This window comes from Rhopalosiphum padi, chromosome 2, assembly GCF_020882245.1.
Source record: "Rhopalosiphum padi isolate XX-2018 chromosome 2, ASM2088224v1, whole genome shotgun sequence".
In the NCBI taxonomy this organism is placed as follows: Eukaryota; Metazoa; Arthropoda; class Insecta; order Hemiptera; family Aphididae; genus Rhopalosiphum; species Rhopalosiphum padi.
Window position 1 is genome coordinate 19,141,528 of NC_083598.1, and position 60,947 is coordinate 19,202,474.

At 29.3% G+C, this 60,947-nt stretch overlaps 1 protein-coding gene across 1 annotated transcript; it reads left to right on the top strand.

Annotated features, from left to right (window-relative positions):
- The first annotated feature begins 3,170 nt into the window (after window positions 1–3,170).
- On the top strand, window positions 3,171–59,044 carry LOC132921876 (titin). The gene is given in 38 exon segments (XM_060985116.1): window positions 3,171–3,188; window positions 8,089–8,194; window positions 9,875–10,009; window positions 32,703–32,825; window positions 34,176–34,354; window positions 34,465–34,709; window positions 37,896–38,344; window positions 38,408–38,557; window positions 38,619–38,747; window positions 39,164–39,286; window positions 39,677–40,033; window positions 43,116–43,292; window positions 44,709–44,892; window positions 45,000–45,130; window positions 45,221–45,397; window positions 46,178–46,450; window positions 46,522–46,713; window positions 46,826–47,209; window positions 47,283–47,422; window positions 47,507–47,709; window positions 47,821–48,126; window positions 48,196–48,362; window positions 48,513–48,794; window positions 48,863–49,052; window positions 49,139–49,311; window positions 49,377–49,676; window positions 49,790–49,967; window positions 50,387–50,613; window positions 50,704–51,190; window positions 51,362–51,565; window positions 51,626–51,786; window positions 52,952–55,057; window positions 55,390–55,984; window positions 56,183–56,410; window positions 57,105–57,193; window positions 58,050–58,133; window positions 58,135–58,231; window positions 58,488–59,044. Coding segments are annotated over 37 exon segments (9,834 nt in total). The 5' UTR covers window positions 3,171–3,188; window positions 8,089–8,092; the 3' UTR covers window positions 58,595–59,044.
- Window positions 59,045–60,947: the final 1,903 nt, after the last annotated feature.

A 60,947-nucleotide genomic window follows, 5' to 3' on the forward strand; every position in this document is an offset into this window, starting at 1 on the left:
AAAATATAATATTTTTATTGTTAAACTTTTTAAAGCTTAAAAATTGTTTTTACATTTTCGAATATCATGTCTGTAATGTTGGGTACTATTGATGAACATTCGATCACCGAGTCTTACAAATTTAGTAGTGCTTTTTATCCATCTAAAGTGGGTGGAAAACCAGCTTGGTTAGATTTGTTTAGTATTCCAGAAGCAAGTGAGCTTGAATGTGGACCTCTTTGTGAGACTCGGATATTGGATTTCTGAGTCCGTAAGCTCCCCCACCACGACAAGGTAGGTCCCGTCGAGGGAGAACTGATATATAAAATAAAAACTGGGAAAGTCAACCAGTGTAATTTATTTTTTTTTTTTATTAATATGCGGTATTTTGAATTATCTATTTATTGTAAAAAAACAAACCATGTATTATTTAATAACTAAAGCTATTATTAAATCAAGTCAATACCGATATACCTACGTATCGTAGACCGGTGCGAATAGGTTCATGGTATAATTAATTAATCTAAATATATTAGAAATATCATTGTGTATACACAAAAATAAAAAATAAATAATACTATGCATAGTAACAAAAAGTTTTAATTTGCAACGAAAATTATTTTTTGTAACAACGATTAATTATAATGATTATTTTTATTAAAATATAAAATTTTGGAAAAATTAGAATTCAAAATATTTAAGTTAATAAAAAAAATAATGACATATTGTAACTGTAATATATATTTTGATTCTTCTAAATAAAAAAAAAATAACATTGTATGAACAACATATAAGAACCTTGTAGGTACCTATTAGTTGTATTTCAATAGGATTTTTTACTTACAAATAAAATACTATCAATTATTATTTGTTATCAATACATAAATGTGAAAAAAAACTAAAATAAGTCAAAATAATAAGCCACATTTAAAATGTTTATAAAGAGCTAAAAAAAAAAACCAAAATATTTTGAATTAACTATTATAAAAATTAAACATTATTTGATGAAAATTCAAATTTCTATAACTATAAATTTTTGAATTTTTTTGATATAAAAACTAAAAATGTATTAAAAAACCTAACATCGTCGTAAAACTAATATACATTTTATACTATTCAACGCTCCATTTAAAATATAATGTATTGCTTTTTAAAAATATTAGATATTAACAGTTACTAGCAAGTAGCACTGATTGTAAGTCTGCCGAATTCAAATGTTTATGATAATATCTTTTGTTATTTCAGATTTAATAATGCAATTTATAGTTCTAGTTACTTTCAAACTAAAATTAATTTGAACTGTTTTAAAATTACGTTTTTAGAAAAGAAATATTTTATATGAACGATTCGACAATTTATTGTTATACTGAAGCACTAAAATAATTATTTATGTATTTATGTTTACAAGAGAATGATTAATTTATTATTATTAATCTAAACTATACTGACGATAAAAATTTAGTGTTTTATTCGTGACCTGACGATCATATAAACATTCAGCAACTATCTCCTGGACAACCAACAGAATGCAATAGGATTTTTTTAGCCAGTCTATTTTATTTTTCCTAAAATAAATAATACACAATTTGTACACTTTAATTTTAATAATATGATTGAAGGGTCTTAATGTGTAGAGAGTAAGAACTCTATTTTTTATTTTTATTGTTTTAATCTTCACTTGCATTTTGCTATTTAATATTCAAGTCGTATTATTTGTGATTTTTTATTATTATTTAATGATATAGTTATAGGTACAAAAATAATTTACTTCATGACTATGAATACATCCCTATATACATGATACATCCCTAACTATAAACCTTAGTACCTATACTAGTAGGTACCAGTACCTATCAATTTTATCTCAAAACTACGTGTTGTGCAATTAAAAAATATGTCATTTTATTATTGGCGATGACTGCTGACTGCCCGGCTGGTATAATAATAGGTAGGTTAATCGTCTGCAAACATATACAAATTTAGTTCATAAATTAGAGATCATTTACTAACATTTGCCTCACTGAATTTTTTCTCAAATAATTATTTCATGTTGAATTTTTTTTCTATTCAGCTACGGATCCTATTGGCAATCTTTACACTTTGTATAATGTATATATCTACTTATTTAGTCTTAATAAAATAACATAAAACTGTTACAAAAGTTATATTGTTATCAATTATCATGGATTAAACTGATTAAAGTCTACAGTTGGTATATTAATTGAATCAATTGCTTATATTAAGAGAACGTCAAATACTGTATATGTTAGGTTAATAAACAAAACCAAATATAACATAACGTATAATAAACCTACAACATAGCAAATTTACATTCAGCAAATACAATTTTTTGTTGTCACTTGTTAGATTTAATATTAAAGTAAAATAAATATGAAGTGCATTGACCTATTATCAAATTTAAAGGTAATAATACATTTTTTTTGTCATTCATATGTGTAATTGAATCTAAAAATTTGCTTAGCGATTATATAACAATGTAACAACAGAGATATTATCATGATATTTATGATACGTATGTAAGCCATTTGGGTGGGAAGAGTTTAAAATAAACAATTTTGGCACTGTTTCGTCGGGCAATGGGCGACTCTCGCTATAAAGTGTATACATTTTTATAAAATGACAATATTTAAGAGAAAAAAAACGTTTCATAGAGGTGTCTCTCAGTTATGCCGACCATCAGTGTGTAGTGTGTATCGTGGCCGTTTGAACGTTTTTTATAGTCGTAGTTTCTATAATTTCCCGTTCTTTACTTATTTTATTTTAATAAAAATTACATCTCATCACGTAATATTTATAATATATAAATATATACACATTTATGTCATGCACAAATTTACTTTGTATGTGTGTAGAATATTCGTTTCGTCGAAAACGGTGTAAACTCGGGTATGCTGTTATATTAACGGTCCATCGTGTTGAAATATAATTAGTTTTTGAGACGGTATAATATGATTTAATATAAAAACGCTGCAGTGTCCGGGATTGCCGAATAAAATAAAATAAAGGTCGTGTTTTACTTTACAACGGTTTATCGGCAATAGTGCGGCTGTAATAAGACTATAGGTATCTATTTATTGTTAATGTACTTTATTATAATAATAGAAATAATAACAGTGTTTCTGTGTTATTATTATTGTTAAATCTCACACTTGAAAACTGATGATCATTTTAAGTATAATAATATAACTGTAAGTACTAATCACACCAACATTCGTATACCAATAATACTACTTGTATTTATAGTATGTACCTATAGTTAGTAATTAAATCGGTTTACGGAGGCTTGATTTTTATTTTCACTTAAATAGCCATATGCACATATAATAAATTATAGTAATTATTTAGTGTATTTATAATTTATATGTTGTTATTGACATATTATATTAAAAGCGCAACTACGTCATTTCGGTTGCAACAGGGTTAATAGAATTTATCTAATCTTATCAGCTCGTATGCTAAGGATTTCCATGAAAAATAATATATTAAAACGGTAATTATTTTGTGTGAAGGTGGGCTTAAAATTAATTTTTTTCTTCTTTAAACCATTCAACATTATTTCTTAGCATTTATTTTAATTCTACAAAATAAGATAATTATTATTATTATTTTAAAATCTATTTTTTAACTTTAAAAATATGTGTTTTAGTTAATTAGATAATAAGATAGGTATAAATACTGACAAGGTCGGTAATTTTAAATCTGGAAAATTATCTTATATTTTTGAAGCATATTTACTCAATTTTAGTGTTTACACGTGTCATTAAAAAACGGTTATTTGTAGAAGTTATATGAATATAATATGAACTGGTTGTTGTTCTAACTACCACCAATTATGATTAAAGATTTATATAATATGCGTGTAAAAACTAAAGTGATTTCTAGAACACTGGAAAACAATAATTTTTTTATTGGATAATTAAAAAAATTATTATTTGCAGAGCATTGAATTAGAGTAAGAAAATTGTATTATTAATTATTTTTATCATATTTTATGTTATATGCTATGTTTATGTTCACATATAGTTCAATACAAGGTTACAATATATACATATTACCGACTGCCCACACAGTGGCGTGCCTACCTATCTGACTATAAATATTTTATAATTTCCAAAGGTTAGAACAGAAAAAAGTGATAAATTATAGTATTATAAAAGTCTACTACTATAATAATAATAACACTGATCATTCTCGATGTCTGTAGCTCATTACCATTATTATTACGTCATACTGACTCAGATGGCTGATAATATGTGTATAAGAATGCCTTCTACGAGCTACCTTTATTGATCGGTTTGAGGTCGCATGTAAAAACACACCGATATTGACTTTTATGTTTTGAAATTATGTCTTTCGAGTCTCGAAAAGTGTATATAGCGAGTATACACGTTATATGAGTGAAGGTATCTATAGTTCGAATTGTATAATGTAAAACATTACAGCAAGGCAAAAGTAATTTAATTGTTTTTTCAAATTTATAAGGTATATTTAAATATTTTTCTACTAAAGAATTTTTTAAACCTTGTATACATTTATAATAATATATTAAATAATGGCTAGTAATAGATATTTGTAGGTGCCAATATTGTAATCGCATAATTGTATATTTTTGTATTTTGATAAGCGCGCGTAGCATAAATTTAAATTTTTTTCGGTATTTATTTATGTAATATATATATAATATATTTATTATATTAAATTCAAAGTATTTGGAGATTTTGTACGTTCGTTATTACGACGAGAATGTGTAACCTCGTGTTATTAAAAAATACTTTTTATAATAACACGATTCTATCCGGATGACACTTCAAAAACAAGTATGCATTCCTACCCCTTGAGTAAACATATACTGGTTCCATTAATTTAGGGTTCTCTATTGAATCATCTTAACATCCATAGTGGTCTTACTTTTATCTCTTCAGTTAATCTAACCAGAGTACCAGACATTATATTAATATTATTTGTCGTTCACACGAGACATTTTATAATAAAAATAAAATCAAACCACATAATCCGGAACACAATTGAATTCAAAAAATAAACATTATAAAATAGTATGATTTATGAGTACCTATATTAAAAATAAAAATATACAGTCAACGTATAAAATTATTATTATATTAGGTATATTTATTTTAATTTAATTATTAAAATATTACTTTTAAAAAGAAATATTTAACGTTTTACCAAAATATAGTTATTATAGTTGTATAATACTCACAACTCGCACAATAAATAATAACAATTTATATTATACTGACGCGTTCATAAAATCTGAATTTATGCGTTAAACATCGTTGTGGATTTTTTGGTTATTGATCGATTAATTAATTTGCGAGTGATTAATATCGAATTAAAAAAATTAAGACACAACGGCTGTGGCGTGTTGAATAAAAGTCTACAGATTAACGTCTTGGTATCATAAATTGTTTATCCTGACGTGATAAGTCTGCTAGTCTGGCGCGGAAACAGCTGCCTCCCATTGACAAAGTCTTATAATATTATTTTTATTTTGTGTATATTATATATATTATATATATAGTAATAAATCTATAAAAAAAATGAGCTACTCGTATTTCTGTATTTCATAAATTGTGTTCTACGAATATTTTTTTTATTCTACCTTCTACGATAAGCGTTTTTAAAATTAACTTTAGAAAATAATAAATTAAATTATTTCGTAAAAACGTTATAAAAATAATTAAAAATACTCATAAATTGAAATCAATCGCCCCCTATCCCCCACGCATAAAATTGCGCCTGTTCAGCCGTAGTGTATATTCATATATATCTATATAAATATATTCGTGTACCGCATAACAATAATAATTATTATCATATGCTTTGTATACGCATATACGTATGATTGTTTATAGTGGGTATAGTGCATCATATAACGCGTATACCGGTGGTCTGGCCCAAGCATTGGATCCTGTTTTTAGGACTCGACATGTGTGTTCATGTGCGCGAATATCCGAGATATTGTACGCTATAAATACGAACCCCGAAGAAGCTTTCTCCGATCTCGCTTCGTGCCCCGGCAATCTGCCAAAAAAGATTGCCGCGACGACGGTTTTCCGAGATTGAAATGCCGATGCACAAAGCCGTGCTCCTGTGTTTTTGTTTTATAATATACTCATAATGATGCATAATTTACACGTTCGATCTTAACCCAAATGTCAAAATCCCGGAAAAATTGTGTACACCCGTACATATAAAATCATATATAAAAAAAAAACAAATAAATTATTACTATATATATGTATGTGCTTAGAGTTAGTATACATATTATACGTCCAACTCCTACACATTTTAACGCCTGCGTCTGTTTCGATGCGTGCATAACTAAATGTGTATATTATGTAGTATACTCGCCGGGTGTTTGCGAATTTCTAATATTAACGTTTTTGAAAACGTTTTCTAACTAAATTACTATTACATCTTAAGCTGCAGTCACGTTTATTTAAGTTTTAATTATTTTTTATGTGAATAATGGAAATTAAATTTGTTGTTTTTGTATTACTTAACGATTTGTGAGGCAAATGGCCAATTTATCGGGCTAATAATTTATGTAAGCATTTTAAAAGTAGAATTTTACATGTATTTGGCGTGCGGGTATGTTAAATTGTAATGTATACAAGGACAAACTTCATTGGTCAGACACTATAGAGACACCGTATTTATATATTTATAGCAAAATTGAAAACATTAAGTTATATTACGAATTATTATTATTGCGCATATTTATGTTTTCGTCATTTTGTCTTTTGAATAACTATAACATTTGTTTATTTTCTTGTCGTATAGTAGGTACCAAAGATAAATAGCCAATACAACAGTTAAACATTTATAATATAATAATTGTTTGAAAGGCTTAGGCTATAAGTAACAATAATATAGATTATAGGCCAAAGGCAATGCAGATTTCATGACTTCATGTAAAAACTATTTAAAATTGTAAACGATAAATCGTACATCATGCGAGCTATTTACACTTTAATGTCTATTTTATAAAACACAATTTTAAAAAACCGTAGTAGGTAGGCATTTATTTAATCAGTACTGAAAGGCGTGGTTCGAATATTTTTAAATGCATTTGGAATTTGAATACTTTTATCTAAAAATTTTTAAGCATTAAGATAATATGTTTATCAAATATTTGAGTATCTACAGTAGTGATAATATACACAAAAGAAACTGTTGTCATGGAAAATGTAAGCACAATAGTTATTTGATAATACACGATAACTATATATTAGCTTTGACACAAAACAAGACAATCTCTGGCAACGTTATATTATCGTGATGATTTTCCGATTGTTACTAATGATTACCGAGTAAAACCTGAAACAATATAATATTTTACAACTTTCATTAAATTCTCTTTGAAGTGTTTAAGTACGTTCCTAATAATTACCTACTTATTAAAAGTTAAAGCATATAATTATTTTAATGTTTTTGTATCGAAAACATATTTTTATTTATCAAGTTAAAGATGCATAAAATTGATAATTATATATTTATATATGGCATGGTTAATTGAATGTTTTATTTTTGGAATCTTATTAATTTCATGTAATTTTTATTCGTAAACTTAATACCTTTTCTGCATATTAACAAACAATAAAACGGCGAACAATATATTATGGTTTTATATTATGTCTTATATGTCATCAACAATTTAATTTGAGGCTTAAATTATGTAACGATTCGATTGCGTGTATGTTCCGTACATTTTCTTTTATTTTATGATTTATTGTGTCTTGTAAGCGCAACCGCATCCAAAGAGTAAAAATGTTTAATACTTTTTAAAACAATTAAATATTTTATTCACTGTAAAAAATATTTTTAAGTAAAAATTTAATTATATTTCAGTCTATAGGTACATGCTTTAGTTTCTAAAATTTAATTAAAACTAATAACATTAATACTTTCAGGAAAGCCACAGATTATTTCATTATTAAATTATACAAGTATTACGTGTGTTTTGGGAGTGGTTATATTATATATATCTTTTGGCTCTAATTTCTGCAGTACCGATCATTATTTTTTTTTTATTATAGTTATTATTGTAAAATTTTTTTACAGGAAAATGGAGAGCGATGATGATTACTATACCGTGTCGGAGTGTTTAAGCTCAAAAGTTTCTTCATATGGATCGTGTACACCTATCGCTTCTGATCAAGAAGAAGAAGTAAGCATTGTTTTATAAATATTTTGTATTATGAAACATTATACTTATAATTTTATATTTTTATAATATAAGAATTTAATGAAAATTCGTTTTTTCTAATGGGGATGGTCGCTAAGAAATACAGGGCTACAGGGAATCTTCTGTTACTTTTTTTTGTTTTGTTTTAGTAGTGCCCTACTGATATTTAATATTTTTTTATTGAGATAGGGACACGGGGTGACGGTACTTCCTTATCTTTATTGCAAATTAATTTTAATAAACACGTTAAATATTACCGTAAAATTATGTGTATACTAGCTATATATATATATGATAAAGTGGTTTAAATTATAAAATATCTTAAATAATAAAATATGTAAAAACATTAAAAACCATTTTATCAATACCGGATAGTTGGTTTTTCTTATTGTATAATCAAAAAATGTTTATATATTTAATTTAATTTAATGTTTTTTTTTTCATTTATTATAATTATAAAATGTTTCAGCACACCTAGTGCAGCTATTACAACTTTTTAGTTTTTACAATTTTGTTTGTTACAAATTTAAATGATTATAAATTTATTAATGACATAATTATTAATAGTGAGGGTGATATAATAATGTGTTAAAATATATGAATATAATAATAACAATAAGGTCTAGTATATTAATAATGATCTTCATTTTCTGATGATGAGTCTTCTGTGTCTGTTAAGAGAATGTCCTGGGGAAGTCGGGGCCGCAGACGTCTATTGGGTTTTTTTTCCTATATAGTAATGACGAGCACTGTCCAAGTTTTTTAGTTTGGCGTGGAAATTTTTTAATTGGGTTTTAATCCATGTATTTATCAGGGGTATTCCCGTGTCATTATGGATCTGACGATTTCTCATGAACCACGGTGCTCTGAGACCATATCCTTAAGAATTTATTTTGTAAGATTTGTATTTTATTTATTTTAGTTATATAGGCAGCAGCCCATTAATTTAATGTAATCGTAATGTTTTTAATTCGAGAACAGAATAAGTTCAAGAATTATTAAAAATACTTTGATATACAATGACAATAACACGTATTAACTAAATGATAATTATTATTATATTTTACATTAATATTTTTAAACAAATATGTTTTAATATTTTATTATTTACTGTAAATGCATACGATTTATATTTAAATGTAAACACTGACGTGACTATATTATATACATACATATAAAAAACATAGTTGTACCTAATTGACTTTCAAATGTTAAAAATTTAAAATACTTAGTATAATATAAACATTTATACTTATATATATTTACACGTATATAAATTAAATTCAACAAACCGTCAAAAAATACTATTTATGTTTTGTTATTAAATATGTTATACTCGTATAAATATTAATTATGTCTTTTGTTATACTAAATAATATTTAACATTTTTATAATATTATGTAAACTTTAATTAGAGTGCATCGACATTTAAAAATTAATATAATTTTTAGAGTAGAATTACTTACCAAATATCCCAAGCACGCAAAGATCATAAGGAGGTAATAACTGTATATTTTGATACAATTATAATGGTTTTATTTTATAAATGATTCTTAACTAATACTTAATTTTATATCAATATATGATAAAAAATAAATGTATAAACAATGTAATATTTTATGTTTCTATGAATACTTTGACTTTTGAGTTATGATTTTTTAGTACGATACGGATACCATCGTCCGAGAAGTGTTGCAGACACGAAAGTTAATGCTTTCGCCTGTTCGAGGATGTGTGGAAACTAGCGAATATATTTATAAAGATACGCCAATACTGCGAACTGAAAAACAACCTAAAGTAAGTACATAATTTATTTTTAAACTAGCATTCTGTAGTACATTTCAAAGCCTATATTTATTAGTTATTTTATTGCATTTGTGTGACGGATGCATCTAAGAAGAAGTCAAAGAATTAGTTATACTAGGGTTATAATAGTTATTTTATTGTTTTATTTTTTAATTACATCGTTAATATTTATGACTTTGATGGTGAGATTTTACAAGTGTACGTGTTGGTACAGTTCATTACATAAAAACTGCAATAGACCACAAACAGGCTGGTTCCAAATGAAATTATTATTTGTAATTGAAAAGTTTGAGGTATAATGTTGATTGTATAAAACTTGCAAATTTTTTTTAAATAAAAAGTAAAATGTATTACAATAAGCATGCATAAATTATGTTTAAACACATTTATTTATGTATACCAGTCTTTTAAAGTAAATCAAACTACACCAAAATATCAATAACACAAATTGTTTTTAATTTAAATCATTTCTATATAAAAGTGCATTTTATTACGTTAAAAATTAAAAACATTAAAAAATTTATGTAAATTATTATATATAACGAGCTATAATTTTAATAGTATTTAAACATTTTCTTAAAAATTGAATTATTTTAACTTTTATCTGTAGGTGTTTAGAGTTCTGTGTTAAAAAAGTCACGTTCTATGATAATTGTAATCAATATTCAACACAATATTTATGTTACAGTAAAATTTAACAATAAATTATTGAAAAAAGTAATACAAATAAATACAACAATATATGTTAACTATTTTAATTCACGATAAAATAACAGCGGTGCTAAATAGCTATGAATCCTATGATATTTCCTCATCTAACTACATATGACTTCACTCTATTACAAATAATATTAAAATTCAGGAAATTCAGAAATAAGTTTAAAAAAATAAAAATAGAAAAAATAATTTTTAATTTAAATAAAATATTAGCTACAACTCATTATTTTATCTGGGCAGTAACCAATATTATCATTGCGTACTGGGCATTTCCACTTTTCAGCCATTATAACATTTTGGGATTTTCACTTTACCGTCAACCGATTGGCAAAAGCCATCAATTGATTGTTGGACGAAGAAGTCATTTTCTAAAGATTCAACATGCATCGAAAATGAAACTTTCGGTGCAGGTGTAACAAAATACGTATTATACTTTTATTTTTATTGTGCAGAGCACGTGAAACAAGTTTTAATCATTTTCGGCACGACGTCAGAATGTTGTTATACTATCCGTTTCTCGAGGATTACGAGTAGGAGGCATAATGTCACATATATTAGCACAGATTCCTTGTAGTAATAGACAGTTAATAATATACACCTTCATAAGACCGTTATTTAAAAATTAGAGCTTAATGTGTTTTCATATTATTATCGTATTATAGTTAAATTTGGAAAATTCAAGGAAAACCTCCATTATGTTAAACGCTGTACCTATATCGATTGTTATTATAAAACTATAAAGCATATTATAGAAATATCATCAATTATTATCTTGCATTATCGTTCGTTTATAAGTTAGTGACACAAAATATAAACAGTTTTGTGTAATGTATCTAACTGTGAGGCGAAAGTGTAACCAATGAAATATTTAGCTAAATTATCTATAGGTATACATATTATGACACTTAATAATATACTATGCTATCTAAATAATTAAATGTTAAAATACATATATTTTTGTTACAAAAAATGAAATGTGAAAGTTGAGACTTAAATTAGTAATTACTCTGAACTATAGAAAAAAAAATATTAATATTAATTTAGTATCTGGTTGATTTTATTGTTGATTGTTTTTCAATCTTGTCAATTACACCCAAATAATACTATGTATGAGTTGGGACAGAAATGTTCGGTCTTATAAATTATTTCCTTTTCTATATAGGTATTATACGCGTCCACTTTATACATTAAATACGCATAAGTTCTGTTGCAGGTGTTGTAGTTCCGTATAAGTTCCATTTTAAGTTCCGTTAATTCCTGAAATCCTTTCTTGGTGTCATCATATCTGAAATGTTTATCTTGACAGGCGTCTGTTTCATCTTCGCTTCATCCATTAATCATGTAATAGTAAAGACCTAGGTACTGTAGTTTTATTAACTCTATAAATCTGTCGTCGAATAGGCTTGGCTTTTTAAAATTTGATTGGCTGCATATTATTTTTAACTTAAAAGTGGTGTAGACAAAACTATTCAATAATATTTTTTTAAATATTATAATTACCATTGCTGTTTTTATATTTTATAATATAGTTATATGTAATAAAAAAGTCTTGTATTTCAAAATATAAAATGTTTATAATAATTATCTATAGGTTATTAGTTTATACTCTATAATATATTATAGTATATATTTTTAGTTTTTGGACCATAACAATATACATATATATAACAAGCATCATTTCTTCTATATTTTAAGCTATCTTGTAGGTTTGTAAATTTTTAGTGCTGTAAATAGCTTTTTTCATTTTATTTATTTTTTATTGATAAATTAGCATTGTTATAATTATTACTCTATACTCAGTTTCAACATGAGTATATTTTAAATTTTATTATTTTATTTGGTTGCGTGCTATATTATACTACACAAGTTGGTTATTTTGGATAAGTTAGTAAGTTAGCATTATTTGTAATAAAAACATATAAAATATATGAAGACAATATTGTCAATTCAAACATTCTGATTTTTTATATGCATATTTATAAATTTAATATATCACACAAATAAATAATAATATTGCATATTATTTTATAATATAAAGTATTCATTAAGATTTACAAAAGAAAACGTCAAACAATAGTATAATTTTTCAAGTGTCAGTCAATGAGTAACATAAATGAGAAACAACGATCATGTATTCATAACAATAGGTACTCATAATAAATAAGGTACCTATACAAATAATATATTTTGAAATTTTATTTTATGGTAAATAAAAAATATAAATAATTATAGATGATAACATATCAAATTATTATAAAATAATAATCTACGGTTAAATTTTTTATTTGAATAAAAAATCTGAACAAAAATGCTCAATAATAGGTTAGGTAATAGGTACTAAGGTATAATCCTATAAGAGTAGGTATTGATACGAAAGAAGTTGATCAAGGAGTCATCCATTAGCGACACGCCGACACGTCTTTTAATAATTAATCAAAAATTGTATTATTATTAAATATACAAATTAAGCTAACTATTTTTCTATTATAATTTATTTATATTTGAAAAAAGTCAATGGTGAATCATACAATTATTATAAAATTAATTATTATCTTTTTGATCAAGATGATTTTTTTTTTTTAGTTAATTAGATTGATTTTTAGGTATGTTTGCGGAACATATTATACTGCATCATTTGGTTCATAGTGTAGATTCAATGAACGCTGTCGGTATTCTAACAAATATAAAAGGATGTTTAAGTATGATTTGTTGCGCAATACGTATAAGTGACCATCACAGCCATGTGACCCGAATAACCCATAGGCCACACTGCATATACTCCGTCAATTTAATATAACTGATAATTATTTATCAATAACTAATAATGGACAAATACGTATTTGTATAATATAAAATTAAATTATATATCTATAAGTAGGTACCTAAGTACAAAATTACTTAATTACAAAATATTAAAAGTGATTCAAGTTTATAACTTAAAACGTCCAATTAAGCATTTTCAAAACTATAGTGTATATAATGCGCATAATGCGCGTAATCTGTATATAATTATACCTTATAAATTTGATTATAATGAAGGAAGTCTCACGTAATATTTATTGGTCTAAATACGAGTACCCAAAATGTGTCCAAATATTGTATTTTATCCAATGTATTTTTTTTCCCAGTCCAAACAAATTCGATCCTTTACACCGTTCGCAATAGACGCATATAACTTTTAAAAATTAACTCAGACCAAATGAAAATACAACCACCCGTGTCTATATTATGCGGCCATAAGTCTACATTTTTGTTTAGTATAGAAAAACAATTTGTGAAAGTTTAATTTTTTTAACTTTCGACCGAAATATATTGATAACGAATTGAAATGAAAACGATACGTAATGCATTAATACTTTTTACACGTAATTTATTATTAATAGCGTATGAAGTACTTATGCAGCTATGTAAACATTATAGTAATTATATAATATAAATATTGTCAAAAATTTAACTCTAAGCTATACCTATATAAATAAGTATTAATTTATTCCTTGTTTGCATTGGGGTTATATCATATATTATTCTGGTATCGTAAAAGCAAGTCAGTCGTTCGGCATAGGTCCACAATTAAAAAAAATTTCAAATCGTATACAGAGTTCGGTGCCACTGCAGGTACGATTCGAGCGGATAACCCTATTATGCATGCGGTGTAGTTTGTAATAACATTTTTCAATATCGATTTATTAATTTTTATTATGGTCGAAAAAAACCTTTTCCGATGTAGTTACATTGTGATCACAGTGTCGTCCGCGGATGAGCCACACGGCAGCGACGAAACAATAATATTATTATTATTATTATACGACAATCGCGCGAGACGACGAGAGAGCGACACACCGACAACAACCGGCAGCGGTTGTGGCGGCGGCGGCGAAGTGGTCGCGTCGTGCGCCGGTAAACGGATGGGCGGGTGGGTGCGGCGACGTGACTCTGTGGTCATCTCGAGCGCGTGCAGTCAGTCCGAACCCGGTGGACCGATCGGTTGTGTCGCGCGCGTGTCCCCTCCGCTCGCGTTAGGTTGCCGTCAGGTGCCGCACGCCACGACGACGTTCCCCCCGAGCAACGCGACGACGATATATCATCGTGCGCGTGTACAACGGACGCGGTGTGTTTCGTCAGCCAGTCCGGGCCCGTTGACCGCGAGCGGGTGAAAAATATCGCAGCCGGCACGGGATGGACCGCGACACCCGGCCGCCGGCCACCACCGTCAGCACAATAGCCGTCCGGAGCGGCGCCACCAGGATCGTCATAGCCCTGTTACAGGTACGCCACACTTCGTTACGACCGTTTGCGACGACACATAAACACGTCCTCCGTCGGACACCCTCGTCGTCGTCGACTCGCATGTTTTTAATCATCATTACCGATCACCCCGCACGACCCACCCGCCGTGTCCCCGTCCGCGCGAGAGCCCTTCGAACAGCCGATTATTCTTTATATACAAGAATACGTAATACTGTTGTTTATAATATGTTGTCGTGTTTGTCGAGTCCGCGCGGAGCTCGCTATCATTTTTTGACAAGCACCCCCCCGGCGAAAAAAAAAGACCCAAGACCTACCGTGAAGTTCGTGACCCGGGCTTACACAATATACTTACATTATACGAGTGTTGTATGAAATAAAAGTTCGAATCGGCACGCGATTGGTCGTCACGCCGTATCGGAAAAACGATTGTAGGCGGCAAGCGTCGACTAACGTGTTTGTTACTTAATTAATTTACTTAGTATTTTATACGAATAATTGCAACGATAACACGTGTGTACAGTTAACGTCTATAAGTTTAATCGCGTTTATTCTTAGAAATTTTTTTTTAAACGCTATCAAATAATTAGCTTCTAAATTGTTTACGCTGACATAAAGGTACTATTAATTGATTACGACAATTAACGAATTTTGCAGTATACGCGTGCTATAAAAAATAGTTAAATCGTACCGTCGAGTTTTGTATATACTATCAGGGAGCATTATCTTAAAATATACCTATATTGTTATGTATGCCGTGTTCCTACTTCCTATATTATAATGGCGATGTTTGTGCATACAATTTGAGTGTGGATATAAGAAAACTATGAGATATTGAGATAATTTCAAACGAACTCTAAAACAATTATTCTCGGACGTTCAGCAATTATTTTCGCCTTAAAAAATAACTAATAAGCGAGTATTATTTTCTAACGATTAAATCGTACGAAACTGTAGCACGTTCTATAAAAATCACAGACCGTTATTATCGAAGTTATACACGATAAAATAGTGTTTTCCGAAGAAATTGCATTTTCAAACGAACACTAAAACAATTATTCTCGGACATTTATCAATTATTTTGGTCGTAAATAAAGAATAATAAATACGAAAGCGAGTAATTTCAATTTTGCGACAGTTCTATCGTACGCAACTTTAGCATGTTCTACAGAAAATCGACTGTTAAAGATGTGATATACGAGAAAATTGTGTTTTCTGATGATATTGTATTTTCATAAATTATATGCACATGTCAATAATATAAATGAGTTGTTTACTCGCAGTGCACAATCGGACCGCGGAAGACATTTGGAACTGTTCTACGTATATAGGTCATAACTCATAATAGAGTATAAATGCACCATGATGTCGGCAGCCCGGCCAAGTAAAAATCCCTCTATCATTGTGTGTGTGGGGAGGAGGGGGGTATGTTAGAGTTCCGCAGCCTACACCCGCGCGTAGATCGTTACATTATAGCATACATACATGTCCAGGAGAGTATATAACCCGTTTTCAGTACATTTTTCATATTTTACGACTATTTCGCGTGAAATATTACTCAGTTCACGCCATTAATTTCGACCACGGTAAATAATATGATACATACTATGGTAAATCATTAATCGTTATAGTACTAGCTGTTATATTATGACTATTGAACTGTGTAATACCTATGTAGCATTTTTGCTTACTGTACCTTTGCGATTGGTGTATACCTTGACCGACAGTTGTAGGTTTGAACACCGTACGCTTTCCCGCTCCCGTCAAATATTGTTTAACGTCCAAAGGGTTAGAACGTGCGCGTATTGTCTTCTCGCTCAACACGCGTGTATTAGACAAATTCTTAGAAGAATGTTGTCCCGGCGCTGTGATTCCTATTTTGGGCATGGCGGAAATGAAAGTCAGTGAAATATCATTAGTCGCCGTCGTCTACTGTAGTCTCTGCGTATACACACATATATATATATACGAGTATATAGGTATTGCAGGTCATACAAAAACGTCGCCGTGGTCGAATCAAACATTTTTTTTTATCATATTATACGAGTAGTCTTGAAAAATAGATTTCTCGCGGATACATAGCGGATAAGATTCATCTTCGTCCGTCTCTTTTTGTAAATTATCAACGATCGGCGATATTTATGTGTGTGACTATACTGTCGCTATATATCACTATATGTAACTCGAGAGTGAGACATATTATTCTATAGTCCGAGTTTGCAGCGTTTTGCATATCACCTAATTTGTTGGCATGAGATGTTCCGTATTTTTAGAATATATCTCAGCTTGCAGCAGCAGGAGTTCGCCTTATGTCCGACTTCAACCGCGAATAATATAAACGCTGCAATAAAAAGAAAAATGTAAAAATAGAAGGAATCCAACGTACACCAGACCGCACATCGAAACAATGTTTTTTTTCTATTGTAAAAGTATTTCGATTTCATATTTAAGATATATCCCTATTAAGTGCTTTCGAATATCAAGTGTATGTGTAATTATTATTGTACATCTAGGTGTATATAATGTTATATTAAATGTGTTATGTGTAGGTAATATAAAACACGGATATTCGATTTTAACGTGTACTTTGCTTTGGCTTATAAATGGTGTTGAGTTTCATTAAATTATTTAATAAAAAAAACCTCAAATTAGTACTACGTATACTTAATATTAATAATACATTCCATTTATGAAATTTTGATTAAAAACATTCATTATAAGTTACAAGAATTTTTAGAAATATTCAGTTAATATTAAGAAAATTGTGTAAGAACAATCATATTAACACATTGTATATAGTGTATACATCATGCTAAATTATTGTAATGACAAAAAAAAATATTTTGTTCGGTATAATGAAATATTTCATATTGCCATACCGCCCATACCTACGTAATAAAATGTAGCGTAGAAGACAGACAGACATATATGTATATATATATATATATATACGATATACATCATCAATGACCCAGAAAATTGAAAAAAATTACGTCTAACATACGCTATGCTGTTGAGTGAAATTAATATGAACTTGACATAATACTTCGTGAATAACTATAAATATTATTTATATATAATCAAAACATATGAATTTAATTTTATAGTATTTGACTATTTGAATTTAAATCGTAATAATTTATATTATTATTGAAACATTTTTTTTCTTAATAAATTATTTTATTATATATTATCTTTATTTAATTATACTATTTTTTTGTGCACATTTAATATTATTTACATTCTAAACGTTTTGTAGAATATTTTCTGTCCATTAAAGTATATAACAGAGCGTTGAAAAAGTAAAAATGTAATGAAACTTTATCAATAATAATAATCTATAGAAAAAAGTATTCAATAAGCATTATGTTATATCTACCTCTTCCAATAAAGGTATTATTGATATTTCTATTTATTTTAAATAAGGTCATATTCCGAATTTTCTAAACACTACATGTCATAGACCCCATTAAGCCTACATACTTGTAACAAAAAACAATAGACTATTACGGATAATATGAATTCTCCGATTGTGCGTTGCTAACAAATGACGTATGTCGTGTGTGCGATTTTTGATCATATAATTTGTCGAGGTCATATGTACATACATTACTCGACAATTTTTCTACATGTGTTATAGTGTATATTTTAAATTGTTATTATCATTACTGCTGCACATAAATATATAGTACATATTATGGAAATTCACGTGGTAATTTAATGGTCGTTTTTTAAATAGAATATAACGTATAGATAGGTTTGACTCAAAATCAATAGCAACAGCTGCAAATGCAGCACACGGAAAAATGTCTCGGCTTTTTAGGTCTCACTGTTAAAAAACATATATAAGTATCCAAAAGTTTTGTATTATATTGATATTTAACAGGTCGGAAAATATATGTATCTATTGTACCTACAACCTATTATTTAATTTAATTTTATTATTTGTTTATAAATGTTACACGTACCTACGAGTATATATTTTGATATTATGTGTAAAATATTCAATATTCAATTCTAAGAATGTCGTTTAAATATTTTGGTATACATAATATAATTATAGTAATGTTGAAAAAAAATAAAGATTCACAATTTTATTTAAATAAAGTACTATTATTTAATGAATTAAATGTCTCAATATATAAACAATGAGTTTGCATCTATAGTAAAAAAAAAAAAATGGTTTGTTTATCTTAACCACTTCCGTTTAATATAAATTTAGTATGCAAGATGTAGTTTTGATTGTATTTTAAAAACATATGACTACATAATATGTCATTTAAAAGTGTAAACTATAAAATTTATTATTCTTCTTTAAATTATAGTCTGTGACCGCAAGTAGGTGTTTAACGTATATGGGATAAGTCACTGTTATATTGCCATCGAGGGGCAATACCTACATATTTTTACAATATTTTTCTCATTGTTATTACTTTTATTACTTTTATTATCATTCAAATATTGTTTGATTTATGGATAAAATAATATTTAAATTATTATGCATAATAACAACTTCAATTATGTTTATGTATAAGTTATTTATTGAGAATATTATTTTTAATTACCTATTTGAGAATAACTCAATATTCATAAATAATATCGATAGGTACTCTTCATTAGAAACCATATAGTCATTACGGTCTTTTTTTTTTAAATATATCGTATTTGTCTACATAATAACTATCCTAATTATATCCTAAAATATTTTTGTTTGAATTTACCGGTTGTGAATTTTTAATTTATGAGAAATTAATAAGAAAATATATTTATACATAATAATAAAATATAAATACTATTATATTACTATTAGTTTATATACATAATATACTATATTTAACTTAAATATGTTATACATTTGTCATACAACTCGTGTTCTATTTTGTAATTGTACTGTCGGTTTTCTTCGTGTACCTAATCTATAAACGAAACTTAGGATTTTTATGGCATATATGTTATACTTTATATAATATATGTGTATACGAATGTAGGTAACAATATCCAATAAAGGGATTACATTTGACTCGTTTGAAGCTTGTATTATAAACCATATTTATTTACACGATCGATGAATTATTATGACAACAGGCTGTACCAATGAAATGTAGAACACGAAGTTTTGTTTCGTCTTAGTTGTATAGTAAAAATTATAACTTCTATGCTGCTAGCAGGTCACTGTCCACCATCAAAAGGACACTAAGGTCTATAATAAGTATACAAAATGTAACCACATGATGGTAATACCACAGTACTGGCACACTAATATATTGACTGTATTGGATGTAAAAATAAAAAAAAAATCGTCCGTATGGAAATCGATGAAAAGATATTTTAACTGGATGTCTCTAATGTGTACGTCGAGTGTTTAAAAACCGGTTGAAACGGTATCTGTACAAAACAATCGTCTGCGTGCAACATCTCGGCGAGAAAATTGGCCAATCGTTCAAGTGTATCAAAATTCAAAGGGTATACCAGATACCTATAACATCCCATTTATATATTATATTATTTTAATTTATATTGTATGTCGAGGTAGTATATTAGATTTCAAGTATCAATTTGTTGGCAATTGGTTTTATATTCATCACTGTCAAAGTAATGTGAAACATATCTATTTAGAAAACATAACACATGTGCAATATTGATGTACCTAATTTAAAATAATGATCATCACTTGTACCACATTTGACCATTAGAATGAAAACCATTTGGGTAAAATATAATTTATATATACATGTTAATATTAATAACAAATATATGTTTTACTCTATGATGCAGAGGCGATAGTCAAGAAGAAAGCCTTGTGAAACGCAAAAAAAAATGCAATATGACCCAAGAGTAATGGCTGAAGAAATATTGATACCTACCTTAACGATAATATAATATATGTGCAGAAATTATTTTATTTTCATTTATTCTACTATGACAGGATCATAATATTAATTGGATTATGATAATATATCGAATCTTGAAAAAATAGAAAAATATTTCTAAAATTTCAATACGTATAAATGTATATAGGTAATATTAAATATAGCATATTGTATAACTAAAAGATTTTTATCTGTTATCTGTAAAATATTATACGACTTGTAATATACGTTGATCTCCCAAATGCTGTTTTAGAACAACAATGACAGCGTTTTTCAATTTTCAATGATTTCAGCTCACATTATATTTAAAAAATGACATAATGTAACGTGATAATTTATTGTTTTCCATTAAGGAACTACAAGAGTTTTTAGTCGGCATTAAAGTTAATATTATTTTTTAAGTTCATTTTTACACACTATATAAACCACATTCTAAATATTAATCCGCACCAATGGATTTAGCCAGCTAAATATTTGAAAAGTGAACAGCATATGTTCGTTTAGACATACAATACTATATTAACCTACGTAAAATGTCAATATAATATTTAAAGAAATAAAAAATAAAATCTAAAATCACGTGGGCAAATGATTTCAATTTTAAACACTATATTATTTACTAGGTGTCTACTGATTATTCATTTAAATTTTTATAGTAGTAAAAATCGAAATGCGATATCTTATCGCAATCGAAAAGTATCGTACACATGTTATTACATATGAGTATACAAAACTCACCATATATATTATAATAACCAGACTCTGCATATTATCGTTCAGTTGTCACGTGTTTTAATTTTCTAATGTTTATAATATGTAAGTACTATATAATGTACATTCGTAGTGTGCTCTCGTTACTTATTAAACAGTTATTGTTACTATTCAAAATTCATAATACATTATTAGATGTAACAAATAAATTATTTTTTTAAATTTAAATTTAATAATTTTGCACTATTTGTAATATAGTACAAATAGGTGTGTAATAGCAGTTCAGTTTAATGAAATTATATATACTCATGCGAAGCTATTAAAATAACTACGTGCACTTAAGTTTGAAAATTTTCCGGATTAACAAAAACCATATAAATGTTTGTGAATCACGTAGGTATTAAGATCTTTTATTATCACGGATAAAAAATATTAAACAGACAGGAGAAAGATTTATGGAAAAATAATGTCGTATTCACAACAGCCGTCTAAATAGCTAACTTGCGGCTAGCGTCTTATTTATAAAACCGTTATTTATTTATTATTATTATGAGTATCAATTTTTTTGGTATACATTTATAAAAATTTATCAAATTACATAAATTGTATTAATAAATAATTTCGGCTCTTGCCGCTCTTGGTATAATTATATTTATCCATGTTGGCCACCCCTAATATATACGAGTATATATTATTATAATTATAAAAATGTGACCGTTGTATATATCATATATATATATTAAACTTGGTATGGAATTATAGGTACATGAATTCATTTTTGCATGATAATATTATATGTATGTTTATTGAATATCATATAGATTTAAAACATAATACGTATAGGTTGTTGGTATACTATATTACTATATAGTTGGGCTTAATATGGTCCTATAATTTATTTAAATTTCAATATAATAATACCACCGATTTCGTGATTGCGATATGATATACTTGGATGTTGAAACAGTTAGTCCGCTGATCACTTTCAGAAACACGTGCGATAATATTTGACTTGTTTATTTAAAAATGCTGTGGTGGCTAACAATAATTGTATTTCGATGAGTTATTATTTACGAACCTCGAGAAGAAAAGCGCGTGCGTAACTGCAGGTACAACTTACTCGCGGGATGACCAAATCGAGAACCGTGACCCGGAGTCACGTAATATTATCTGCAATGGCTGGTGTATACCTATACATACCGTTTTCATCGAACGAATAGTAATAATAATTATTAACTCACCAAACATCGACACCGGATGCTTCGTTACACTACCAACGATATAACATGGGTACTGCACGAATAGAGCTAATATGAGCTCTTCGCGTGATGTATACATAGAGAATTAAAAGAAGTATATGGTAAGACTCGAGACTTCTACACCGTAAGACTTCTTTTCATCGTTGTCGTATACGTGCGAATATTGAAGTTAGGTTATAACAGGTATGGGTTAGGTTTATGTATATGCGTGTATTGTATATATTGTGCGAACGCAGTGGTTTTATATTTTCCGTAAAATCTGTACGTCTCGAAAATTGTTTTTACTTCCACATAATATATTATATTCTTAACAATGTATTTATCACTTATATTAAATGTTTTAGTAAATCTGTACTATAATAATTAAAATAACATACCAATGTTTATTATGTTTTTTTTACGAAACCATCCAATTTTAAATTACATTATGCTTGTGGTTTTATGACGTTTATTTATAAACATATTCAAAGATGTTATATGTGAATAGTTTTTATATACTTTAATAGATAGTTAAAGGATAGGTATCGGTGGTGACATTAATTTTCGTACAACAGCAGCATTAAGTTTCAGATCCATTTCATATTATATGTAGGTATATGCACCTACTTAAAATTGTTAATACTATTAAACTAAACGAACGAGAATGTTATATATTAAGTAATGTTATATATTTTTAGGCATTGAAAAATAAAATTTAAATAACTAATAAACAAGAATTAAATAAAAATAATCATGCCCCAAGTGATTAAAAAAAACATTTATTATTATAGCAGGTACCTACCTACATATTATTTAAATAATTCATTTAGTAAATCTACTGTTATAATTTTAAGTATTGCACTTTTTATTGATTTTTTTACTAACTGTTTCAAATCCAAGTAACTTTGATTCAAAAATATTCTATATTTACCTAAAACTAAAATTAATTAACAAAATATTTTTTTAACTTTAAATTGTATTGTGATAACAGTTTATTTACAAATTATTAGTAAATTATAATACGATATAGATTTGATAAATATTTATTAATAAATTATATAGTGTTCAACGAGCTCATTAAATTATTATAAAATAGTGCAATTACTCATTAATTCTGTTATTTACAAGTGAATAAAAACTAATAAATTATTCTTTCATTTGAAACAGGATATATAAAATGTAAAAAAATGTAGGAGTACCGATTGTCGTAGGATGCCAAAATAGACCACAGACTGCTATATCCTATACATGTGTATGTGAACTCGATTAATGAATCCGTTACATTTTGATTCACAAAATAACTACAACTCATGTTTCAATAAAGTCGGAATAATTTATTAATATTCAAAGTGAAATATAAAATAAGTTGAAAATGCTACATATAGGCGACAGTTGACATACTATATGATTAATTTAATGTAATATTTGATTAAAAATAATTCACCTAACGTTTCTATATAGACTCTATAATAGTCATGTATATTTATGTCATTACACGGAAAAGAAGATATTTGTATTCTCACATTTTAAAATTGTGTACCTAAATATATTTACCATTTTAGAAGATTGTTGATTTAAAGTATTGAAATCTATCATCAAATAATATATAAAAATATATGTAATATTGCATAATTATAAAATGTTTATTATGTATTTTAAATTTAAGATCATTTTTAAAACCTGAAAAATTATAATTTGTTAAATATATTTTATGATTTTTATCTTAAAATACAATAGTAATTAATTTTTTAAAATAACTATGTATTTCAAAGAAAATTCCCAACATATTTTTTAGTAAGAGTTTAAATATTAATTGTCGATTTTGTGAATTCTTAGTTTTTATCTTTATAAAATTTATTATGTAGTGTATTAATATGGTATAATAAGGTAATTTTAGAAAGTGAAAACTGGGTGACAAAAAAATTATATATTTATGCAAAACGCGTAGGTGTATAAGCTATAAAATATATTTCATATATTATAAGAATAAAACTCACGCAGACTTCATTATGACATATGGTCGATTGTTTAGTTTTTAATAATTCTTCTAAAGCTTGTATAATACATACATATTGCCTGAAAAATGCATTTTTATTTGATTTTTTTATTCGAGCGTGATTGCAGGCTTCCGATAATAATTATATCCTTAAATGGAAATTAAAGTTATATATTTATTTATTCATTATTTAGGTCCACGTTTCAAGTCATTGTAGTCCACTTATAATAATAATAATAATAATGACCACGCGCTGTCGGTACTTGTATAACCGAGATAATGTGCTCCTAGATCATGGTATATTTATGCGCGCATAAATTAAAAAAAAAGCACACATATAATATTATAATAAGATAATATATGTATTGGAGTATGCATAATATATTATAAGACGTATGCAATTGAAGTTAATTCAGAATATTTTATTAGTTGTGCGACAGTCTACTGTGGTCGAAGCGCGCCTTCTAGGTACATATTTATTATAGACTGTAACGACAAATTACATTTTTCTATGTGAATGTATTATTAATTATTAGACACTATAAAACATATTATTATAATTATTATTGACGTTGATAAATCATAAACGTATTAATGTACGCAGTATATATATATATATATATGACAATTTTAAATTCTAGGCGGAGTGATAAATAATGTAATAGCACTATACACATTATAATATATATTATAGTACCCCCAACCCTTTTTATAGTTGAAAAATTTCAATCCTTAACTTCGAAGATGGTTTCTAGTAGAAAATTAAAATAAATATGGTTGGTATTCTGAGGGTCAAAATGTATTGGGAAATTAAAAAAATAAGTGCTAAAACGAAAATATATGTATACCTACGGTTTTTTTTATTTTGTAATTAAAAAATATTTATTTTATAGACTCAGTGTATTTTTCAAAGTATACTGACTGTTTTTAAGATATTTTTAAAATTTTGACATTTTAATTTTTAATTTTTTTATACTTGATAAAAAATGTTATGCACTGTGGAAAAGCTTGAAAATTTAACATAAGGTGTAAATTCAAAAATATAAAAATATACCAATAATACATATAATACACAATTATTTTATACACATTTTATATTCGAATTTTTACAAAAATGAATATTATAACGGTTGTAATTATTTTTTTAAGATAAAAAATAAAATTTCGTAGAAACTTGAAACTTTTTATCAATCATCATTACATATATTATTATTTACTGTACACAAAAAAAAAATTGATCTTATTCACTCTGTTTAGCGTTTTTACGGTACCTATTATATACTGGATTATATATTATATATATACTGGAATAGACTTATAAAAGTTATAATAACAGCTAGTAATACGAGTATATTATATGAAATAATAATATAATACTATTATATAAGATTTATTTTTGTCGTTTAACCTATCGTATTATTATTACTACAAATATAAAAATGAATAAATTATCAATAGAAGTAGAAATAATAATTATATAATAAAATATCCTGATAATAATTATTATACCAACTCAGAATTTTGTTATTTTCCGTATTAATCGTATATAATAATCTTTTATCGTTGATTATCAACCAAATTTAACATATACAAATATACTAATACAATAGTCTATAGGCTCAGTTAAGAAGAACACTGGACACCAACTATACAACAGAGCGACTTCCGGGTTTATTTTTTACGACGTAATTTCTAAAAAATGATCAAATTTTTCGATTCTTTGTTATGAGACTGCATGTATTCTGTATAGTAAATAACATCCTATATAAATATATATTATATAACAAAAATAATCTGATAAACTCAAAATGTGTAATAATATACAAATCTAAAACATACATAATAATATAACAGCCTTGATTTATCGTCGTGTAAAAAATGTTCCAGCGAACGGAATGTACCGAAGTACACAATATGTGTTTAAACAGTACATAGTTCGTATTTATATATTGTACTACATTGTTTTCAAAATGAAATATTCTGTTTAATTATATTATCATATTGTATTACATAATTATGTTCCTTATAAATTCAAAGTAAAACAACAAATAAATATAGTATGTAGTAAATCGTGAGCCATTCAGAAGTAATCGGACACGGTTTCTTATTTAATTTATTGGTACCTATATACATGCATGTATATATATATATATATTATAATTTAAAACACGCGCGCGTACCTATATAATACGTATAATACGCGTTGGATAATAACATTCGGGCATAACTAATGGGACACCATTCATATTATTTGTACAAAGCATCTCTCGCTTTCTTTTCGTCATCTACTCTTTTTTTCTTTTCTTTTTTACTATTATTAAAAAAAAATTGATTTTTTGTTTTTAAAATTTTTTCACCGAATTACAATAACGTTTAATAATAATACATATTTAGTATTATGTCATTTCAGTGTTCGTAAAGTAATAGATATACATGCACGTGGTAATGCGAATTACAAATTTCGCTAGATAAATACATTTACCTAAATAAGCGCCCGAGCGGGCCTCACGGTAAAATCATAGATGTCGGGCGTTAAAATCCCTCCGGGGAATATGATACACGCGTAATAATAATATGCGCTGATAACGAATCTGTGTAAAAAAATAAACAACAAAAACACTGTGCCGGCATCGCACGAAACTCGTCTGAACAATGTTCGCGTGATTACGATTATACATATATATATATATATGCAGCGACGACGAGCATGATAATTCGTGTCGGTTGTGATGTGAACGGACACGAAAAACGCCAAAGGAGACGCGTCAGTATATATTATATTTATATAATTCCGCGGTACCTACAGACTATACAGTTGAATGTTGAACAGCGGCAATAGGAGTATAGAACACCTTCACAACAGCCTCCTGTACTGCGGCATACCTATAGTATGTGTACTGTGCACATAAACACATTATATTATATACGTACCTTCCGTCGCGGCGGTATGTCCATACCGCGGTATAATAGTGGTCATCGTGCCGGTCGGAAATCCGTACGATCCGCGGATTGTTGCGTCGTGGGGTAAAAAAACGAATAAACAAAAACGTCCGGGCCTGTAAGTAGAACAAATTAACGATGCTGTGTACGACGTTCGCGGCTGTCTGCGCGAGTTTACGCGCGTCGTCCGTGTTTGGGCAAGACTCTCCGCCGCGCCTCCGCCAGTCATCGGCGCACGACAGCTCCGGCGGCCGAGTTTTTTTTTTATTTAACGGGACTCCGCCGGACCACCGACCGACCGACGGCTCTCGACGTGTCAGAAGCGATTGCATGTGCGAATATTGTACATTATCATAATATTATACATTCATACCTATTATAATATCGCGCGTGTAATCGATTGAACAATTTGAACATAATAATAGGTACATTGTAATCGTCGTTTTTATGATAATATAATAATTACATCGTCGTGTGTGTTCGACATGGCAGATTTTTTTTTTTTTTTTAATCGTCGTGGTTGCGCACAGTGTACATCGTGTTATTAGGTATTTCATATTATGCTTATAATAATATAACCACAACTAGTGCAGTGTGTACATAATACATATTATATTGTCGCATCATCATCATTGTTGTGTTATTATTATTGTATTATTATGATATAATTTACCGGCGGACGACGGTGTAGTAGCAAAATACGAGTATGTGTGTCGATTAATTATAAACTGATAATATTTTGCGTTATTACTAATTACTGTGTACATACTGCTAGTACAGCACACAAACACAATACAGTCCCTACCGTACGCGTGTGTTTACACAGTATATACATGTATATGTATTAATGTATATTATAATGAATAATTATTATGATATTATATAATATTATGCGGCGCTATATTATTATAATCGTTACCGTTGCGTGCTATATAACGAGTATTGTATACAAGTCGCGATTTATCGATTAACCTATTGGTATACTTTGTACAATATTGTCTACGATAAAGAACGGAGTGATAAAAAACATCGATATCTCACTACCTTAGGACATATTATGACGTGTCGACAATAAAAACAAATAGAAAAATTTTCGAATTTTGTCACGCGCGCCCGCTCGACAATCGCCCGCTATTATTTACTTACGTCTATATTATGTTACGGTAATAACTAATAAGTAACAGTAGCAATATTATGTCTGCAGATAAAATGTTTCGGAACATTTTTTTATTTTTTATCATTTATATTTTGTATTCTCAATAATAAGTAATCAATACTAAATTATATACATATATAAGCGTAAAATATACATATATAAGCGTAAAATATACATGTATGCAAAATAACGTATTTTATTATCTTCCTATGAGGACTTAAAAAAGTTCTGTAAGTTTTCCATACAGCCGTTAAAATAGGACGTGAAATATATGTATTGGTATACGACATATAATAACGATCTGAAAATGATGCCTAATTTTATTTACCCATAACAGACCATGTAAAGCCTTATAAAGTAATAATTATATGTAGAGAGTAACACAAGACTAAAGCTATACTTAAAATTGTATAAATGAAAAATTATGTTCGACTGGAATATTATTTTTATTTCGTTTTTTCCATATTGGGTCGTTTTTTACGGGTTTTTGGGGTTCGCGGCTTCTATAAAGTTTTGCTGTGCCGACAACAACAACAAAAATAACATATATACCTATACCTATATTGTTACCGGTGCGCTGACCTGTACAGAGTGTGTATGCGTATGGAAACATTACCTTTACATAAATTCGTATATTGTGTGTATGTGTATGTGTATTGTGTGTACGTTTCGTTTATTCGCGTGCCAATATGTGGCGCGTTTCTCGGTCATTTGTACGCGGAACACGTGGCCGAGAGCCATCGTACGCGTGTACATGGATTCCTCGGAGGGAAATGTATTTTATGAGATAGTCGATATTTTTTTAGCTTCTAACAACTTAAGTTTGTTTTCATACAAAACGGAAAGCTACATTTATTTTCTAGATTTCAATCAAAGCTAGAACGCGAGATTTCAGGTTTTACACTCTATATATTACCATAATATCTGCTGAATCGATAATGTACCTTATGGCTTATATACTGTTGTTTTGTACACGATATAATATATTATATATACGTTGTATTCGAATTGTTAATAGTTAAAAAAAATTCCAATCACCCACCCCCTCTATTTTATGAATGTACGCGCCTCAGGACGATTCATCACAAACACACACACACACACACACAAACAAATATATACACTCTCTCATAACTATATCGCAATAATAATAATAATAACAACAACAACAATAACGCCGGTCAATTGTTTGCAGCGCAAATCGTTTGATCTATCCGAACACCTGTTGCATACGTGTATAATATAATATAGTTATAAGGACTGCAGATGGACAGCAATTTGAGTACGTATATGCTGCAGCATTAGTGTAAAAAAAAAATCTGTTGCAAAATAATTTTGAATCGGTCACCGTTAGGCTGTAAAACACGATAAAATGTCCTTAAACGTACACCCATTATAATAATGGTATAGGAACGAGCGCAGGCCACAGATTACTATAATAATAATAATAATAATATTAAATGTAATCGCATAATATATTACCACGGTCTATTTGCCGGAAGCCCAATTAGTATATAGGTATTGCGTACGTTTTGCTCATTTACCCATCGGATATAATATACATAAACATTATACATACCTACGACCGGGTTCGTACTTGTTTTATGGCGCACAATAATAATATAAAATCATACACTTAAAAAATACACGTGTTTATATATGTCGTTCCCGTACGTAAACTAAAATTATTAAGCCAAAACGTGTTTCTAAACGCATACATCATAATATTATATAGGTACACGCCATATGGGTTGTATTATTATTTATTATTGTAAAGCGCGAATCGTGCGCAACGAGCTCTTTCGAAAAGATCGAAAGGGTCTGCAGAACACAAATAAAGTGTACTTATGTATGCGCGGCGTATCCACAAAGGTACATCGATTTGTTTAAAAGAAATGTGTTTAAAAATAATTTAAATTTGTATGTTATTACTATTATTATATGCTTAGACCCTAGTACGGTTGTAAGCATTCCTTCCAGTATAATTTATAATTTATATAGGTTATATAATTTATTATAAATAATTTCCGTCTGATATTTTATGCATGCAACATTATTATTGCCAACAATCAATAGTTCATAAGTTTATTGCATGTTGTGTAGAGTGATTTTACGATGATTATTTTAGTTTCATAAACTATTTTCCACTTCAAAATTACTTTTTGCAAATCAATTGAATATCTGTGACACATATATTTTAACATAACTTAAATTCCACATCCTAGGGTGGTCCAAACTGGCCAAGTTAACATTCCGATATTATGCACCTCGAAACATCGTCCTTATTTATGTTCCGGGCCCTATCTGTCACCTTTATTGCAACCAAAAAAAAAAAATTATTATTTTAACGCTTATTGTAAAACTATTTGATACATTTCTGGGTTTAAAATGTCATTTATCTCCCCTCGCAATACGTGACTATTTCTCTAAAGAACTTTTTGAATCTCTGAAATATATATGTCTTCAATACATTTTGCACCTGGTTCACCCCAGGGGTCATTACGCATAAATGGCATCTTATTTGCTGATTTATACTATATGTGAATGCGAATAAAAGATACGCAAAAGAAACGGTTTGCGAAGTCAATTGGTAGATTAATATTTCACTTTTATATAGTTCATATATTATAATAAGTTTCTAACGTTTATCGAAATGTTCAAAACTGCAATATACGATTTTAAATGTATAAATGGAAATAAAAACAACAGATTGCCAAAGCCCGAGGGAGTGTATAATTTTTTTAAATATAGGCATTATTATAATAGTACTAGTTTATTAAAAAAGCCGTATATTTATTGAAATATCTGACATTTATATCAAAACTGTTTTATAATTTATTTAAATTTTTACAAAATATTTACACACGACTTATATGTGTTTTATAAACTGCATGATTATCTACCATCATCGTATTAAAGTAGGCAATTTTATTTCCTTTTTATTAAATTTAATCCGTTTATAACTATTATACGCTTTATCGAACTATTAAAGAAATTATAGATAATTCAAAATTCAAACACATACGTGTAAGGAAACAATAATTTTCAATACCTACTATATTATATGATTAACCATAATACTAATGCGTTAATTAATTGGTTACAATTGTATATATATATATATATTAGATCTTCATACATGTTATACTTAATATAATAGTTTTACAAAATTATAACTTATAACCATGATTGATGATAGCGCAGTAATTATTATGCTTGAGACTTATTCGTCATTATACTTATATAGGTATAATAAATAAATATATAATGTAATATATTATATTACAAACTTAGGCGCAACTAGAGCTCTATTTCTGGGTAGGCTAAATTGATATCAGCAACCCGTAGGGGGCTTTGCCCCTACACACCACTAGTGTTGATCACATACAAAACTGGGTGGGTTACAGACAAAACTGGGTGGACTAAGCCCAAATACAAATAAATTGGTAAAATATACAGTAAACGCATACTACTAACTATTACTTTTAATTTCTAATAACACCTTCAAAAATATTGAATGCGAATATGTGAGTAATATAAACAGTACTCGAAGTACGGACCTTTTCCGATTATCGATCAACCGGATCCTTAATTATCTTGGAAATGTTATATACATACCCACTCATTCATATGATATTTCACATTGACACTTCTTAGTTGTTTTATAATTTTATATACATTATAAATGTTGATGTATACCCGATTTAAGTTATTACGAACTTACGAATAGCCAATAGGTATAAAATAAATGGTACCTATATAATGTAATAAATTATTGGAATAAAAACATTTTCTTTTATTATTGTTTCAGTGTCGTGATGTGCTGGAATTAAAAGTTCTCGAACTATGCCCGGAACTTACGTTGCTCGGGGAGACGTTGGAAGAGGCTTCAAGTTTGCAGGCCGAACACGAGAGAGTATTGGAAAAAATACAGGTTTGAATCGTTCCATATCGATTGTTTACACTTCAACAGAGATTTGGACGTAACGCGTTTAATTTTAGAACGATAAATGCACCGGACGCCTTGTGTGTGTATTGCTATGCATCGTTTAAGTATAATAATATATTACGGCGAACGACGCCAATTTCGTTTCGAAACCAGACCTCTCCGTTAATCATTCTATCTGTTTGTTCGCGTACATTATTTATAAATGTATTATGTATGCACATAATATAATATAATGAATATTATTATGTTATTACCCGTACGAGTGCCTTCATTTTTCGTTCACCTTGATGCCAACAAACACTTTCATAGATCTGACACTATTGAATGTAATGCGATTATTTACACGTTCATTAATGAGATCGCTCCGAAGACGGTCTCTTCAATTAACCGGAGATTACGTTGCTATAATATACCGCAGTCCATTATTATAACATTGCGTTACACTACATTTCCCTCTCATTATTTGGTTTGCGTAGGTAGCACGACTATTGACGACTTTTGTTTTATGACAAAACGAACGGTTATTATTAGGTACTTTTGTGAAAACTTCAATATCCCACAACTTTAATACCTACATCTCATTACCGGGTCGTCGTACACTCGCAGTAATTATTTTGTTTTTTGAATGCTTCGCTTTAAATTTCTATAACCGTCAATTGAAATCCAAGGACTCTCCACCCAGTATTATACTCGTGTACAAATAATTCACCACGTCCAATGTACAATTTTGTTTGGACACTTCGACCTACAACTGGGTCATGATTTCTCGCGCGGATACTTTTAAATACGCCCTAAATGTTCAGTGCGATTAAATGATTATCGGTTTATTTAAAGTAAATCTCAATACAATACGTGTGTATGCTGGAACTTAACGTACCCAAATTAGTCGCTACTAAAATTACAATATATGGATACCTCGATTTACGCGCAATTTAACTATATATATATATATTATAATATCGTCACATCGCAACTAGTGCACGAATATTGAATAATTAATATCACCACACTTCATTAAAATAATATAAATAATATATAATATATAATGTTCATACGTAACCATTTATGGTAGTAACCGGCAATGCCATCAGCCTTGACTCAATAACGCGAGTACACATATATATATACAATATACATTTTATACTTATGTGTGAGCCTGTGTACGCGTGTATTTTATTATGTTTGCATATTGCATATATTACACATTTGTGTGAACGAAGATAATATTATTATATACCTATAAGAACGTTAAAAATAAACGTGTTTTCTGTATAGGTATACTATAAACTATTATTATTATTATTATTATTATTATAAACCGTGCCTCTATTACAGGAAAAGCAGAGTCCCGTCAACGAGTTATTGAAGAAAGCCGATCATCTAATAGCTACACAGAACACGCAGCCCGAAGTGTATGCCGCCATGGCCGATTCGCTGGGATTAGCGTGGAAAGACGTAAACGATATACTTCAAAAGAGGAGTTACTTGTTGCACCTAAATGTTGAATATCACCGGTATGGAAGCACATTAACCGATATTAATCGATAGAAATCGTACACCGATAGCCACCGATAGCCACGCGTATTTTAAATGTATGATAATTATTACACCGCACGTATTTCAGACAAGCCGAAGTATGTATGGAACGAATCAGAACGCTGGAAATGCTCTGCCATAGTTACCTGCCGACCGACGTCGAATCGATCAAAAATCATCTAGAGCATATCCAAGAAGTTCGCAAGTCCATACTGGAAGCACTTATGGTTGCTTTGGGCAATGGTACTCAGCTATTGGACGTTTTGAAAGAAATGCAAGCCAAAGGAACCCTGGATTCAAGACCGGGATATAACTATCATTCTATTTCACTAGGTATATAGCGTTAAATATTATGTGCCTTGTGTTAATTTAGAACTGTAATACTGAGCTTTTATTGATTATAAATAAGGCAGAGAAATGAGTGTTCTAAACAATTAATCAGAAAAATTACGATTAAATTAATTAATTAATATATATATATATACAGTAGTCACTCGATAATTCGAAATTCAGGGGACCGAGTTAAAAATTCGATTTATAGAGGTTTTCGATTTACCGAGTGTTCGAATTATCGAGGGAAAAAAATTAATTCGAATTAAAGAGAGGTGGAAAATTGTAGATAATGTATGTATGTATTACGTTTATTTTTACATTTACTTATTATAAATATTATTACAGTGTATATTTTAAAACTATTAATAGATATTTATTTATTATACATACATATTATTATATTTTACATTTATTTTTAATATTATTACATTTTAAAGAAATCTGTTATTTTTTTTTGTGAACAATTGTTGGTCACAATCTGGTCCATAGCATTGTCTAACTTACTGATAGCATTGAAAATTGTATCGCATCTTTTTTCGTCCATTTCAGATTGCTCAAAAAATTTACGTAATCCTGACATAAAAAATTTTGCTTCTTTTAACGATATGACAGGAGCCTCCGCCTCCGCCTCCTCTTCCTCGTCATCATTGTCAGAATTGTGCTGATTGGCTAAAGTAGATTGAATAATTTCCTCGTCAGTAAAAGTACCAGCAGTTGCGACATTATCGTCAAAGTGAACAAATTCTTCAAATGATACAGGAACTTCTAGTCTGTTCCATGTGCTTTCAACTTCCTCACATTGAACAGGAATACCTTCACCAATTGTCTGTCCGTCCTTAATAAAACCACAAGTTCTGAAGCAATTCGCGATGGTTTGTGCACTAACATTTTCCCATGCTTTGTGTACCATTTCCATAGCAGTGAGTATAGAAATTTTACATGGAACTTCACCAATGCACGCCAACACCTCTCGAACAATTTCCTTCCGATACATCGTTTTAAAATTTTTTATTATTCCCTGGTCTAGTGGTTGGAGAGTTGATTTAGTGTTGGGAGGTAAAAAATGAATTTTTATATTTTCAAGATGAGGAATATTATTGTGTGCGGTACAGTTGTCAACGAACATCAAAATTTTTCGATTTGCCTTTTTCATATCTACATCGATACATGACAACCACTCTGTAAATAATACACCTGTCATCCACGCCCTTTTATTTGACCGGTACATTAGTGGGAAAGATTTTACGTTTTTGAAACAGCGTGGGTTAGCAAATTTTCCGATCATTAAGGGCTTAAGTTTCTGGGATCCATCCATGTTCGCGGCTAACATCACTGTTATCCGTTCTTTACTATTTTTACCACCATGACATTTTTCGTTTTTAAATGTCAAAGTGCGATCTGGTAAACATTTGTAAAAAAGTCCGGTCTCATCGGCATTAAAAATATCCCTAGCATCATAATCAACCAATAGATTGATTAACTCATTTTTCCAATCTTGTGAAATGCACGGGTCAACACTTGCACTCTCTCCACATACTTTTTTGAAAGTTAAATCATGACGTTTTTTAAATTTTTCTAACCAACCCTCACTAGCTTGAAAATTTGTGATATCTAAGTTGGTAGCAAACAACTTAGATTTTTCTTTTAAAATAGGTCCTGATATTGGAATATTATTTTGCCTACTTTGAGTAAACCAAGCCATAAGACATTCTTCCAGATCGGGGTACTCACATTTTTTCTGTCTGATCCGCGATGAATAAGGTGTTGATGTTGTAAGATGGTCCTTTTGTTTTAGTATTGTTGAAAGCGTAGAAGCTGGTATACCAAAACGTAGAGCAACATCTTTTTTTTTTTCACCGGCTTCAACTGCTGCGATCACTTTTTGTTTGTCGGCTATCGACAAACACTTGTACACTTTTACGGGACCCACATTGCGACTGACTACGTTAGCTACGACTGATTACGTTTGTTCAATTTCAATAACGGTTTACCCATAGCAGAGGTTTATTTTGGTATAGATTAGGCAGGTAAGATACGATAACATTAAACTACGATAATATTTAACTATCATAATCCTTATACATATGAACGTACATATAATCGTGTTTAAAGAAATTCGAATTATAGAGATTCGTGAAAAAAAAATTCGAATTGTAGAGTGTGCCTCACCGACAGACATTTCGAATTATCGAGGGGACCGGAATACATGTATTTTTTTCTAATTATAGAGGTTTTCTCAGGGGACTTAGCGTTTAGTTCGATTTATGGAGTTTTTCGAATTATCGAGGTTCGAATTATCGAGTGACTACTGTATATATATATTTATTTATGTATATAAATTGATTTCACCGCATTAAAAAAATACCACATATTATGTGTTTCAATTATTGATTAAACGATTAACTCATTTTACATAAGTAATTAAACGATAAGCACGAGTAACCAATAAAGAAAAAAAAAAAACAAAAAAATGCGTAAATGCAACTAATTTTGCGCTATAATTATAAACAATAAATAATTATTATTGGTAACCAATAATTAGTCGTTTAAACAAAAATAAATTATTATATAGATTTAATTATCAGTTAAATATATAAAGTAAATTATATAAACATGAACTTGACTATACTATAAACAAAAAATTGAAACATAAATACATATTATGTAATTTGTATAAACTACAAAGTGCATTTTATTAGTTTTCGTTACTACAAGCTGATAAAATGTATTAAATCATTTATTGAAACACAAAAAAAAAAACTATGCGTATCTTTCAACTTAAAATATGTAAAAATTGGCATAAATGTAATGTAGGGGTGTAACTATTAAAAAATAGTATAGTTCAATTATTTACACATATTAAAAACACCTACAAGATTTAGAATAATAAGACTCCAGTTAGTTAGTTTTTACTGACTGTAAAAAGATTTGAATTTACCAGAAATCAATAAATAAATGTTAACATTTTTAGTAAATCCGATTGACTATTATTTAATAGATAAACTATTGATATATTTATAATTTGTTATTAACTTTTCAATATTTTTGTAACAATTTATTAAATTAATTTCCATATTGCCTAATATGTTTGTAATATCACGTATTTTATTTGTATATAATATATATAATATAAATATATATTATTCAAGTTGGTTTTATCATTAATATTAATATTATGTTTTTTAGCCGTATCTCAAGTAGAACATTGGTTGGAAAAACTTCACGATAAACGTCATTCGTTGGACATCGACTGTCATGAACGTAAGACAATGTTGGAAAAACGACTGACAATATCTTTACTAGTCACTGATTTAAATTTACTTGAAAACATACTATCTGAAAGAAAAAACTCTCTTGAAAAAGTTAAAAACTGTCTTGGTGATTCCCAGTACGAATGTTCTAAATTTACGGAAGTCAACTCTAATTTGATAACTGAGGCAAAAGATATAAGAGACCAAGCGCTGAGAGTAGCAAAAGCTACCGAGCAGTTGGTGTTAACTAAAGGTTTCATGGAGGAAGATTATAAATTCAAAGCGTATAAACTATTAGAATTAGCGACTGAATACTTGGAAGAACTAAATAAGAGAGAAAATCTTTTAGATGCCGCTATGAAATTCTTCGAGACCGCCGAGAAAGTAATGAAATATCATATTATAAAATTTATTCTGTAAATAATTATTTACTTTTAACTATGTTAGGTCCTCCGAGCATGGGAAACCATACTTCAGCATTCATCCGATGAGCAATTGGCATCAAAGAACACGTACGTTACAGAGACGGTAAAGCGAACCGGCGCCTCAGTAATTCAAGAAGGAAATTTAATATTGAAAGATTTACCAGAGGCAGAGGTATTTAATATATTCACAACATTTGAACAATGCCAGACGGAGTTATAACTTTTATTTTTAGGGCGTTAAACGGGTTGTAGACGAGTTGGAAAGGAAAAAACAGTTAATACTATCGATTGTTATGAAAGACCGTGAAAAATATATGGAATCTTCAGAAGCAGTCAACACATTCTCAGAGAATTATAATAATGTAACTACTTATAATATTTTATAAAAATACGTAGATTTATCAGTTTATCACTATACAAAATAACAATAATTGCTAAATTTTATTTGTGATATAGAATAACAATTATTAAAGATATTCTTTTTGTTTAATTAAATTAATATATGTCAATATGTGAATACTATTTTAAGAAAAAAAGTAATTAAATAATTATTTAATTAAAAATTTTATAGTTTTTGACGAGAAAACTATGCAACTTAATTTTATCATAAAATAAGGTTTAATTTTTTTTTACATTTTATACAAATTAAAAAAAACTATACAAATACATTATTTGATTTAATTTAATTAATAATATTTTTTTAATTATTATATACTTTAGCATTAATATAAATTTATAATGTCTATACTTTATTTATTATTATTTTTTTTTTTTTTAGATATTTTCATGGCTAGTTAGTTTAGCTGAATCATTTTTACACGAACATAATTCTATGGGTACAAATCTCACGGAAGCACGAGAATTTTTAATATCCCATAAAACTCTACAAAGAGACCTTAGGGTACGTAATTAAAACTATAAAATTAATTTAACGTTTGATTTAAATTATATTGTTGTTAATTTAGTGCAATATGTAATATTATAAATATAATATTATTTGCTTAGTTAAAACTAAAAAAAATTATAAAAAATAAATATGATAATTAGATCAGTGTAAACTAGTCAAGTATATATCTATGATATAAACATTATTTAGCTCTAGAAAATATGTAAATTATTAAAATGTTTATATTATATGTGTAAAAGAAATTCGATAGTACAAAATAAGGTCAAATTGCTTTATGGGTGACATCATTATCATTGTTCTGTTTCATAATTTATTAATAATATTTCATACGTTTATTGGTACTCCGTAAACTAGTTTTTATGCTATAATTTATAAATTTTTCAGTCTCGAGGGATCGACATTAATGCATTGGTAAACTCAACAAGTTTGCCACCGTTAACGTACATCGATGCTGAAACAAGGGTGGATCTGGAAAGTAAATCGGTCGTGTTAAAAGACCATTGGGCATATTTGGATAGAATATTGGACTGGCGGATACAATTGTCTGAGTTATATGTCAAATTTTTCACGTCATCTGAACATTTGAACATCGAATTTTCAAACTTGGACTCGATCATCGGAGATCATGTTGATGTGTCTGATCAAAGATTAGATTCTGCGCACAAGTATTGGACAAATATTTTACAATTATACATCCAACTTAAGAACACAGGAGAAAAGTTTTTACATCAAAGTGCAAAAGTGAGTATACTGATGATAATTAATATAATAATATTAATCAACAACTTATAATCGATTTATTTTTTTAAGAAAATACAAACATTCCCTTAATTATTTAGTGATAGGCAACACGTCAACATAAAAACATAGATAGTTGTATTCTAATAATAATAATAATTGGTCCAGTAATAATGTTATGTTAGCATCAAATTTTGTTACCTAGATTTTTAATTTTTTTTATAAAACTTAAAAAAGTAAAAGTTATAGTTAAGTTAAAATGTCATTCAAAATAATAATAATAATAAAAATAATAATAAATCGTTTCATTCAAGCTTAGTGTCCAAAATAATAGTAAAAAATACCTAGTCGTTTGTTATCGTCACATTTATTTAGTAGATTCTCATTGGTTTTTGTGCATAATTTCCATTAGTCACGATCAAGATGTAGGATTTTATCAATCTACATTCTATGAAATACTTAAAATCAATAATTAAACTAACACATTTTTATCAGGTAAAAACAAAAATGCAATTATGTTCTTAAAATACTGAAAGTGGTTTTAATTTTTGAAATGTTAAACAAGATTGTTTTGAAGTTATAAAATAAAATAAAATATTTGTAATGTAGTTTACATGTGCCTGGATGGCTGGACATAAATATATAATTTTATGCGTTTTTATTAAAATTAATGTCACTGATGTTTGGACAAATGCTATAAAATTAAAACATTTAATCGTAAACGTTCTAACCTTTTTTCGTGTATTTACGTATACTTATAATAGATGAACTTTTATTTTTGGAATCTCAAGGAACACATAATATATTTAACTTTGTACATCATTTAAAAATGTATGGTTGTTGTGTATTATTTTGTAGGGAGTTTAACTTTAAAATTAGTTATAGGTGAGTCTAATTAATACTCAAAACTGCAATAACATTTAAAATAAAACTTTCTTACTTTCAAATACATTTTAAGACATTATTTATTTATCTGTGTAATGGTTCAAATTCTATGTCATTACTTCATTAGATAATTAACAATTTAAAATCGAAAATTAATTTTATTTTACACTATTTAGTATTTAAAATATTATCAATTAGGTATTGCTTAAAATCAGTTCTAGTTATAAAGTATTAAAATATAAATTATTATCTAACAATAAGTAGGCGTGAACACGCAGAGCACTTAACGTATAATACGTCATATACTCATATATTATGTTATATATTTAAATCGATAATGTATTTAAGTATCGTGTTGTGTTGTGTGTGTGCCAAAAATATAAAAATGAGGTCTCGCAAAAAGAAAGTGCCCTTGATGCTCATCCCCCGTGATTATATATCGTACTGACGCATACGATTATTCATTTTTAATTTTAATTATAATTAAAACTTGACGATTATTTTGTTATTTATTACTGGGACTCGGGGACTGCCGTCTCTGAAATAACAGTTTCAAATTTTGAATAAAATGTTTGTTGTATAATCAATGGACCAAATACTTGATCATCTATATTTTAATTTTAATGAAAGTTCGATCAAAGTTGTTAAATGATAATAATTTTTAAATTTTAGCCGGTCGTACGTATTTTAAGTTAAAAATAAAATAAATGTAAAAATTATTTCCATCACACAGCCTAATTTAAAACAATTATTTTTTTTTGTAGTTTACGTCTTTTGGCAATGTCCGGTAAGACTAATTCGCACTTTTGAAAATTGGCCAACACGAACTGAAGTTGACTAATCACGTAATGAATTCGTCCATTATTACATAAATGCGCGAATGCCGTTTTCTTGTTCGTTACATTTCAAAATGACCGGCTCGGCGGGCACAGTAATTTTTATTTCCTATACACTATCAGACTGCCAGTCTGACAGGCGACGCTGTCTAAACTTTAATTCATTTTTCCATACAGAAAAAACTACATTTAAACGAGTGCGACACGCATTGGGTTGGGTCATGTTGAAACATTATAATAACAAGTAAAAACAAATGTGCTGGTCGTGAAATTTGTATTTTGTTCGAAATTATTTTCTGAAAATGTATATTAAAACGATCTATTACAAATTTAATTCACACAATATACTATGCCGTGAAATATACCAATTTTTAAGTTCTAATCTCTAATATAATATCGTAAACTAATTTAACTTTGGAGCCTTACATTACATTTTTGATAAAGCATTTTCAAACATTTTAGCATACAATTTTAAGTTTAGAATTAAATTTTTTTTGAATTGTCATTTATTTTTACGGTGTAGAATTGAGTTCTAGTCCTATATATAATTTGAATAATTGTTAAGTTTTAGTTTTCCACAAAGATTTATGTTTGTGCTAAAATAAAAAAACATTCCACGTTTCAAACATAACTGATTCGGTTTTCAATGTATTCACTAATTTTGCGTATTCGATGAAGTAAACATCCCACGATCACGATTGCCAAGAACTATTAAATTTTCAATCATTTTTATGAATTGAATTTATGAATATAGTACTATATCTATATGTATTAGTGTTTCAAATTTTTAAACGAGGCAATATATAATATAATAACAGCATGACGTGTGTATTTAAAAAGCGCGTAGCATAAAGTCTATAGGTACTTTATTATAATATAATATTGATAATAATGAAAAAAAACACTAAGGAATTATTAGATAATTATACTAATTGAATTAAAATAAATATTTAGTTATTTATTTAATTATTATTATAAACTCAATGGACGCAATCAAAGAAAACTAGACTCTAACGAGTATCATAAATATCACTTCAGCTAGCCTAGCATATATATATTAGTCTTTAGCGGTACTTTCCGAGCCCCTCGACAATAATTAGCCACCATCGGGCGTAACATCGTTTTATGGGTGACAAAATAATATAACGCCTTGAGCTGGGGGATAAGAAACGTTTTTCTCTTTCTATATATACATATATACTACTTTCTCTCTTTATTTTTCCATTCCACTCCTCCACGCGTATATTTTCGACTTTTGGGTTTTAATTAGCGTTTCGTGCGTGGTGGGGTCTTGTTGGCTGGCATGGTTCCTAATCGAGGGATGTCGCGTACGTTAATACTGTACCAGCCGCTGTGTGTTACAGTCGGAGGACGCTCATCTGGAACTAGACGTAGCACGAGACCGCGTGCGATCGTTACTGGACACGTTCGTGGACAGGAAAACGAGAACTACTTCCGTCTGGGAGACTTGGCAGCGGGCGTCAGCTGAAAACAAACTGGACAAAGTGCTCTGGTCGGAAACAATGTGCGAGAGCAGTAAGGTGAGTAAACCGCACCGGAGTACCGGACATCAATGTTTTTTAATTTTAAGTTAGGTATATTGGAATATTAAAGTTTGAGTTTTATAATATATTGTGTCACCCAAATTATGCTATAGCCTAAGACCTTTATTATACAAATTAGCTGTTGTATAAAAAACAATATTATTAATACTATACGCAGAATATCATTATGGTTGAAAAAATATTGTTCTGTGCCTGTTTTAGATAATACAATCAAACATAATTTTTAACTAAATTCAATAAACGCTCGAATAATCACTATATTAATAAAATAAATTTAAGCTATAGTGAGATTTCAAGAGAAAGTGTGGGCTCGTACAATAAAATGTTTTCAGTGCTCATTCAATCCCAATAACACAGGGGCTTAGTGAAAATAAGCGACAAGCCGTCCACTGACAGATATATTGCAGTAATGTTAAAACAAACACGTATTTTAATCTCTACAAAGCGTTGTTTACATTTATTACGCAAAGTATAAATATATATATTTAAATCTGAAAAATTGGGAACCAATGGTTATGGCGGTTAGGTTTACGTTGTTTGATGTGAAATGGAATAGATGTAAATAGTAGATTTTTGTTAAAAGAATTTTTTTTTTGAGTTTTTTATATATTATTATTTAATTATTTAAATAAAAGCAAAGTATTTCAAAAGTGTAGGTATGATATTTTTTAGAATTACGAAGATTAAGGTAATTTTCATTAACAAAAAACTAAAATAATACTTTGTTTCTTCTTTGAATTTGATTGATATAGTTTCAAATAATGAGTGTTTATGTTAAATTAATCTCTTTATATTATATACTTTCTAGAAATAATGAATTATGAAAATATATAATATTATATATTATATATACTATAATGTATTTACATGCAAATTTAACTTCTTGTAATTTATAAAGTGAAATAATTCTGTGTAGTTATAATTTATAGCAATTTATGTTTTTGCGATTTATATCATTTATCATATATATATATAAGCTTTTAGTTTCCATTTAAATAGTACCTAAAGCACATAAATAATATTCAAAATGTTAGGTCATGTTTTGCACTATTCGATTTTCTAGAAAATATAAAATATATTATAATTTGTTAATTATTTGTTAATAGTTTGATTAGGCTTTAAAAACAGCAAATGTGCAAAAAACGTCACAATTTATTAAGTAATATCATAACCTTCGTTTGAAGTTTTCAAACTTTTTAAATATAAACGAGTTTTATAGCGCGGTGGATTGATGCCAACGTCTATGGAACTAAGCAACTTTGTCTTTCCGCGTCATATGTCTACATGACATACACTGCTCGTCAAAACAGATTAATAATCTATTTTTTCTTTTTTAAGATTATTATTATTATACGATTTTTTTTTGTTTAATGATGATTTTTTTTTAAATAGACAGTAGATTGGGTTTCCAAATTGGAATCTCAATTATATCCAGTGTTGAAATCTGAACCGTCATCAATAGATCGACATATTTCAGAGGTTAAACAGAAGTTAAATAATGTACTACCGGAAGTTAAAAGGGCCCAAGACGATATCGAGTCCAGAATAAAAACAGCCGAAGAACTTATTGGAAAAGGTTAGTTTTAAAAAGTAAAAAGTAAAATACAACTTAAATTTAAGTTTTGTTACATTTCACAATAATATAATACCCAATAAATGCTATGTATTTATTATTTGGTTTAGGAAATATTCAAGGTGACAATATTTCTATTCCTCCAAGGTTAAAAGAACTTCATAGTCGACTTGTTGGAATCACTACAGAGTATCAGAATCTTTTAGATATGTTCTTATCATTTTTCAATTCTTTACAAGAAGTATGCTTTCTACTTACCATATTAAAATAATATCATTTTATACATAATATATATCTTATAAGCACCTAATTCTTTTTATTTATTTTCAAGTTTCATAATACAGTCAAAGAATCTGAAAGAGGAAGGCCTGCTGATATTTTCAACCATAAATTGAACGAAGTCGAAGAACTCCTTAAGAAACACAACCAATCCAGACAAGCAGTTTTAGATAGTTTTAAAACTGTTTATGCCGAAAATATTCGTTTAATGGATAAAATTAAGCAACAGGTAAATATTTTTTAAATTAAATTTTTTATTAACATGGTTAATATGTAATTTTTTAAGTATACTAATTTTAATAAACATATCGTAGACACTTACCTTTTTGATCTTTTTATGAAAAAATTTTTCACACTTTTTAAAATACGAAAAAAAGTTCATGAAACAGTCACTCCAATTAGATATTGTGTAATATTTTTAACAATGTAGTTATTCATTTTGAAAAATAAATATTAGAGCATACAATTAGTATTATATTATTAGTTATTACTTATTATTATTAAAAGATATGCATTTGTATGTTAAATTATAATCAAATTTAAAGGTTATAGTACCTACCTACATTATCTATCTGTGTTCTTTTACCGATTTTTACGATACCTACTAATTTTTAAGTATAGATGTTTTAAATACTCTTAACTCGCTTAAAAATTAAAAAACCGTAAAAAACAGACGAACTAACAAAGATAATGTTTTTACCTTCGTGTTTGACAATAGGTCATTTTATTCTAATATTTAAGTTAAATATATAAGATTGGTTTTACTGAATGAAAATGTGGTATTGGTATATTGTATATTTGTAAGACGAAGACAACATAAATAGCTGTAGCGTCCTCTTAATTTTGTGAGGTTTTTTTTTATTTCACAAAATGAATGACTATACGTATTGTGAAAAAATTATAACACTGTATAGGTTGTTAAGTGACTGTTTTATGAAATGGGCAATGTATCATGCAAATAAACTTAGAAATCTATCTAGAAAATAAAATATAAATTTTGTCTATCCAGGAACCTCAAAAATCTGGAGAGCAAGATATGTATGTCGTTCGTTATTTAATGGAAAACGAAAGAAACCTTTGGGATCAATCATGCGAAATTTATTGTCAAAAAATCGAACAACAGCAACAATTAAGTCAGTTTGACAATGATCTCATTCAGATCAACAACAATTTGAACGATCTTTCGCAACAACTTTCATCTACGCGAGGACAATATGGTGCAAATTTAGCATCTGCCAAATCAGCCTCACTTGCTTTTCATTATTTCGAAAAAACTATATTAGTTAGTCATAAAATTTAATTAAATATTATAATAATATTTCTGAACTATGACTAATATATTTTTATTTATAGCTCTTAGAACAACGAATTGAAACATTCATTAATGCTGCAAACTCATTGATGAATTTCGATCATAATAAGTCTGAACACATCCGAGAAGAATTAAATAAATTGAAGTCTAGATGGGATACTTTCCAAGAACAAGTGTTAGAAAGTCGAAAGCATATTGATCTGTGTGTTCAATATTTTACGTTAATTAACGAAGTAATTACTTAAATCAATTATATATACATATAATTATACACACACACACACATGCATAATTGTATATATCTATATAATTTTCGTAATTTACATTTGATTTATTGATTTATAGGCACAAGATTGGTTCCACGAAGGAAGTATTCTTCTTATGAATATTGCTCGAAAATCAACCGAAGTCAAAACAAGTGAAGAAGCTTCAGCATTATTAAAAGAAATTGAAATATTTTTAAAACCTGGTGATATAAGACAAGATGAGAGATTAAATCAAATACATGAACTTAGTATTCAACTTTTTGGAGAACACGCAATTGCTGAAGTGCCCCAAGTTGTTACGGAAAATAAAGAACTTCTTGATTCATTCTCTATGATTGCAAAAGAGTTAAAGTCTTTTGACGATAAGCTTAAATCTAAAGAAAAATATGAAATCAATAGTGAAGTAAATCAAATAATTACTAATACTTACGAAGAAATAATGACATCCACATCAATAACTAATGTAAATAAAATATTATATTTTTTTTCTAATAAAAATGTACCAAAGTATTTTTATGATATAATACGTTATATAGGGCGTGTCACTAAATGAAGATAATATCCCATCGTCAAAGAAAATAAAACTTGAAGAAATCATTAAACCTAAACCTTCAGTAGTTGTACCATTACAAGATAACACGGTTGATGAAGGGAAAACATTTACATTTGAATGCAGGTAAAATTATTTATTTTTTTTAAATTAATTTATATATTATGTTAAAGTTTTTTAAATTCTTAAAAACTTAATAATCAAAAATAGCATTGAAGGCGAACCTTCAAAAGTAACTTGGTTCAAAGACAATATTTCCATCGATAATAATCCAGACTATCAGACATCTAAAATTGGTAATCGATATATACTGACAATCGAAGAAACGTTTGTAGAAGATTCGGCTAAATTTACATGTCGGGCCGAAAATGATTCTGATGTTATTGAAACAAGTGCATATCTATCAGTTAAAGGTAGGATAATAATATCAAATATTATGAACGAAATATAAACATATAATATATTATACTCGTAATATTATAATTTATAACCATCGAATTTTTATCAAATACATTTAATTATAGAATGTGCACCTGAACACCAAATTAGTCCATCTGTATTTACAAAATTGCTATCAGATTTGATAGTAAAAGAAGGTGATGCTTGTTCGTTTTCTTGCAAGGCAGAAGGTAATCCTCTCCCAACAGTGCAGTGGTATAAAGATGACATTTGTATAGATAATAGCCCTCAATACCAAATTACATATAATAATGGCGAAGCGTTGTTAAAAATTGAACACACCAATTCGTCTACCCACGGTGGAAAATATACCTGTGTTGCCACTAACAGACTTGGTTCAGATTCAACTACTTCTATGTTATTAATTGACGGTAAGTAATATTACGGTTTATTTTTGAATAATAGTTCAACTGTTTTTATAACATTGGGGTGGCTTCTAGCTCTGGAAAAGTCTGAAGATGGGCCGACGTTTATTGTGCCTCTATCTAACGTAATGGCTAGAGCCGGTCAAAAGTTGAAATTGGAATGTGAAGTTGAAACGAATAAGCCACCTGTATTGATTTGGTTTCACAATGGGAAAGTCATGAAAGAAATAAAAGATTTCAAGGTAAATTAATAACGCATATTGGATATGTATGAATGTTTTTTTTCTTTCTTCCTTGTCTAATATATACTCAAAAACTACTAAACCGTTTTAAATAAAAGTCATATAACTTATTTTGACTGGATGTAATAATTATCGTTATAATTTGTAAAGGTTTCTGAAAATCGTGGAAAAATTAATTTAATTATTCCGGAAGCCTATCCTAAAGATGCAGGCACTTATAGTTTAACCATCAAAACGGAACACGGTGAAGCAACCAGTAGTTGTCAAGTATCGGTGAAAGGTATACTACCAAATGAAACTTCCGATTCGGAAATTGCAAGTGACTTGGAACCGATCAAACCGTCAATACCGTTGCGCTTAAAAGAACAAACCGTTTTGGAAGGCGGAAGTGTTCATTTAAAATGCGTAATTATTGGACAGCCTGAACCCGAGGTAATTAATAAAAAACTACAAAAATACGTAATAATAAATAAAATATGGTATAACAAACGAATAATTAGGTTATATGGTATCACGATGGAAGACCCGTTAAAGAATCCAAAGACATTCAGCTTTTATTCCAAGGCGATCAGTGTTCACTTATAATCAAAGAGGCTTTTATCGAAGACGCGGGGGAATACAAAGTAGTGGCTATTAACTCGGCCGGAGAAGCCAGCAGCACATGCGTATTAAGTGTTGAGCCAAAATCAGGTATACGTCATAATAAAATAGATTTTTGTCTATTACACATAATGTAATTTATAAACAATTTTATTTCCAATTTAATTTGTTTTTAGTACCTGATATAGACGAACATGTGGTTTCGCCAAAGTTCACCAAGCTATTATCGGACGTATTGGTGAGGGAAGGTGATTCTATTACTTTAGAATGTAACGCCGACGGCTGTCCGAAACCCGATTTTAAATGGATTAGGAATACTGTGGAAATCAAACCCGACCAAAGGATAACAGTAATATGCATAATAATTGGTTTTGCTATAATTATCTACGATATATGTTTAAATATTATCTATAGTTGAGTACGGACGAAGATGGTACGGCGACACTTCACATACATAACGCTCTGCCGGTTGACAAAGGACAGTATACCGTGATAGCAGTGAACAAAGCCGGAGAAGCCAAGTGTTTTTCACACGTAATCGTAAAAGCTATTTCGACGTTTGAGTCGGCAGTCAAGCCCTCGACGGATAAAGTCCATTTCGAAGAGAAGTTGGAAACACCGTTATTTACCGAAACGTTTTCGCCAAACGTGAACGTAGTCCCTGGCGAAAGTGTGAAATTCGAATGTATCGTTGTTGGCAAACCCGCTCCAAAGGCAAGTACCTATATAGCCCGATCACTCGACAGTGTATTATTATAATAGCGTACAATGCGTACATGTCACAATGCACTGAGACTAGTAACAATAATCGCAAATACGCATTTTAGGTCCGCTGGCTTTTCAACGAGAAGCCGGTAAGCGGAAAATCGTTCTTAGTGTCTACCAGTGGCGATCGTCAGGTACTCACCATTCCCGAAGTGAACGCTGAACACGACGGAATAGTCGAGTGCGTGGCCGAGAACGAAGCAGGCAAATGCAGATGCGTGTCTTCGCTTAAAATAAAAGGTATATGGCATACCGCATACATGTTATTATTATTATTATTATTATTATTATTTTAATTTAATAACCCAAAGCAAAACCCTGTCGAAAATATTTTATTTAATTATAATCTTAAACGCACCTAACGAGTATGTTATAGTAGCGTTGGGATATAAAGATTATAAACTATTCTTGTCACAGTGTTACACGAAAGATGTCTGAGTAACGGTGTTCTAAAAATATAGCTTGTGCCATCGTTCGCATCCAACGTATGCATTCCCGTTGTACAGTCACCGTACACACACACACCACACACTACAAACCCTGTGCATCTGTCGTTCGTTTTATAAAATAAAATATATATTTCGGCCGTTTCCTTTTTTCTCATTTTAAAAATCGTTCATTAACTTATCGGTTTATTTAAATATATTTTTTTTAAATAGAAAGTGAAGTTGTTCCATTAACCATGGCCTACAACGGTGGCGGTGATTTAAAACATACGGTTTCCGAAGTTTATGAATCCAGTTCGAAATTCGAGTCGAAACAATCAACGTTCATGTCGTCATCGTCATCGATCAGTGGCGACAATGCTCCTAAATTTAAATTGGATTCTTTCAGTTTACAGTCGGAAAAACAAAGCAGACAGTTTGGAGACAACGCTCCAGTACAGGTCCGTTCAAATGTTACGATAAATAACATTAATTTGAAATTTTTTCTTTATATAACGATTTTTTATAATTATTATGAAATAAATGTTTAGTCCGAATCGTTACGAACAGAAGAGTACCATAACACGGACGGACAGGAAAGTCAACATGTGAGCGATCTGAGTTCCACCAATATATCCGAAGAACATCAAACTTCATTTTTCGAACGAGGCCTATACAACCAAGGTGGTCTCGTTAAGGACACCTCACAAAAATCGTTGCTTGAAAGAAATATTTCGAAACATACCAGGAAAGAAATGGCACCACGTTTCGTGTCGGCTCCACAAGGAAAAATCGCTGAACAGGGAAGAGACGTTTTTTTGGACGCAATAATAGACAGTTATCCGCCATCCGACATCACGTGGAGCAAGAACGGTATCGAGTTGATTTCCGATGGTGTCAAATTAATAATAACCAACGAAGTCAACAAAACTCGGTTGGACATTAAACGTCTTACCGTAGAAGACAGTGGCCAATATACGTGCAAAGCTATGAACGCTGCTGGAGGCACAAGCTGTACAACAGACGTCATTGTCAAAAGTATATGATTTTTTATTTTTTTTGTTTTTATTTTAGAACTTTTAGTAGCAACTATTATAGTTTTCAACAATTACAGTTTGATACTAGATAATATATATAGCTCAAGTATATGATTAAATATATTTATAAATTGCATGAAATATTGATAATAAGCTACCATGTTTTTTACAGAAAACGTGTTTCCACCCGTCATGTGCCGAAGACTCTTACCGAACACTGTTGCTGAAGGCGAAAGAGTAGTTTTAGAAATTGAAGTAGCCGGCACGCCTGAACCAACAGTGAGTTGGTTCAAAAATAATCAACCACTATCGACCACGTTGAATTTGTACAGATTAAGACAACAGGGGAATTGCAGTGCCGTAGTTATTGAAAAAGGTAAAAACAATGAACGTATAATGAAAATTCGAATTTCTATGTAACTTAAATAATTTGTAGCTACTACGGAACATGCTGGAGAGTACAAAGTCGTGGCGAAAAACGAAGGCGGAGAGGCGGTAAGTTGTGCGGATTTGAGAGTGGTTCAGCCTTTACCTGATATCGGATTAAATTTGTTACCCACATATGCATCGAATGACAACACAGATAAAGTGAATGTGGTGAGTTATACACAATTATAATTATGATTATATTTACAATTTTATTTAAAATATTTAATAGTTATTCTAAAGTTTATAAAATATTATATATTATAATTACTGTAAATGTTATGCAATTGCTTTTATTCTTATCATTTTTTCTTTAGTTTTTTCATATACTCATCATGTGATAAGTCCAGTAAAAATGTACTTTACATAACTACATTTCATAAATTGAAAAGTTTTCCTATCAGCATATTTTTCACATTTTAATGATAAAATTTTTTTTTTTAACAAATAATATGATCATGATAAACCACTAATTTTTGTATAATAATTAAATAGCTTTTTATCTGTATTTATACATTTATGAATTGCGACAACATATAAGTTTAGTATTATACACAAACTTTTAAAGTATTCCCTTTCTATATAAATTAAACATAGATTTTTATTTGTATACAATCATACTCATAAAGAGTAACCCACAATGACGTTTCAATTACCAATATTAGACAGAATGTAATCCACATAATATCACATTTTAAAATAATTAATCTTTATGGATAATTTTATGGAAATGGCTATATTATTCATATCCATATCAGTTGATACAAATAAAATGTATATATTTAAATTCTATATATTGCCTTATTGAAATGTTTTTCTTAAGTTGTTTCGATATAATTGAAAAAAATATATACACTTTAGGTCATGATACGCATAAATATAAATAACAATTTTAATAATTAGGTTCGGTATTTTTTTAATTCATACGGTATACCTGATAACGAATTTTGAATTTTGAAAATCTAGCATTTATTTATAATAATATTATTTAATAAAACACAAAACCAATTTAGGTGATCTACAAATTACATTAATACAATTTTATCAAACTGATTCATATTGTTAAATTCCAAACCAAAAATGTAACGTTATATTATACTGAAAATAATATATTATTAAGTTATCGATCCTATTTAATACAAAAATGTATTATTTTTGTTATTTATTGCTGAATATATTATCAACAATAAATATTTATTCAACAATAAAATACAAATAAATGTTTGTTAAATGTCATAATATTGCTTCCAATAAAATAAATATAAATATAATATTAATGTAAATTATGCATTAAAAATTGAGCTTTATTTAAAATATTTATTTTCTGAATATATAGGATTACTACAAAAGTATTGTACCGATGAATCAATCTAAACAATTGAATATTATTAGCAAAACACAAGAAAACTCGCATTTTTCTAAATCTGTCTTCGTTCAAGAATCAATAAACAATACTAAGGATGTAGTTATGACTGTTAACCGTTCCGAAACAAACGATTTTGATTTAAATTCGAATAATACAAACGCTAATTATGAAACTACTGAAAAACAGATATCAGTTCAAAACGAAAATATCGAAAATGGATCGATAACGAAAAAAAGTGCACTTCAGTTCTTTAAAAATGTTATCGAAGATAATAAAGTTGAAAAATCCAGTAATTCAACTATTGCGTCCTCGACAGGAACATACAAAAGAGAAAGCCCCGTAGACAAGTTCAATAATAATTCAAATAATTTTGTATCTGTGAAGTCATATAATATTGAAGAAAACGTATCAAATAGCTCGTTTAAACAGTCAAACGACGCGGAAGTCATTTTAGAACCAGGTCCACCGCCCACTTTTGATTATATGCCAAGAGCACAATCTGTAAAAAAAGATCAAATGACTGAACGGTTGAGAAGACTATCAACAAATCAAAAATTATTATCACCCGAACAAATTCCGTCCGGTGCTGTTAGAATATTTCCTGATGTAACCTCCGAGGTAAAACAAGAAGTTTTTGAAGAAACTTGTGTAAAAAAAGAAGTAATAAAATCTGGGTTATCTGATAATACAACAACACATACACATTTAGCTACATCCCAAGCTCCTCTACCACATAGTGAACCTCATGTTCCACTGTTGAGACCTCAAGCTGACATAGATGTGCGACCAGGTTCTCCGAGGCCTTCTGCCGAAGCTATATCTATGGAAAAGCTCTGGACAAAAGCGCATTCTTCACACGTTCAAAAAACTCCAGTGTCATTTTCACCGGTTCATATGAAAACATATTCTTCGTCGGAAAGCCAATCGTTTGTTTCGGAGACTATAGAAAAAAATGGTGAGCTAATAAAAAATGAAAGCAAAGAAGAGAAACAGGGTAGTCTAAAAATAGACGATGGTGTTAAAAAAGTTTCTGAATCGTTTTCAGAAATTTCAATAGGTCCGACAAAACACGTCGAACCTCCCCGAAATGAAATCAAACGCCCGGCATCAGCACATTTGTTTAATGAAGCAATATCTAAAGATTCTTTCTTCGGTAATAAAATCCAAACACAACATTTTTCTGAAGAATCATCACAAATTAAAACGAGTTCTATGTATGACGTAAAATCCAATATTTCTGAAAATATAGAAAGAAACAGTTTCAATGCAAAATCCGATCGTCAACTAAAAAGTAATCAGTCATACGATAGAAATATGCAAAATACATATCAATTTTTACCAGAACGGTCAATAGGGCCAATAAAACATGTGGAACCGCCGAGCAACGATAAAGTAAGTTCTAATTTTACACGATCACATAGTGTAGAAACTGCCAGGGAAAAGCAATGGGCGTCTCAATCACCAGTAGCTTTTAGAGGACCGCCTCAAAATAAAACATATTCATCGTTTGAAGCACATTCAAGTTTTTCAAAAAGCTTAGAAAAAGACGGTGTGTTAGTAGCCTCCGAATTTAATGAAGAAGGCGGTCGAGTAGTGGACGATGGCGTTCAAAAAGTATACGATTCGTTTTCAGAACGTTCAAAATTACCATCAAAGATCGCCGATCTTTCAAAAAATACCAACAAATCAAATTCTATAAAAACCATGCAAAAAATGTTCGAGCAAACTGGTTCATCGTCTACGGTGTCAAATGTCGCTTCAAACATAAGACCTTACAGTAGAATTAAATCCCGAGCAAGTGATAGCGATTTCGAGAGTGAAGCAGAATTATCAAAATACAACGTAGAGCAAAAAGTTTCGGAGAGCTATAATAGTTTTGAATCGAAAATGTATTCTTCGAAAACTCAATTACAAGAAATCAAAAGTACTTCGATGATTATGCAAAGTCCAATTAGGGAAAGTGGTTACGCGGCTGACACGGACGAACCTAGGGGCTTTCAGAGCGAAGCAGTAGCTAATAATCAAACGTTTAACTCCAAGAGGAATTCGGGGTTTCAAAGTGCTTCAATAAAGAAGGTTCGATGCGTGTTTGAATGATCGATTGAACTAACTGTGTTTGTGTTTAATCCTACATAATTTAAAGAAAAAAAAAATTCACGTCATTTTTATATTTTCTACGTAGATATTGTTTGTATTGAATGTTTGCGCAGGTTTCTAATGTTTTTTCCACACATTTTGTTTGCATACTCCGTTTTAACACAATAAAATAACTTTGGTTTAATAATAATAATAATAATAAAATATTTAGCACTGAAAAAAAAATGATTCACTGTGTATCGGGACGCTTTTTTTTTATGCCAATCGCAATAGTAATTCGATGTCGTTAATCAGTGTTAGTCGTTTCGCAGGCTGAGTTTTTGGAAAACGAACGTCGTCAACCGAACCGGGCACATCCTATGCAGTGGGCGAACCAGTACAATCAACATTGTCGGGCTCAGGTCCGGAGCCCCGCGAAATTTGTCAGGGGCGAATTCCGAGAGAGCGATTATGAGAGCGACTACGAGTGTAGGATACAACCAATATGGCGCCCGAACGACTCGGAATCGGAGGAACCGGTATACAAGCCGGTCAGACCTGGTTTCAAGACTCCCGTCAAAAAAGTCGAGGGGTCGCGACACTTGCAGCCAGTGAAATCGGTGGCGGCGCCGGTGGAAGCTTTCGAATTGAAACCAGGATCGCCGCCCGAGATGGGTTTCGCGCCGTCGCCGGACGTACACAGATCGGTGAGCTTTGTCGAGTCCGAATGCAACGAAAGCGTGCAGAGGACCACACACTTCCTGTCGTCCGACGGTCGCGGTCACGGTCACGGGACACTGGAGCGAAACGCCGAGGCGAAGCGGCTGCAAAGGGTAGATGAAATGAGGAAGAGATTCGAACAAAAGTCACTGTGTCCGGCCGAATCAGGTTCGGTGCAGCAGGCGGTCTCGTCACAGCTCACGCAAGGTATCGAAATCGATCGGGCTATTGTTATTGTCATTATTTATACGCTTTGGCATTATAATGGTCAGTGGACGATACATAATAAATCAGCTTTGTGCATAATGATAAGGATAATAATATGTATCATATATTTTATTAAAATGTGTATCTATTGTATAAGACAAAAATAATAATTACTGCCTAATATTATTATACGATTAGGTACTAACCAAATCGATTTGTCCCAAACCGGAATTCCGTATTTCAAACACGATTTCGGATATGAGTTCGGTGTAGTGTATCCCGTGAATGCGAGAAACGGTAACACGGCTAACCCGACGGATAGCGTCAACATACCAGTGATACACGAGTTTTCCAAAACCGTTCGGGCGCAGACATCCGAGATGTCTAATCCTAACACGCACCGAGAACATTTTAAGACAATAACAGGTGAAGGACTACTTATTCTGTTCGGTATTCTTGATTTCACAAATATGAAACTGTTCATTAACCGTATATTTACGCGTATTACTCTATAATATAATATACTTTATAATACTATTATACTACTTTAATACACATACTTCATGGAGTGCATATTGTATAGATTATATTATAATTTGCTGTGGTGCTATCGGCTGAACTATACTTTAATATTATGGTGTATTTTTATATTACTATTTACTAAAGTATGATCATAATAATAATAATCGTTATTATTATCATAATCATCATCACTCTATAACTGACACTGTGTCGCGTTTGGTTTAATATAATATTCTTATATTCTTGATTATTTCTGTACGGTAGCTTGTAGAGTTGTAACATTATAATATTGATTCGACAACGCAAAGAAAACGATCGCTTATTGTTTGTGCAACGGCCGACTGCAGTTGTATTCTACCGCTTTCGACTGTTTTGGTAAAATATTATCTTCGTTTGTAAGTCACGTGCAAGTATATTCTGTTACTATCGTGTTGTTATTATTTTTCTTTTTAACCTTCTGCTTGTACTAATCAATAAATAATAATCAATGCACGAGAAACCTTTTTACGTTACCTATATACTCTTGAGTTCGCTACCACAAATACTATACTACCCCTGTACATTATCAATAATATCCCTCACTTGCTTATATTTTCAGATGGAACCGTTATTAGCCCCATTTACCAAAAAGAACTGAGCGTCACCGAACACTCGGATCCATCGCACAGTTCACCATTTTTCGCAACCGTAAGCATAACTACGATACAATCACTATATACAATTGATACTAGCAAATATAAGCAATAATAAATCGTCCTTATATACTTAACCTGACCAGTGCTAAGTGGTCATAAATCAAATACTTCAATGTTTTGTTACCGCTGAATTCGTATTTTATTCACGATGCAACATTTTATCTAGGATTTATTTTACAATAAATATTTAAATACTATAAAAATTAATGATTTTGAAAAAAATAATATGAATCCACATTTAATTGTTATAAAATATTATGATATTTCTAAAACAATTTTGTCATATTATTGTGATTAAATAAAATATAAATAATGCATTTCTGATCAACAGTTAAGTATTATTATTTTAGCATTTATCACGTCATAATTATTCGTTTTAATTAAGATTCTGCCTTTTAAAAAATGCTTTCACAACGCATGGTACAATAAATTATAGTGTATACCTACGCATAAAATTATGAATAAAAAGTTTAGTATAAAATGTTTAAATTGTTCGTCGACAAAATAAAATTAGTACATAGAAAAATAATATTAAAAGTACAACGAATTGTTCTAAAATATTGTATTCCCTTAATTTTGATTTAAATAACTATTTAAGTATAGAATTATAAATAAATATTCAAGTCCTAAAAGCACTTTCATATACATTTAAAATGTTTTTATATACGCAATTGCCAGTTATTCGGTAGTTCCACCTGTCAGACTTGAATTTTAAGTGGGAAAAATCTCACGCAAGACGTAAATAAAATGTCGATTTTTATGATCTTATTCGTCTAACGAAAACATACTAATGACCATAATTTATTATTTGTGACTATATGTAACAGTATGTGATTGATGTGTTGCAGCCGTTAAAAGACATAGCTGTAGTTAGCGGCAAGCCTGCCAGATTCGAGTGCATAGTGCAAGGCGAACCCGTCAGCGAAATCGTGGTGGTCGTGCAACGGCCAAGTGCTGGAAAACTCGGACTGTTACCAGGCGCAATACAGGAACGGCGTGTGCAGACTGACGATACCCAGGACGTACCAATGTGAGTGCCTCCCTCGCTCGACCGACTAAAATGTATAGGATCAGATACGGTTATATAGGTTATTTTTTTAGAAACATTTTTGGAAAATGTTATTCAATGATGAGATTTGGATTTCGAATTGATTAAATGTTAAGCCCAACATAACAATATAGTATTTACGGTTGACGCGTTATGGGCATACCACCTAACGGGTCATAAAAAAAGTTCCACCGTACTTACTGTTTGTTTTTAAACAATTTTTCTCGTACCGTTTCAGTCAATGCCGGATCGTACTCGTGCACCGTGTCCAATTACCTGGGGTCCAGCAGCACATCGGCCGATCTCCGAGTGTCAGGTGAGTCTCGCACGTTCATTCAACATTAAATTCATGTATGGGCTTGTACTTCTTTCTCTTCGAATACAAAAAATTACTTCCGGTTGGCGCGGTGGAGTTTTCGAGATTCTTATTTTATTCTTTAATAATAATAATAATTTAATATATTATATAGTTTTTAACATAAATTACACAATTTTGTTTGTAGAACGTTAAGACTTATATAAACGATTCAGTTTTAAGAAAGTACAATATTGTTTAGACTTTAGAATGTATAGTGTTGTCTAACTACAAAATATGTCAAACCTATTTATTAATATCATTAACTTTGATATATTATACATATATATATTATATTAATGTTTAGTTTTTTTTCTCGCAATTGTAACGAATAGCACCGATGTTTACAATTTCACTATGAAAATAATAATAATAATATTAATAAAGTAATATTATTGTTTTGTAACAATAAAAAGTTTCAATAAACTTTTTAAATTGGTTATGGTTTCTTCTTTCTTCCTATCTGTACGCTCTCGTGTGCCTCTATGCCTTACGCTTGCAGCAGTAAGTAATTAAGTAATATTTATATTATGGTCCGGTTAAATGGCAAACTTTGTTTTTTTTTGTCTATTAAAAGCACGTTTACTTGTAATAACACGTTTGCTATATTTATTAGCGAATAAGTGCGGTGGTATATAAATGAGCTGGATTCGTATACGTTAAGCCGCACGTGTTTGATGTGATGATTTCAAAACGTTTACCTAATGTTTAATTTGTTCAGATGCTAAAGTTATTAATCGAAAGCGAAATGTCGCCAAACAGGAGTATGTTTACACTGTTATTTTATTATTTAAAATACACGTATGACACGCATTGCGGATAGTGGCGCCGCCGTTGAATAAAACATGCCACTAACGCGGTAACTGGTAGGACGCAATAGCGTAACCATATATTGGATTTGTACTACACACATACGTAGGAACATCAGTTTTACATTATTTAGTGTGACAATATGTTACAATAAGTTTTCGTCGAGTCACTTACAAATACGATTATGACGTGAACGCAAAACACAACTTGTTGACAGAAAATACTTAAATCGGTTTCCAAGACGTGTTTTAAGACGTGAAACTCTGTAAACAATAAAGTACATTACGCAATTGTTTTTCCCGAGTTTTACGCATATGTGGAAATTATACATCATGTTTTAATTACATACTTTGACTAGATGACGTACAGTAAAAGGATGTAGTCTACTCGTGTTTTATATTTATATCATCATCATAAATGTTGCTTATCTAGTTGTTTATCGTATTTAACCATTTTGAAAATGATATATTTTATACATATATTATAATTACGTAATAATGTTTTTTTATTCAAATTCGTGATAAATATAAATTGACAACTATCTATAATAATTAAAACCAAAATATACATAATATACATATATATATATATTTATTATTTATTGTATATTTGCCAAATACTTTTGTATTATGAATCGAACTTATTTTTAACTTTTGCAATTTACATTAAACCCTAAATATTTACATAATATAAATTTATTTAATAATTTGAACATCGATATATTGATATGAATAGCATTGAAAAATACAAAATAAATATAAAATTACGTGAACATTATTGTTTTTTAAAAAGTTTAAATAACAATTTAAAAATATCACATTTAATTTAAAAAAAAAAAACCAAAATAATAGAAGATTGTTATAAAAATTATAAAAAAATATTTTTTCTGTTGACTCTCTGAATAATTTATAATAAACATTCCTTAAATAACATGATTACCGTCGATAAAAAGTATCCGTTTTTAATTCTCATAAATCAGTGTATTACGTACGATATATTGTATCAGTGTGCGTCTTACAATCTCAAAATGCATATTAGCGGCGTGGGTATGTACTTTTAAAGTTTATATGCTCATAATATTTTTTCTAGATATATTATGTTATGTGTATATGTAAATATATTCATAAGTTATGACAGGAAAACAACTATAATCCATTATGATCTAAACATATATTATTTTCATTCCGATAAAAACACTATTCTTACATATTTTATTCAATTTATATTAATTATTATAAAATATTATAATTGAGGATAATATCTCATGAAAAGATTTTTAATTTTTTATACCTCATTAATTCTCATATAATCATACTTTTATACGTACATTATATTTACTCTATTTCCCACTAAATAACCATTATACACAATAATTTAATAAAATCTATTTTAATAAACAAATGAAAACAAATATTTACATTAAACACAGCCAGAATAGTTTACATTATTTATCATCAATCAATCAACTTAAAAATATATACTTATATAGTTAGGAACATGTGAGAAATATTAGAATATTAAAGAGTTCCGTTA